Source organism: Xiphias gladius, unplaced genomic scaffold (genome assembly GCF_016859285.1).
Source record: "Xiphias gladius isolate SHS-SW01 ecotype Sanya breed wild unplaced genomic scaffold, ASM1685928v1 HiC_scaffold_211, whole genome shotgun sequence".
Lineage (NCBI taxonomy): Eukaryota > Metazoa > Chordata > Actinopteri > Istiophoriformes > Xiphiidae > Xiphias > Xiphias gladius.
The window spans coordinates 1-60151 of record NW_024401877.1 but is presented as its reverse complement, the minus strand read 5'-3'; the positions used below and the strand labels follow the sequence as shown (position 1 = coordinate 60151).

Below are 60151 nucleotides of genomic sequence, written 5' to 3'. Positions count from 1 at the left end.
CAGAGATCTTCAAAATGTTGATAGGAAATGTTACGTGTAGCATTTCTGTCGCTATTGGTTCTTATGTTACTGATCCACTGTTTCTAAGAAGACAATATTATTGATCTAGGAGATCTTAAATCCTAAAGTACAGTCAGACACAAAGTGAGAGTTTTTGGTAACTTTTATTTTACTAAAAAAAGGGGGAGAAGTTCACATTGACATTTAGCCTCAATATTACAGTATATTGAAATTCTTCTCAAAAAGAGTAAAATACAACCGTTTTTATTTGAATTGATTTTAATCTTATATTAAAAATATCCAATAGTACTCATCGAGCAGTGCTTACAGTATCTTAAGATATGACGCAGGCTTGATAGCAGAAAGGTTGGCTTTGTATAGAGCAGAGATGGGCCTTGGCCAGTCTTAGTGAGGGCAGAGACAACTAACCTTTGTGTTACCCAGCCTGCTTTGATTGACAAGCTGATCATGCAATGAGGGCAACTACACAAATCATCCTATAGATTATAGGATTATTATCCTATAGGCTTGCAATGCAACAACGAGGAAAAAGCTAAATGTTCCATTCATTGTGGGTTTTTTTTCCCCAACAACCTTCATGTCTCAGAGTGGCCTTTCTCCTCTACAAAGTGATCAGAAATTGATTGGCCGACTTTCTGGTGTTTTTTTCTGTACAGCTTACCAACCATGTACGTGGTGGATGAGAAACTCAGACTAAAAAGAACGTCACTACCTGAATAAACTTCAAAAAACAGACTCCTCAGAGCTCCTCTCTAGTTGCGAAGAACTGTACAGGCACACATTTTATATATATTTAAAATAAATAGGGCTAATTTGGCCAAGACTCACTGGGGAGGGCAGTTCTCTCTCGTTTGTCAGTACAGAGAGACACATGCCAGCCATTTATCAGGATGGCTTCCCAGCTACTTCTACACCTCACAAGTTCTCATAGTCCCTTAAACACACACACACACACACACTTATTCAAGTACATCCACATTGTCACTCATACACCCAGCCTCCTCCACCACGTGCACAAAGCCAGAAAGACAGGAAAAGGAAACAAAAACAGCTGTTGAACAGAATAATCATACATGTAAATGCCATTTTTCTGGAATGCCTCTGATCAGGACAAAATGCTGGAGGTTGAGTCGACTGGTTTCTGAAATCATAAAACCAGTTTCTGGAAAGGGCTCACTTGATGACACCACCATGCACACTTGGGCATGATCCCGGACCACTACCCCAGGCTTTGGCCCCTGGACCTCTCAACCTTTCCCATGGTGGTCCCAGAACTTTCACTAGAGTCTAGTAAAGAAAAACAGCATCATCATGTAAATATGACACTATTCATCACTCAACTGTGTAATGAGATTTGGATAATAAAATACGAATTAATTATTTCGAGTTATTCCACAGGAGAACTAAATTGGCCAAAATGTCTGGCTGGAGCTCTAAACAAAGGAATAAATGAGTAAAGAAGATTTCATAATGTCACTTTGTGGACAGGGATTGAAATTCGGAAGTATCTGAATTACATTTACAGGCACTGCTACAAGAGTGGGTCACATTAGATGTGATGGTAGTTTTAAAGTAACATGAGATCCCTGACACAGCTCCAAAAGTACCCAATGCGTAATTGGTGGAAAACTACAGGAGCATTAGTGTAACGAAAAACAAACGAAACAGCTGAAATACTTAATAAGTCAATGGGAGCAATGTGGAAAATCATGACAACAAATGGCCAGCACATCTTTAAATGGAACAGTATTTCCAACTTGATACAAGGTTGATAAATGAAACTCATATGGACTTGCAGGCGACATTTGTTACTGTTGCCATTTAGCATGGACTTAGCTTTGTCTGGTAAAGCATCCACACTTTCTAAAAAGAAAAAACACATAAAAGTATAACTGAGTAAGAAAAATTATCTCTGACCCATTGAATAAGTGAAATTAAAATTTGCAGAACACTTTGGTTAATGTTAATTATTAACTTACTTCTGTATGGGCATCTAGAGCTTAGTTAAAAATCTAAGAACAGAGGAAACAGGACAAAACAGTTGTTGAAAGATTAAATACCAAGGGCTTTGACAGCCCTGCCAAAGAGTCGAAGGCTACCCGAAGCTTTACCCAAACAAGTGCAAAAGCCAGCCCTCTCAAGTTTTCAAAGAGATGATCCAGTGGGCCCTGGTGCAAGACGCTACCTAGGGCACTACCAACCTTGCAAGACGCCAAGGCTACTTGGGGCTTCACCAGCTCTGCCAAATGAAAAGTTTTTACAGTTTTCCAAACATGCAGCAAACAGGGTTGTCAAAAACTCTAATCAGAGTCGCTGTCATCAGCCCATCTTGAGGTTCCAAAAGGGACAAAAGGCCACTTTCTCCTGCCTGTGAAGAATCCAAGGCCTGAAGTTGAAGGAGCTGAGTCCCTGTAGTTCTCTTCCGTGCTTCCGTTTGTAGGAGCTGGAGCCTGACGAGAAGGAACTGACTCTTCAGGGTTTTCTCATAATTCCCTCGGCCTCTTGCTACTTACCTGCTCTGTGTAACTCTCTTCCCTGCCCCTCTTTGTTGAGGAGCTGAGGCCTGAAGTTGAGGGGGCACACTCTTCCAACCTTTGAGAAACTGAGAGTAGACCTCCTACAGGTTGTTCCACTTGCTGCTCTGGAAGCTTCTTGGACTGAATAGGTCCCTGCGGGTGTCCGACCATCAGCTGCTGAGGAGCAGCAGCACGACCACAAACGGGAGCATGCATCAGGAATAAGAGCGGCCTCAGGGTTTCAAAGAAATGATCCAGCTACCAGATACAAGTGGGCCCTGCAAGACGCTACCTAGGGCACTACCAACCTTGCAAGATGCAAAGGCTACTTGGGGCTTCACCAGCTCTACAAAATGAAAAGTTTTACAGTTTTCCAAACTTGCAGCAAACAGGGTTGTCAAAAACTCTAATAAGAGTCGCTGTCATCAGCCCATCTTGGGGTTCCAAGAGGGACAAAAGGCCATGGTCTCCTGCCTGTGAAGAATCCAAGGCCTGAGGTTGAAGGAGCTGAGTCCCTGTATTTCTCCTCCGTGCTTCCGTTTGAAAAGGAGCTGAGGCCTGACGTAGAAGGAACTGCATCTTCAGGGTTTTCCTCGTAATTCACCCTCGGCCTCTTGCTACTTACCTGCCCTGTGTAGTTCTCTTCCTGGTCCTCTTTGTGGAGGAGCTGAGGCGTGAAGTTGAGGGGGCACACTCTTCCAGCCTCTCAGAAAATGGGAGTACACTTCCCTCAGGTCGTTCCACTTTCTGCTCGGGAAGCTTCTGGGGCTGAACGGGTACCTGCAGGTGTCCGGCCATCAGCTACTTAGGAGCAGCAGCAGGACCACAAACGGGAGAAGCGCCAGAATATGAGCGGCCTAGTGGTACTTCTGTACTCTTAGTGAGGGGATTACTCACTTAGCCTAGAGAAAAACAGGCGACCACCGCGCTCCAGTTTGTCCTGTGGTCATCCATCCTTCTCATCTGGTCCAGAGCAAACATCTTCTCTGTCGTCAGAGAAGCCTGGGAGAGAACAGCTGCCTCTGCTGGATGCAGCAGAAAAGGGGAAGTGCTCCATCCTTCACATCTCCACCTGCCACAACAAGGAAAAAAAAAACTGTTGGTTGACTCTGTGATACAGCAACATGCCAGACAGCTCTGCTCTGTTGGAAGTGCAATCCAATGAGAGAATAATAAGTTATAGTAGCAACACTACTGAAGTATTAACAAGTAATATACAGACAAGCAGGAAACATTTGTTACTGATGTCATTTAGCATGGACTTACCTTTGTCTGGTAAAGCATCTACACCTTCTAAAGAAAAACTGCATAAAAGTATAAAAGAGTGAGTAAGAGAAATAATCTCTGAGCCATTGAATAAGTGAAACAAAAATTTGCAGGACACTTTTGTAAATGTTGTTAGTAATTATTAGGTAGTTTACACAGTGTCTATGTCTCTATATAACAGGCTATAGAGGGTAATTTCCTTTGCAAGTCAGACACTCATACTTACCTTTTCCCCCACATCATGTCAGGAGCAGTGACTCCTATGGTGGAGCATTTCCTACATTACCTACAGGATTGCTATTTTTTCAATCCTGGGCTCCTCTTCACACAACATCCCCACTAAACCCCAGGATAGCATACCTGGGCTAGATGGGATACTGCAAATCCTGGCAAGTCTAACCAGGACAAGGTCCTCCTTTAATACTCCTGCAGGGAGGCACTGAAGTATTTCACGCAGCATCGCTTAACACTTTCATCTCATAGCAAGAAGGTTTTGGTCTTGCATGTTCTCCTTGTGTGGGTTTTCTTGCAGGGTCCGAGTCCAAAGGTGTCCACAAAACTCACAGGTTAGATTAGGTTGACTGATGACTCTAAATTGCCAGCCCTCCAGATTACAAATGGAACATCTAGCTACCACATATATACAAATAGTTTTCAAGAGATGATCCAGCCACAAGATACAAGTGGGCCCTGGTGCAAGACGCTACCTAGGGCACTACCAACCTTGCCAGATGCGAAGGCTACTTGGGCTCCACCAGCTCCGCCAAATGAAAGGAATTTTACAGTTTTCCCAAACATCCAGCAAACAGCGTTGTCAAAACCCCTAATCAGAGTCGCTGTCATCAGCCCATCTTGGGAGCTGATGGGCTGATGACAGGAGCAGCAGCAGGACCACAGACGGGAGCAGCATCAGGAATACGGACGGGAACAACAAGAAGAGGAGCGCCAGCAATAAAAGAAGGATGCATCCTTCGCCAGTCCTGCCAAAAGCTTTCTGGTGGGAACTGCTGGACGAGAGGGGACAGAGGTCTAAAGTCGTCTTCAAGGTCGTCTTCAAGGTACTCTTCAGAGTCAGTCATGGTGCTGTACCCTGAATCATTGCTGAAGTCGCCAGACCAGACCTCACCAATTTCACTTTCTGAATCGGTCTCGTCGACTTCACTATCATCTTCCTCAAACTCCTCTTCCTCACCAGATGAGATGTTGACTGGGAGATTGTTGTCTTCGTCATCATCCACAACCAAGATTAGTTCAGGGAACCCATCTTCTGTAGGATGTCCAATGATGTCGTCTACAGCACCTGAGACGTAAAGGTTAAAGCAGCTGAAAAACCTGATTTCAAATTGTAGTAATTCTCATATAATTAGATAGTAAGGACTAAATAAGCAGCAAAAATACACTAACTACGACTGTTAAAGAGGTGATCCCATTTTAACATTAATATCAAATATTGTACAGTTCTGCTGTTATTACTTTGTAGAGAATGAGAATAATTTTATGCTGCATACATCTGAGACTTCATGATAACCACTGTTTACTTAGTCACATGGAAAAACTTTGAACTACCGATGTGTTGAGCTTAGAAGAAACTTTTCACAGACATGGAAATTTTTAAATATAAGAATTTAAAAGTATATTCGCAATCACAGTGTAAGACTTTGAGTCATTGATTGAAAATCAATATATCTTATTTAAATTATTACAGTTCATATATCTTTGTGCATTTTGGGGAATATCTGTTAATTACTTCATTCAATGTGATCGACTGTGAACATGACATTACTACACAACTCGCTATCAGCTCCGGATATAATAAGAAACTTTGGCATTATATGAAATTTGGCCCAGTCGCCATCTTTTTCCAATAATTTTGATTTGGACAATTTGATGCCCTCAAACTAAAATAACTGTTTTCAAATCACGACACTAACTGTTCATGAATTCTACAACTTTCCCGGGATAATTTAAGAAAGTCCGTCCATCAAATAATCATTTCACACTGAATAATCGTCGAAGAAGTGTCTAGTTTCACCAAATCTGTGTTTTCCCAACAGGCCCTAATGACATGGTGTGAACTGGTAATCTTTAAATTCATAGTGACATTGATCTACACACTGATAAAGTTTTTAAGGATATTAAAGCGATGAATCAACGAATCAGTCAGAAGTAAAATGATTTCAATAATATAGAATCAATAGAAAAGTTATCTTACCTGCATCGTTGTCCAGCACCTGCTGGGGGGAAACTCCCTCCAGTAAGGGGCTCCTCCGGGATCCGTGGTCTACTGGAGGACATGTTCAGACTCCTCGGTTTTCCACAATAGTCCAGTGATCCAAAGGTTTGGTTTTTCAGCAGGATCCGCTTTCCGGTAGTTTCTTTCCAGGAATGAAATTCTCCAAAAGTTTGCTTTCCACAGCTTTGGTTTGCAACAGGTCTATTCGTTTCCAAGTCCAGGTGCAAAAGGGGAGAATCCGAATGATGGGCACCCTTATATACCCACCGTGACGTTTTTTTTTTAGTGACGCACGCACGCGCGTGCGTGTACGTGGAGAAGACGCAGAGAGACGTTATTTTTCTGATTTTTTCCAATTTATTTTTCAATTTCCTTCATACTTCTGTGTTTTTTAATACATTATAATAAGGTTGTTATGTGGCAAAGTGAAATCCATTAATTGTCTCTTTTTTTTTTCTTATTTTCTGGATCATTACTGACTTGTAAACGTTATACAAGGTGTTTCCGTTATACTTACGCCATTACAACAAAGCTGGATTTGAAACTGACACCAAGTTTGAGAGAGAGCGTTCGGGGAGAGTTAAGCAGACCAACAGATTGTATTAACTGTCCATTTTTTGTGTCTCCATGTTCATATGTAGTTATGATTTTCCATTTCTTCCATAGACTGTCTCCTCAGCACCTAATATGTCCATAATGATAAAACCCACACATTTGAGAGCACTTCCGCCGTTCTCAAGTGGTTTACTGTGGTGCACATGCACCTACATCTTCTTGTGTGTTTTTGTTCTCAATCACGTTGTGTTTTTACAGTGTCCATGTAGTGCAGAGTTGTGCAAAACCATCCTCTCCAGTGTTATCAGTTTTGTTGCTGAGCTCACTGGACCCATAGTAACTCTCGCACCATCAAAATAAAGTTTTTAAAAGCTCCTTATTGTCGTATTTGTCCCAAACACTGACACAACGAGACACATTTACCTGCAGCAGCTGAAAGACTGTTAACAGGTCAGTGATGACGCTGTCCTTGCCGGACTACCTCCGACTTCTCCCAGACCTTTAGGAATGGTCCTAAATTCTGACTGATGAGTCAGAACAGTTTTTGTAAAAAAAGAGAAAGAGAAAGTCTTATAAACTTCCCTTACTGTTATGTTGACTACAACAACTTGTGCTCTACTGTATATCCTATGATATATGCTATTTGGAATACTGTTCACATAAATCTTGAATGAGTTCACAGAGGATATAGTTATCATTTTAACTGAAACTCACCTGGAGAGCCTATAAAATGTTTGTATGTTCGTGAAACACATTTAAATTGTTTCTACATTTCCCAAACAGACAACCTAGTTGTCAAAATAAAAGGGAAACATTTCAACAAAGGTTTACTGCTGTGGCCATGTCATTGGCTTTCAAACTGACCAACACACAGCGCAGCTAATACGATAACTATTGAACTTTTTAAGAATGATAAAGATGTGGTTAATACAAATGTGTATTCATGCGAAATCCATCAATTTATGAACTTTTTTATGTTGTACAGATAATGAGGGAACTGGGCCAGACCTTGGATCTCTCATCAGAGATACAAGGCCGTGATTTCTATGGGTTAATTACCAATCGGGCCTTCAAGACACGGGCCTGGGGGCCTAAAAGGTCATGGGGCCTCTGAGCCCGAGCCTCTGTGTGAGGTCGTTGTTAATACTTATTGTTGGAGAGAGAAAGTACAAAGTCAAGAGTGCTCTTGAAAAACAGGCCGTCTCATCATCCATCCACTGCAGATCTCACACTCATCTAAGAAATAAATAGTTTAGGCTTCAGGTTTTGTTGTAAGTGCTTCAAACCTGATCATCAGGTTCTGTATTAGGCCTTAGATCCAAAGTGTGGACCTCATTGAAACACTGAGCTAATGTTTCCAGGATTAAAAGGTGTTTTTGTGGGTGGTGTAAGCTAAGAATATGCATTTACAGATTTCAGCAGGTCTCTACGTCTGCCTTAAATATTTCAACATATCAGAGAGTTAGCAAATTTCCAGTCAGGAGAGTTACACTTTCACTGGAGGTAACCTTTAACAATTCCTAAAACTGACGGGGGCAAGCGTGAAAGTCCTCAAACCTAAAATATGCACTTGAATCTTGGAAGCTTAAAAATTCTAGCTCCTAGAAATTTTTTTTTTTTTATGAATAATTAATTATGTATTCTAAAATAAATTGAAGGCAAGGCAGTCACAAGAATATGAATGCAAGTCGGTTCTGCAAGACTGAAAATGATACGCTGCCAATGTGGAAAACGGTGAAGTGCTGTATGGAGTGGATAGTCTGGGTGGCATTTAAGGTCACATGCACCATATAATCAGCTCAGAGATCTTACAAAATGTTGATAGGAAATGTTACGGTGTAGCATTTCTGTCGCTATTGGTTCTTATGTTACTGATCCACTGTTTCTAAGAAGACAATATTATTGATCTAGGAGATCTTAAATCCTAAAGTACAGTCAGACACAAAGTGAGAGTTTTTGGTAACTTTTATTTTACTAAAAAAAGGGAGAAGTTCACATTGACATTTAGCCTCAATATTACAGTATATTGAAATTCTTCTCAAAAGGAGTAAAATACAACCTTTTTATTTTTATTTGATTTTAATCTTATATTAAAAATATCCAATAGTACTCATCTAGCAGTGCTTACAGTATCTTAAGATATGACGCAGGCTTGATAGCAGAAAGGTTGGCTTTGTATAGAGCAGAGATGGGCCTTGGCCAGTCTTAGTGAGGGCAGAGACAACTAACCTTTGTGTTACCCAGCCTGCTTTGATTGACAAGCTGATCATGCAATGAGGGCAACTACATAAATCATCCTATATATTATAGGATTATTATCCTATAGGCTTGCAATGCAATAACGAGAAAAAAGCTAAATGTTCCATTCATTGTGGGTTTTTTTTCCCCAACAACCTTCATGTCTCAGAGTGGCCTTTCTCCTCTACAAAGTGATCAGAAATTGATTGGCCGACTTTCTGGTGTTTTTTTCTGTACAGCTTACCAACCATGTACGTGGTGGATGAGAAACTCAGACTAAAAAGAACGTCACTACCTGAATAAACTTCAAAAAACAGACTCCTCAGAGCTCCTCTCTAGTTGCGAAGAACTGTACAGGCACACATTTTATATATATTTAAAATAAATAGGGCTAATTTGGCCAAGACTCACTGGGGAGGGCAGTTCTCTCTCGTTTGTCAGTACAGAGAGACACATGCCAGCCATTTATCAGGATGGCTTCCCAGCTACTTCTACACCTCACAAGTTCTCATAGTCCCTTAAACACACACACACACACACACACACACACACACACACACACACACACACACACACACACTTATTCAAGTACATCCACATTGTCACTCATACACCCAGCCTCCTCCACCACGTGCACAAAGCCAGAAAGACAGGAAAAGGAAACAAAAACAGCTGTTGAACAGAATAATCATACATGTAAATGCCATTTTTCTGGAATGCCTCTGATCAGGACAAAATGCTGGAGGTTGAGTCGACTGGTTTCTGAAATCATAAAACCAGTTTCTGGAAAGGGCTCACTTGATGACACCACCATGCACACTTGGGCATGATCCCGGACCACTACCCCAGGCTTTGGCCCCTGGACCTCTCAACCTTTCCCATGGTGGTCCCAGAACTTTCACTAGAGTCTAGTAAAGAAAAACAGCATCATCATGTAAATATGACACTATTCATCACTCAACTGTGTAATGAGATTTGGATAATAAAATACGAATTAATTATTTCGAGTTATTCCACAGGAGAACTAAATTGGCCAAAATGTCTGGCTGGAGCTCTAAACAAAGGAATAAATGAGTAAAGAAGATTTCATAATGTCACTTTGTGGACAGGGATTGAAATTGAAGTATCTGAATTACATTTACAGGCACTGCTACAAGAGTGGGTCACATTAGATGTGATGGTAGTTTTTAAAGTAACATGAGATCCCTGACACAGCTCCAAAAGTACCCAATGCGTAATTGGTGGAAAAACTACAGGAGCATTAGTGTAACGAAAAACAAACGAAACAGCTGAAATACTTAATAAGTCAATGGGAGCAATGTGGAAAATCATGACAACAAATGGCCAGCACATCTTTAAATGGAACAGTATTTCCAACTTGATACAAGGTTGATAAATGAAACTCATATGGACTTGCAGGCGACATTTGTTACTGTTGCCATTTAGCATGGACTTAGCTTTGTCTGGTAAAGCATCCACACTTTCTAAAGAAAAAACACATAAAAGTATAACTGAGTAAGAAAAATTATCTCTGACCCATTGAATAAGTGAAATTAAAATTTGCAGAACACTTTGGTTAATGTTAATTATTAACTTACTTCTGTATGGGCATCTAGAGCTTAGTTAAAAATCTAAGAACAGAGGAAACAGGACAAAACAGTTGTTGAAAGATTAAATACCAAGGGCTTTGACAGCCCTGCCAAAGAGTCGAAGGCTACCCGAAGCTTTACCCAAACAAGTGCAAAAGCCAGCCCTCTCAAGTTTTCAAAGAGATGATCCAGTGGGCCCTGGTGCAAGACGCTACCTAGGGCACTACCAACCTTGCAAGACGCCAAGGCTACTTGGGGCTTCACCAGCTCTGCCAAATGAAAAGTTTTTACAGTTTTCCAAACATGCAGCAAACAGGGTTGTCAAAAACTCTAATCAGAGTCGCTGTCATCAGCCCATCTTGAGGTTCCAAAAGGGACAAAAGGCCACTTTCTCCTGCCTGTGAAGAATCCAAGGCCTGAAGTTGAAGGAGCTGAGTCCCTGTAGTTCTCTTCCGTGCTTCCGTTTGTAAAGGAGCTGGAGCCTGACGAGAAGGAACTGACTCTTCAGGGTTTTCTCATAATTCCCCTCGGCCTCTTGCTACTTACCTGCTCTGTGTAACTCTTCCCTGCCCCTCTTTGTTGAGGAGCTGAGGCCTGAAGTTGAGGGGCACACTCTTCCAACCTTTGAGAAACTGAGAGTAGACCTCCTACAGGTTGTTCCACTTGCTGCTCTGGAAGCTTCTTGGACTGAATAGGTCCCTGCGGTGTCCGACCATCAGCTGCTGAGGAGCAGCAGCACGACCACAAACGGGAGCATGCATCAGGAATAAGAGCGCCTCAGGGTTTCAAAGAAATGATCCAGCTACCAGATACAAGTGGGCCCTGGTGCAAGACGCTACCTAGGGCACTACCAACCTTGCAAGATGCAAAGGCTACTTGGGGCTTCACCAGCTCTACAAAATGAAAAGTTTTTACAGTTTTCCAAACTTGCAGCAAACAGGGTTGTCAAAAACTCTAATAAGAGTCGCTGTCATCAGCCCATCTTGGGGTTCCAAGAGGGACAAAAGGCCATGGTCTCCTGCCTGTGAAGAATCCAAGGCCTGAGGTTGAAGGAGCTGAGTCCCTGTATTTCTCCTCCGTGCTTCCGTTTGAAAAGGAGCTGAGGCCTGACGAGAAGGAACTGCATCTTCAGGGTTTTCCTCGTAATTCACCCTCGGCCTCTTGCTACTTACCTGCCCTGTGTAGTTCTCTTCCCTGGTCCTCTTTGTGGAGGAGCTGAGGCGTGAAGTTGAGGGGCACTCTTCCAGCCTCTCAGAAAATGGGAGTACACTTCCTCAGGTCGTTCCACTTTCTGCTCGGGAAGCTTGGGGCTTAACGGGTACCTGCAGGTGTCCGACCATCAGCTACTTAGGAGCAGCAGCAGGACCACAAACGGGAGAAGGCCAGGAATATGAGCGGCCTAGTGGTACTTCTGTACTCTTAGTGAGGGATTACTCACTTAGCCTAGAGAAAAACAGGCGACCACCGGCTCCAGTTTGTCCTGTGGTCATCCATCCTTCTCATCTGGTCCAGAGCAAACGTCTTCTCTGTCGTCAGAGAAGCCTGGGAGAGAACAGCTGCCTCTGCTGGATGCAGCAGATAAGGGGAAGTGCTCCATCCTTCACATCTCCACCTGCCACAACAAGGAAAAAAAAAACTGTTGGTTGACTCTGTGATACAGCAACATGCCAGACAGCTCTGCTCTGTTGGAAGTGCAATCCAATGAGAGAATAATAAGTTATAGTAGCAACACTACTGAAGTATTAACAAGTAATATACAGACAAGCAGGAAACATTTGTTACTGATGTCATTTAGCATGGACTTACCTTTGTCTGGTAAAGCATCTACACCTTCTAAAGAAAAACTGCATAAAAGTATAAAAGAGTGAGTAAGAGAAATAATCTCTGAGCCATTGAATAAGTGAAACAAAATTTGCAGGACACTTTTGTAAATGTTGTTAGTAATTATTAGGTAGTTTACACAGTGTCTATGTCTCTATATAACAGGCTATAGAGGGTAATTTCCTTTGCAAGTCAGACACTCATACTTACCTTTTCCCCCACATCATGTCAGGAGCAGTGACTCCTATGGTGGAGCATTTCCTACATTACCTACAGGATTGCTATTTTTTCAATCCTGGGCTCCTCTTCACACAACATCCCACTAAACCCCAGGATAGCATACCTGGGCTAGATGGGATACTGCAAATCCTGGCAAGTCTAACCAGGACAAGGTCCTCCTTTTAATACTCCTGCAGGGAGGCACTGAAGTATTTCACGCAGCATCGCTTAACACTTTCATCTCATAGCAAGAAGGTTTTGGTCTTGCATGTTCTCCTTGTGTGTGGGTTTTCTTGCAGGGTCCGAGTCCAAAGGTGTCCACAAAACTCACAGGTTAGATTAGGTTGACTGATGACTCTAAATTGCCAGCCCTCCAGATTACAAATGGAACATCTAGCTACCACATATATACAAATAGTTTTCAAGAGATGATCCAGCCACAAGATACAAGTGGGCCCTGGTGCAAGACGCTACCTAGGGCACTACCAACCTTGCCAGATGCGAAGGCTACTTGGGCTCCACCAGCTCCGCCAAATGAAAGGAATTTTACAGTTTTCCCAAACATCCAGCAAACAGCGTTGTCAAAACCCCTAATCAGAGTCGCTGTCATCAGCCCATCTTGGGAGCTGATGGGCTGATGACAGGAGCAGCAGCAGGACCACAGACGGGAGCAGCATCAGGAATACGGACGGAACAACAAGAAGAGGAGCGCCAGCAATAAAAGAAGGATGCATCCTTCGCCAGTCCTGCCAAAAGCTTTCTGGTGGGAACTGCTGGACGAGAGGGGACAGAGGTCTAAAGTCGTCTTCAAGGTCGTCTTCAAGGTACTCTTCAGAGTCAGTCATGGTGCTGTACCCTGAATCATTGCTGAAGTCGCCAGACCAGACCTCACCAATTTCACTTTCTGAATCGGTCTCGTCGACTTCACTATCATCTTCCTCAAACTCCTCTTCCTCACCAGATGAGATGTTGACTGGGAGATTGTTGTCTTCGTCATCATCCACAACCAAGATTAGTTCAGGGAACCCATCTTCTGTAGGATGTCCAATGATGTCGTCTACAGCACCTGAGACGTCAAGGTTAAAGCAGCTGAAAAACCTGATTTCAAATTGTAGTAATTCTCATATAATTAGATAGTAAGGACTAAATAAGCAGCAAAAATACACTAACTACGACTGTTAAAGAGGTGATCCCATTTTAACATTAATATCAAATATTGTACAGTTCTGCTGTTATTACTTTGTAGAGAATGAGAATAATTTTATGCTGCATACATCTGAGACTTCATGATAACCACTGTTTACTTAGTCACATGGAAAAACTTTGAACTACCGATGTGTTGAGCTTAGAAGAAACTTTTCACAGACATGGAAATTTTAAATATAAGAATTTAAAAGTATATTCGCAATCACAGTGTAAGACTTTGAGTCATTGATTGAAAATCAATATATCTTATTTAAATTATTACAGTTCATATATCTTTGTGCATTTTGGGGAATATCTGTTAATTACTTCATTCAATGTGATCGATCAGAACATGACATTACTACACAACTCGCTATCAGCTCCGGATATAATAAGAAACTTTGGCATTATATGAAATTTGGCCCAGTCGCCATCTTTTTCCATTAATTTTGATTTGGACAATTTGATGCCCTCAAACTAAAATAACTGTTTTCAAATCACGACACTAACTGTTCATGAATTCTACAACTTTCCCGGGATAATTTAAGAAAGTCCGTCCATCAAATAATCATTTCACACTGAATAATCGTCGAAGAAGTGTCTAGTTTCACCAAATCTGTGTTTTCCCAACAGGCCCTAATGACATGGTGTGAACTGGTAATCTTTAAATTCATAGTGACATTGATCTACACACTGATAAAGTTTTTAAGGATATTAAAGCGATGAATCAACGAATCAGTCAGAAGTAAAATGATTTCAATAATATAGAATCAATAGAAAAGTTATCTTACCTGCATCGTTGTCCAGCACCTGCTGGGGGGAAACTCCCTCCGGCAGGGGCTCCTCCGGGATCCGTGGTCTACTGGAGGACATGTTCAGACTCCTCGGTTTTCCACAATAGTCCAGTGATCCAAAGGTTTGGTTTTTCAGCAGGATCCGCTTTCCGGTAGTTTCTTTCCAGGAATGAAATTCTCCAAAAGTTTGCTTTCCACAGCTTTGGTTTGCAACAGGTCTATTCGTTTCCAAGTCCAGGTGCAAAAGGAGAATCCGAATGATGGGCACCCTTATATACCCACCGTGACGTTTTTTTTAGTGACGCACGCACGCGCGTGCGTGTACGTGGAGAAGACGAGAGACGTTATTTTTCTGATTTTTTCCAATTTATTTTTCAATTTCCTTCATACTTCTGTGTTTTTAATACATTATAATAAGGTTGTTATGTGGCAAAGTGAAATCCATTAATTGTGTCTTTTTTTTTTTCTTATTTTCTGGGTCATTACTGACTTGTAAACGTTATACAAGGTGTTTCCGTTATACTTACGCCATTACAACAAAGCTGGATTTGAAACTGACACCAAGTTTGAGAGAGAGCGTTCGGGGAGAGTTAAGCAGACCAACAGATTGTATTAACTGTCCATTTTTGTGTCTCCATGTTCATATGTAGTTATGATTTTCCATTTCTTCCATAGACTGTCTCCTCAGCACCTAATATGTCCATAATGATAAAACCCACACATTTGAGAGCACTTCCGCCGTTTCTTGTGCGGTTTACTGTGGTGCACATGCACCTACATCTTCTTGTGTGTTTTTGTTCTCAATCACGTTGTGTTTTTACAGTGTCCATGTAGTGCAGAGTTGTGCAAAACCATCCTCTCCAGTGTTATCAGTTTTGTTGCTGAGCTCACTGGATCCATAGTAACTCTCGCACCATCAAAATAAAGTTTTTAAAGCTCTTTATTGTCGTATTTGTCCCAAACACTGACACAACGAGACACATTTACCTGCAGCAGCTGAAAGACTGTTAACAGGTCAGTGATGACGCTGTCCTTGCCGGACTACCTCCGACTTCTCCCAGACCTTTAGGAATGGTCCTAAATTCTGACTGATGAGTCAGAACAGTTTTTGTAAAAAAAAGAGAAAGTCTTATAAACTTCCCTTACTGTTATGTTGACTACAACAACTTGTGCTCTACTGTATATCCTATGATATATGCTATTTGGAATACTGTTCACATAAATCTTGAATGAGTTCACAGAGGATATAGTTATCATTTTAACTGAAACTCACCTGGAGAGCCTATAAAATGTTTGTATGTTCGTGAAACACATTTAAATTGTTTCTACATTTCCCAAACAGACAACCTAGTTGTCAAAATAAAAGGAAACATTTCAACAAAGGTTTACTGCTGTGGCCATGTCATTGGCTTTCAAACTGACCAACACACAGCGCAGCTAATACGATAACTATTGAACTTTTTAAGAATGATAAAGATGTGGTTAATACAAATGTGTATTCATGCGAAATCCATCAATTTATGAACTTTTTTATGTTGTACAGATAATGAGGAACTGGGCCAGACCTTGGATCTCTCATCAGAGATACAAGGCCGTGATTTCTATGGGTTAATTACCAATCGGGCCTTCAAGACACGGGCCTGGGGGCCTAAAAGGTCATGGGGCCTCTGAGCCCGAGCCTCTGTGTGAGGTCATTGTTAATAGTTATTGTTGGAGAGAGAAAGTACAAAGTCAAGAGTGCTCTTGAAAAACAGGCCGTCTCATCATCCATCCACTGCAGATCTCACACTCATCTAAGAAATAAATAGTTTAGGCTTCAGGTTTTGTTGTAAGTGCTTCAAACCTGATCATCAGGTTCTGTATTAGGCCTTAGATCCAAAGTGTGGACCTCATTGAAACACTGAGCTAATGTTTCCAGGATTAAAAGGTGTTTTTGTGGGTGGTGTAAGCTAAGAATATGCATTTACAGATTTCAGCAGGTCTCTACGTCTGCCTTAAATATTTCAACATATCAGAGAGGTAGCAAATTTCCAGTCAAGAGAGTTACACTTTCACTGGAGGTAACCTTCAACAATTCCTAAAACTGAAAAAAGTGCTGTATGGAGTGGATAGTCTGGGTGGCATTTAAGGTCACATGCACCATATAATCAGCTCAGAGATCTTACAAAATGTTGATAGGAAATGTTACGGTGTAGCATTTCTGTCGCTATTGGTTCTTATGTTACTGATCCACTGTTTCTAAGAAGACAATATTATTGATCTAGGAGATCTTAAATCCTAAAGTACAGTCAGACACAAAGTGAGAGTTTTGTAACTTTTATTTTACTAAAAAAGGGGAGAAGTTCACATTGACATTTAGCCTCAATATTACAGTATATTGAAATTCTTCTCAAAAGAGTAAAATACAACCTTTTTTATTTTTATTTGATTTTAATCTTATATTAAAAATATCCAATAGTACTCATCTAGCAGTGCTTACAGTATCTTAAGATATGACGCAGGCTTGATAGCAGAAAGGTTGGCTTTGTATAGAGCAGAGATGGGCCTTGGCCAGTCTTAGTGAGGGCAGAGACAACTAACCTTTGTGTTACCCAGCCTGCTTTGATTGACAAGCTGATCATGCAATGAGGGCAACTACATAAATCATCCTATATATTATAGGATTATTATCCTATAGGCTTGCAATGCAATAACGAGAAAAAGCTAAATGTTCCATTCATTGTGGGTTTTTTTCCCCAACAACCTTCATGTCTCAGAGTGGCCTTTCTCCTCTACAAAGTGATCAGAAATTGATTGGCCGACTTTCTGGTGTTTTTTCTGTACAGCTTACCAACCATGTACGTGGTGGATGAGAAACTCAGACTAAAAAGAACGTCACTACCTGAATAAACTTCAAAAAACAGACTCCTCAGAGCTCCTCTCTAGTTGCGAAGAACTGTACAGGCACACATTTTATATATATTTAAAATAAATAGGGCTAATTTGGCCAAGACTCACTGGGGAGGGCAGTTCTCTCTCTTTGTCAGTACAGAGAGACACATGCCAGCCATTTATCAGGATGGCTTCCCAGCTACTTCTACACCTCACAAGTTCTCATAGTCCCTTAAACACACACACACACACACACACACACACACACACACACACACACACACACACTTATTCAAGTACATCCACATTGTCACTCATACACCCAGCCTCCTCCACCACGTGCACAAAGCCAGAAAGACAGGAAAAGGAAACAAAAACAGCTGTTGAACAGAATAATCATACATGTAAATGCCATTTTTCTGGAATGCCTCTGATCAGGACAAAATGCTGGAGGTTGAGTCGACTGGTTTCTGAAATCATAAAACCAGTTTCTGGAAAGGGCTCACTTGATGACACCACCATGCACACTTGGGCATGATCCCGACCACTACCCCAGGCTTTGGCCCCTGACCTCTCAACCTTTCCCATGGTGGTCCCAGAACTTTCACTAGAGTCTAGTAAAGAAAAACAGCATCATCATGTAAATATGACACTATTCATCACTCAACTGTGTAATGAGATTTGGATAATAAAATACGAATTAATTATTTCGAGTTATTCCACAGGAGAACTAAATTGGCCAAAATGTCTGGCTGGAGCTCTAAACAAAGGAATAAATGAGTAAAGAAGATTTCATAATGTCACTTTGTGGACAGGGATTGAAATTCGGAAGTATCTGAATTACATTTACAGGCACTGCTACAAGAGTGGGTCACATTAGATGTGATGGTAGTTTTTAAAGTAACATGAGATCCCTGACACAGCTCCAAAAGTACCCAATGCGTAATTGGTGAAAACTACAGGAGCATTAGTGTAACGAAACAAAACGAAACAGCTGAAATACTTAATAAGTCAATGGGAGCAATGTGGAAAATCATGACAACAAATGGCAAACACATCTTTAAATGGAACAGTATTTCCAACTTGATACAAGGTTGATAAATGAAACTCATATGGACTTGCAGGCGACATTTGTTACTGTTGCCATTTAGCATGGACTTAGCTTTGTCTGGTAAAGCATCCACACTTTCTAAAGAAAAAACACATAAAAGTATAACTGAGTAAGAAAAATTATCTCTGACCCATTGAATAAGTGAAATTAAAATTTGCAGAACACTTTGGTTAATGTTAATTATTAACTTACTTCTGTATGGGCATCTAGAGCTTAGTTAAAAATCTAAGAACAGAGGAAACAGGACAAAACAGTTGTTGAAAGATTAAATACCAAGGGCTTTGACAGCCCTGCCAAAGAGTCGAAGGCTACCCGAAGCTTTACCCAAACAAGTGCAAAAGCCAGCCCTCTCAAGTTTTCAAAGAGATGATCCAGTGGGCCCTGGTGCAAGACGCTACCTAGGGCACTACCAACCTTGCAAGACGCCAAGGCTACTTGGGGCTTCACCAGCTCTGCCAAATGAAAAGTTTTACAGTTTTCCAAACATGCAGCAAACAGGGTTGTCAAAACTCTCTAATCAGAGTCGCTGTCATCAGCCCATCTTGAGGTTCCAAAAGGGACAAAGGCCACTTTCTCCTGCCTGTGAAGAATCCAAGGCCTGAAGTTGAAGGAGCTGAGTCCCTGTAGTTCTCTTCCGTGCTTCCGCTTGTAAAGGAGCTGGAGCCTGACGTAGAAGGAACTGACTCTTCAGGGTTTTCCTCATAATTCCCCCTCGGCCTCTTGCTACTTACCTGCTCTGTGTAACTCTCTTCCCTGCCCCTCTTTGTTGAGGAGCTGAGGCCTGAAGTTGAGGGGGCACACTCTTCCAACCTTTGAGAAACTGAGAGTAGACCTCCTACAGGTTGTTCCACTTGCTGCTCTGGAAGCTTCTTGGACTGAATAGGTCCCTGCGGTGTCCGACCATCAGCTGCTGAGGAGCAGCAGCACGACCACAAACGGGAGCATGCATCAGGAATAAGAGCGGCCTCAGGGTTTCAAAGAAATGATCCAGCTACCAGATACAAGTGGGCCCTGGTGCAAGACGCTACCTAGGGCACTACCAACCTTGCAAGATGCAAAGGCTACTTGGGGCTTCACCAGCTCTACAAAATGAAAAGTTTTTACAGTTTTCCAAACTTGCAGCAAACAGGGTTGTCAAAAACTCTAATAAGAGTCGCTGTCATCAGCCCATCTTGGGGTTCCAAGAGGGACAAAAGGCCATGGTCTCCTGCCTGTGAAGAATCCAAGGCCTGAGGTTGAAGGAGCTGAGTCCCTGTATTTCTCCTCCGTGCTTCCGGTTGAAAAGGAGCTGAGGCCTGACGAGAAGGAACTGCATCTTCAGGGTTTTCTCGTAATTCACCCTCGGCCTCTTGCTACTTACCTGCCCTGTGTAGTTCTCTTCCCTGGTCCTCTTTGTGGAGGAGCTGAGGCGTGAAGTTGAGGGGGCACACTCTTCCAGCCTCTCAGAAAATGGGAGTACACTTCCCTCAGGTCGTTCCACTTTCTGCTCGGGAAGCTTCTGGGGCTGAACGGGTACCTGCAGGTGTCCGACCATCAGCTACTTAGGAGCAGCAGCAGGACCACAAACGGAGAAGGCCAGGAATATGAGCGCCTAGTGGTACTTCTGTACTCTTAGTGAGGGATTACTCACTTAGCCTAGAGAAAACAGGCGACCACCGCGCTCCAGTTTGTCCTGTGGTCATCCATCCTTCTCATCTGGTCCAGAGCAAACGTCTTCTGTCGTCAGAGAAGCCTGGGAGAGAACAGCTGCCTCTGCTGGATGCAGCAGATAAGGGGAAGTGCTCCATCCTTCACATCTCCACCTGCCACAACAAGGAAAAAAAAAACTGTTGGTTGACTCTGTGATACAGCAACATGCCAGACAGCTCTGCTCTGTTGGAAGTGCAATCCAATGAGAGAATAATAAGTTATAGTAGCAACACTACTGAAGTATTAACAAGTAATATACAGACAAGCAGGAAACATTTGTTACTGATGTCATTTAGCATGGACTTACCTTTGTCTGGTAAAGCATCTACACCTTCTAAAGAAAAACTGCATAAAAGTATAAAAGAGTGAGTAAGAGAAATAATCTCTGAGCCATTGAATAAGTGAAACAAAAATTTGCAGGACACTTTTGTAAATGTTGTTAGTAATTATTAGGTAGTTTACACAGTGTCTATGTCTCTATATAACAGGCTATAGAGGGTAATTTCCTTTGCAAGTCAGACACTCATACTTACCTTTTCCCCCACATCATGTCAGGAGCAGTGACTCCTATGGTGGAGCATTTCCTACATTACCTACAGGATTGCTATTTTTTCAATCCTGGCCTCTTCACACAACATCCCCACTAAAACCCCAGGATAGCATACCTGGGCTAGATGGGATACTGCAAATCCTGGCAAGTCTAACCAGGACAAGGTCCTCCTTTTAATACTCCTGCAGGGAGGCACTGAAGTATTTCACGCAGCATCGCTTAACACTTTCATCTCATAGCAAGAAGGTTTTGGTCTTGCATGTTCTCCTTGTGTGGGTTTTCTTGCAGGGTCCGAGTCCAAAGGTGTCCACAAAACTCACAGGTTAGATTAGGTTGACTGATGACTCTAAATTGCCAGCCCTCCAGATTACAAATGGAACATCTAGCTACCACATATATACAAATAGTTTTCAAGAGATGATCCAGCCACAAGATACAAGTGGGCCCTGGTGCAAGACGCTACCTAGGGCACTACCAACCTTGCCAGATGCGAAGGCTACTTGGGCTCCACCAGCTCCGCCAAATGAAAGGAATTTTACAGTTTTCCCAAACATCCAGCAAACAGCGTTGTCAAACCCCTAATCAGAGTCGCTGTCATCAGCCCATCTTGGGAGCTGATGGGCTGATGACAGGAGCAGCAGCAGGACCACAGACGGGAGCAGCATCAGGAATACGGACGGAACAACAAGAAGAGGAGCGCCAGCAATAAAAGAAGGATGCATCCTTCGCCAGTCCTGCCAAAAGCTTTCTGGTGGGAACTGCTGGACGAGAGGGGACAGAGGTCTAAAGTCGTCTTCAAGGTCGTCTTCAAGGTACTCTTCAGAGTCAGTCATGGTGCTGTACCCTGAATCATTGCTGAAGTCGCCAGACCAGACCTCACCAATTTCACTTTCTGAATCGGTCTCGTCGACTTCACTATCATCTTCCTCAAACTCCTCTTCCTCACCAGATGAGATGTTGACTGGGAGATTGTTGTCTTCGTCATCATCCACAACCAAGATTAGTTCAGGGAACCCATCTTCTGTAGGATGTCCAATGATGTCGCCTACAGCACCTGAGACGAAAAGGTTAAAGCAGCTGAAAACCTGATTTCAAATTGTAGTAATTCTCATATAATTAGATAGTAAGGACTAAATAAGCAGCAAAAATACACTAACTACGACTGTTAAAGAGGTGATCCCATTTTAACATTAATATCAAATATTGTACAGTTCTGCTGTTATTACTTTGTAGAGAATGAGAATAATTTTATGCTGCATACATCTGAGACTTCATGATAACCACTGTTTACTTAGTCACATGGAAAAACTTTGAACTACCGATGTGTTGAGCTTAGAAGAAACTTTTCACAGACATGGAAATTTTAAATATAAGAATTTAAAAGTATATTCGCAATCACAGTGTAAGACTTTGAGTCATTGATTGAAAATCAATATATCTTATTTAAATTATTACAGTTCATATATCTTTGTGCATTTTGGGGAATATCTGTTAATTACTTCATTCAATGTGATCGATCAGAACATGACATTACTACACAACTCGCTATCAGCTCCGGATATAATAAGAAACTTTGGCATTATATGAAATTTGGCCCAGTCGCCATCTTTTTCCAATAATTTTGATTTGGACAATTTGATGCCCTCAAACTAAAATAACTGTTTTCAAATCACGACACTAACTGTTCATGAATTCTACAACTTTCCCGATAATTTAAGAAAGTCCGTCCATCAAATAATCATTTCACACTGAATAATCGTCGAAGAAGTGTCTAGTTTCACCAAATCTGTGTTTTCCCAACAGGCCCTAATGACATGGTGTGAACTGGTAATCTTTAAATTCATAGTGACATTGATCTACACACTGATAAAGTTTTAAGGATATTAAAGCGATGAATCAACGAATCAGTCAGAAGTAAAATGATTTCAATAATATAGAATCAATAGAAAAGTTATCTTACCTGCATCGTTGTCCAGCACCTGCTGGGGGGAAACTCCCTCCAGTAAGGGGCTCCTCCGGGATCCGTGGTCTACTGGAGGACATGTTCAGACTCCTCGGTTTTCCACAATAGTCCAGTGATCCAAAGGTTTGGTTTTTCAGCAGGATCCGCTTTCCGGTAGTTTCTTTCCAGGAATGAAATTCTCCAAAAGTTTGCTTTCCACAGCTTTGGTTTGCAACAGGTCTATTCGTTTCCAAGTCCAGGTGCAAAAGGGGAGAATCCGAATGATGGGCACCCTTATATACCCACCGTGACGTTTTTTTTTTAGTGACGCACGCACGCGTGTGCGTGTACGAGGAGAAGACGCAGAGAGACATTATTTTTCTGATTTTTTCCAATTTATTTTTCAATTTCCTTCATACCTCTGTGTTTTTTAATACATTATAATAAGGTTGTTATGTGGCAAAGTGAAATCCATTAATTGTCTCTTTTTTTTTTTCTTATTTTCTGGGTCATTACTGACTTGTAAACGTTATACAAGGTGTTTCCGTTATACTTACGCCATTACAACAAAGCTGGATTTGAAACTGACACCAAGTTTGAGAGAGAGCGTTCGGGGAGAGTTAAGCAGACCAACAGATTGTATTAACTGTCCATTTTTTGTGTCTCCATGTTCATATGTAGTTATGATTTTCCATTTCTTCCATAGACTGTCTCCCTCAGCACCTAATATGTCCATAATGATAAAACCCACACATTTGAGAGCACTTCCGCCGTTCTTGTGCGGTTTACTGTGGTGCACATGCACCTACATCTTCTTGTGTGTTTTTGTTCTCAATCACGTTGTGTTTTTACAGTGTCCATGTAGTGCAGAGTTGTGCAAAACCATCCTCTCCAGTGTTATCAGTTTTGTTGCTGAGCTCACTGGATCCATAGTAACTCTCGCACCATCAAAATAAAGTTTTTAAAAGCTCTTTATTGTCGTATTTGTCCCAAACACTGACACAACGAGACACATTTACCCGCAGCAGCTGAAAGACTGTTAACAGGTCAGTGATGACGCTGTCCTTGCCGGACTACCTCCGACTTCTCCCAGACCTTTAGGAATGGTCCTAAATTCTGACTGATGAGTCAGAACAGTTTTTGTAAAAAAAAGAGAAAGTCTTATAAACTTCCCTTACTGTTATGTTGACTACAACAACTTGTGCTCTACTGTATATCCTATGATATATGCTATTTGGAATACTGTTCACATAAATCTTGAATGAGTTCACAGAGGATATAGTTATCATTTTAACTGAAACTCACCTGGAGAGCCTATAAAATGTTTGTATGTTCGTGAAACACATTTAAATTCTTTCTATATTTCCCAAACAGACAACCTAGTTGTCAAAATAAAAGGAAACATTTCAACAAAGGTTTACTGCTGTGGCCATGTCATTGGCTTTCAAACTGACCAACACACAGCGCAGCTAATACGATAACTATTGAACTTTTTAAGAATGATAAAGATGTGGTTAATACAAATGTGTATTCATGCGAAATCCATCAATTTATGAACTTTTTTATGTCGTACAGATAATGAGGGAACTGGGCCAGACCTTGTATCTCTCATCAGAGATACAAGGCCGTAATAACTATGGGTTAATTACCAATCGGGCCTTCAAGACATGGGCCTGGGGGCCTAAAAGGTCATGGGGCCTCTGAGCCCGAGCCTCTGTGTGAGGTCATTGTTAATATTTATTGTTGGAGAGAGAAAGTCAAGAGTGCTCTTGAAAAACAGGCCGTCTCATCATCCATCCACTGTAGATCTCACACTCATCTAAGAAATAAATAGTTTAGGCTTCAGGTTTTGTTGTAAGTGCTTCAAACCTGATCATCAGGTTCTGTATTAGGCCTTAGATCCAAAGTGTGGACCTCATTGAAACACTGAGCTAATGTTTCCAGGATTAAAAGGTGTTTTTGTGGGTGGTGTAAGCTAAGAATATGCATTTACAGATTTCAGCAGGTCTGTAAGTCTGCCTTAAATATTTCAACTTATCAGAGAGTTAGCAAATTTCCAGTCAGGAGAGTTACACTTTCACTGGAGGTAACCTTCAACAATTCCTAAAACTGACCACCAGGGGGCGCAATGCGTAAAGTCCTCAAACCGTAAATATGCACTTGAATCTTTCAGGCTTGGAAAAACTATTCTAGCTCCTAATTTGATTTTGAAGATTACGTGAATAATTATGTGTATTCTAAAAATAAATTGAAGGCAGTCACAAAGCTGAAATATGAATGCAAGTCGGGTTCTGCAAGACTGAAAATGATACGCTGCCAATGTGGAAAACTGAAAAAGTGCTGTATGGAGTGGATAGTCTGGGTGGCATTTAAGGTCACATGCACCATATAATCAGCTCAGAGATCTTACAAAATGTTGATAGGAAATGTTACGGTGTAGCATTTCTGTCGCTATTGGTTCTTATGTTACTGATCCACTGTTTCTAAGAAGACAATATTATTGATCTAGGAGATCTTAAATCCTAAAGTACAGTCAGACACAAAGTGAGAGTTTTTGGTAACTTTTATTTTACTAAAAAAAGGGGGAGAAGTTCACATTGACATTTAGCCTCAATATTACAGTATATTGAAATTCTTCTCAAAAAGAGTAAAATACAACCGTTTTTATTTGAATTGATTTTAATCTTATATTAAAAATATCCAATAGTACTCATCTAGCAGTGCTTACAGTATCTTAAGATATGACGCAGGCTTGATAGCAGAAAGGTTGGCTTTGTATAGAGCAGAGATGGGCCTTGGCCAGTCTTAGTGAGGGCAGAGACAACTAACCTTTGTGTTACCCAGCCTGCTTTGATTGACAAGCTGATCATGCAATGAGGGCAACTACACAAATCATCCTATAGATTATAGGATTATTATCCTATAGGCTTGCAATGCAACAACGAGGAAAAAGCTAAATGTTCCATTCATTGTGGGTTTTTTTCCCCCAACAACCTTCATGTCTCAGAGTGGCCTTTCTCCTCTACAAAGTGATCAGAAATTGATTGGCCGACTTTCTGGTGTTTTTTTCTGTATAGTTTACCAACCATGTACGTGGTGGATGAGAAACTCAGACTAAAAAGAACGTCACTACCTGAATAAACTTCAAAAAACAGACTCCTCAGAGCTCCTCTCTAGTTGCGAAGAACTGTACAGGCACACATATTATATATATTTAAAATAAATAGGGCTAATTTGGCCAAGACTCACTGGGGAGGGCAGTTCTCTCTCGTTTGTCAGTACAGAGAGACACATGCCAGCCATTTATCAGGATGGCTTCCCAGCTACTTCTACACCTCACAAGTTCTCATAGTCCCTTAAACACACACACACACACACACACTTATTCAAGTACATCCACATTGTCACTCATACACCCAGCCTCCTCCACCACGTGCACAAAGCCAGAAAGACAGGAAAAGGAAACAAAAACAGCTGTTGAACAGAATAATCATACATGTAAATGCCATTTTTCTGGAATGCCTCTGATCAGGACAAAATGCTGGAGGTTGAGTCGACTGGTTTCTGAAATCATAAAACCAGTTTCTGGAAAGGGCTCACTTGATGACACCACCATGCACACTTGGGCATGATCCCGGACCACTACCCCAGGCTTTGGCCCCTGGACCTCTCAACCTTTCCCATGGTGGTCCCAGAACTTTCACTAGAGTCTAGTAAAGAAAAACAGCATCATCATGTAAATATGACACTATTCATCACTCAACTGTGTAATGAGATTTGGATAATAAAATACGAATTAATTATTTCGAGTTATTCCACAGGAGAACTAAATTGGCCAAAATGTCTGGCTGGAGCTCTAAACAAAGGAATAAATGAGTAAAGAAGATTTCATAATGTCACTTTGTGGACAGGGATTGAAATTCGGAAGTATCTGAATTACATTTACAGGCACTGCTACAAGAGTGGGTCACATTAGATGTGATGGTAGTTTTTAAAGTAACATGAGATCCCTGACACAGCTCCAAAAGTACCAAATGCGTAATTGGTGGAAAAACTACAGGAGCATTAGTGTAACGAAAAACAAACGAAACAGCTGAAATACTTAATAAGTCAATGGGAGCAATGTGGAAAATCATGACAACAAATGGCCAGCACATCTTTAAATGGAACAGTATTTCCAACTTGATACAAGGTTGATAAATGAAACTCACCAGCTGTGCGGGGGTGTTTGCAGTTGTGTTTACTCACTCATCTTTCATAATTAATAATAATTTCTATTTGCTTTTGTCGTGAAAGTGCAGGGGGATAATCTAACAAGGCTTCATGCATTCTCTGTAACTACATTACATTACAACTATGTTTGAGGGACCTCATGGTAGTTCTGTTCTGCTTTTTTAACTTGCCTCATATGGTCTTATAGCTCCCTCTGGTGTAGGACTGTTTGCTGTTTTTGACTTTCCCACATGATGATTGCACAAAGCTAGATAGCTTAAGAAAAACAAAGGTAGATATATATCATAAGAAAAACAGGAAAACAAGACAACAACTCTTCATCCAAATTATTACAGTTCATATATAGCAGCATGCCAAATAGAACCCTCACTGTTTCCTGGCCTTTTTCTTCTCTTACATTTTATTTGGTCTCTAGAAACCTCACACACAAATGCACAACAATTATCATTTCTTTTTTGTCTGTTTTTCATGTTTGCAGCACCGAGGCAAATCTGACTGGAAGAACGCGGTGTACGGTGGTTGTGTAACTGGAGGAGCGATCGGATTTCGTGGTATGTGACCTGGTACATTTCCTCGGATGTTTTAAATTAAAAGTACTTTATTTCTGATGTATTCTTTTTGTCTTGCAGCTGGTCTGAAGGCTGGGGTCCTGGGATGTGGAGGCTTTGCTGCATTCTCTGCTGCAATTGAATATTATTTGCGGTGAACCACTAAAGAGTGGCTTTGTGGACAAGAACTTAATCGATGCACATCTGGGTGAGCCTGTAAAGACTCAAGCAGTGAGAACCCTAACTTTGTGAATATTTGCCTGCACATGGACGATTGCTGCAAAAGCAGAACGGATGTATTTGGTGAAAGGGACAGGTGCCTGTTTGTGCACAGTGATGCCACAGTGAACTAAAAAAGACCTGTCTGAATGTTCCTCTCATGTCTCATCACTTTTATCTTGTGGACAGTTTGAGCAAAGCAAACCAACTTCATATGGAGAATAGAGAGACTTAGCAGAGTGGGTCCCCTTCTGTGTCAGAGGTATGATGATGAAATGAAAATGTTGAACACAAATCACTTTCACACTGAGTCACGACCGCCTCAAATCAGACTCAGATAAACACTGTTCTTGTTGCAGAACATTGGTGTGATGTGTCAGTAACCAATCCATATCAGCTGTCATTAAAGCTGTTATTTGTTAACTTTGGCATTCAGCGCTTTTTCCTGAAGTTTACGAGTGTCCATGACCGCCAAAATTGTTAATTGCTGTTTAATTACAGTATTGATTCTAGCTTGAATCTGTGTAATGTGTGTCAATACAGTTCGAACATAAGTATTTGGACGGTGACACAATTTTCGTAATTTTGCCTGTACACCACGGCAGCTTTAATTCAAGGGGTTTGACAAAAATATAGCATTAACTGTTTAGGAATTGCAGCAATTTTTTAGACATAGTCTTTCATTTTGAGAGGCTCAAAAGTAATTGGACAAAAATTGGACAACTTTCATACGCCTACCTCCTCAAGAGTGTTCTTGACTTGGTTAGATGTTGTGAAGGGTTTTTCTTCATCAAGGAAAGAATTCTGCGATCATCCACTTTAATGGCCTTCGTGGTCTTCCGGGCCTTTCGGTGTTGCCGAGCTCACCAGTGCAATCCTTCCTTTTAATAATGTACCAAATTGTTGATTTGGCCACTCCTCAAGTTTCTGCCACCTGTCTGATAGGTTTGTTTTCATATTTCAGCCTAATGACGGCTTCCTCCACGAACAGTTACCAAATGCAAATTCAACACTTGGAATCAACTCCAGACCTTTTATCGGCCTCATTTGTCATAAAATAACAAGGGAAGAGGCCACTCTTTGCCATGAAACTAATTATTGGTCAATAATTACTTTTGAGCCTCTGAAAATAAGGGACTCTGTGTAAAAACGGCTGTAATTCCTAAGCGTTTAATGCAATATTTTTGTGAAACCCCCTTTGTGGCTTTGTTTCACATCCATCTTGGTGGTGTACAGAGGCAAAATTACAAATATTGTGTCACTGTCCAAATACTTATGTTCCTAACCGTGTGTCTTTATTCTAGTCAGAAATGATTTTTCTTGTGTGGTGAACTTTGTTATACACATTTCATACAAAGTTTACAGAGTAAAAGTCTTTCTGTTTTGCACTATAAACGGCAGCCAAACTGCTCTCCTAGGACTGACCTCAGGAGGAACAACATAAATTTGGGGATATTGTCATAAGTTATATGTATAACCCAAAGAAAATCACATATATAGTTCCAAGTCCCTGGACCATTTCAGTTTTCAAGTAGAATTGAGCTTTTTGGCAAGATGATCATTGATCATTTAATTGCTTTGACAAATTAGTGGCTCAGACTATTAATTATTTGAGCAAACAACACAAATATTGATCAGTAATACTGAAATAAATAAATAAACTAATAAATTAGACAAACCTTTACCCAAGGTGCAAAAACCATGACTTCATACATTTTAAATAGATGTGGCTCACAAAATAGGTTTGAATTTCCTTTTTCTTTTTTTTCAGTGAAACACTTTCAGGTGTGACAGACCTAAATTGTACTGGCCTGTTTTGAAATGTTACTCAAGTAAGTGACACTAAAGGACAGACATTTTGGAAGATTCACGTTGGTAAAGTGTCAGCAAAGTGTTTAGAGGTGACTAATGTGGTCACTAATGTGGTTGAGTGATAGGTGCTGCTTAGAAAGTCATCTGTAAAAACGAAAACATGGGTGAACACTATGTCTTACCACTAGAAGTCCTCCCACTTCCGAATTAATGTGAGAGAAATCTGAAGCTGTGGGTCTCTAAGCCTCAATAAAAAAATTGGTTTGAATGTGCTGACATCAGCTATTTAAAAAAAAAACAGTTTCAAATACTTGCCAAAATCAAATACGTGAATATACACTCAGTGGCAACTTCAGTAATAAATATATAGTAAAATTAATAACAGTGTCAGTGAAAACTGAACACTATCATCTTTGTAAAGGCAGAATTTATGGTTGAGCTGTCGTGTTGGATTGCACTACATTTTACAGGTGCACCTTTTAAGGTGGCCACTAAGTGTACATATAGCTGTGCGTTTGAACAAACAGTATACACACAGTTATATTTATATTAATTTAAAAACTTCAGATATTTACCAGTTGTAGAAAAGGTGCGACTTGTGCTCTCAAAAACAACATAACATCAGTAGTATATCTAGTGTTCTGTGTATGAGTCACGAAAAACAGTAGATGATTAGCTTCCTTGGCTTCATCAACAATGATACTGCAAAAGAAGTATATTTCTACTCTACTCTGTGACTAGTCATCACAAAATGTCTCAGTATACCTGCGTCTGGATTTGAGATGCTTTATATTAACCCAACTTCACTGAGTTTAACTAGTTGAAAAATGGGATTGTAGGGAAGAAATGCATAAAATAGGGCTTATTAACAGTGATAACTACTTACATTCGTGATATGGACAAAGTTAACACCCTGATCATTTTTACAACATTTTTTAGTATCAACATGTAAAATTATATGTATTGCATATAATACTTATTGTATATTTAGTAAGTATCCAAAATCCCACAGTACAAAGTTACACTTGTAACAGTAATACCTTCTAGTCAAATGAAAATCAAAACAAATTCAATTATGACATTTACAATATTTATTTCACAAGGATGTTACATGTCAAACTGTGTCAGATTTCTGAATTATACATGAAAGATTATAATTTTGTTTACAATATTAAGAATTATTACAAGACAGTATGTAGTAATGTAGTACTCAGGACATAAAAAGTGTAAATACATCTACAGTAACATGTTGTATTGAATGTAACAAAGCTAAATGCTTTTAATCTTTTAGAATTCATTGTTTTCTCAATCAGTTAGAACTGTCTGTCTCTTTCTTGATTGTCTTGATTTCAGAGCCAAGAGGTGGTGAAAGCTTCCTGTGCATTTGTGTGTGCGAGGAGCTTCCCAAACCCGCCGGCACAGAAGAAGCACACGGTGACAACCTCCTCTGTGCAGGTCCGTTCGGGACGCTCCTCATCCTCTCGACTGGTAACTGAAGAGGGTGTTGTCGGGGCAGGAGGGGTCTTCAGACCGTATTTGGTGCCTGGAAGGATAAAGGCTGCTGAGAGTGGTTCAGGACTCTGCTCTAGTGCTGGGACGTCCACTCTCAGCTGCTCCAGGAGTGCTGAAGACACAGAACGAGTCCTGCCCTGTCAAGTAGTCAAACAAGTAATGAATTGTTTTGGACACTGTGATACAACCTCTGCTTTGTAGGTAGCTATTTCGTTGAATGTGGCCTCTAATAATGGAATTACATTGTAAACAACGCAATAATATTCAAGAAAGTTCCCATAATAAATCTAATCCACATACAGTATGTAATGTTAACTTTAGCTAATCATCACTTTATGTCACTAGTGGTACTTCTGTAGTCTTAGTGAGGGGATTACTCACTTAGCCTAGTGAAAAACAGGCGACCACCGCTTTCCAGTTTGTCCTGTGGTCATCCATCCTTCTCATCTGGTCCGGAGCAAACGTCTTCTCTGTCGTCAGAGAAGCCTGGGAGAGAACAGCTGCCTCTGCTGGATGCAGCAGATGAGGGGAAGTGCTCCGTCCTTCACATCTCCACCTGCCACAAGAAAAAAAAAAATTTTGGTTGACTCTGTGATACAGCAACATGCCAGACAGCTCTGCTCTGTTGGAAGTGCAATCCAATGAGAGAATAATAAGTTATAGTAGCAACCCTAATGAAGTATTAACAAGTAATATACAGACAAGCAGGAAACATTTGTTACTGATGTCATTTAGCATGGACTTACCTTTGTCTGGTAAAGCCTCTACACCTTCTAAAGAAAAACTACATAAAAGTATAAAAGAGTTAGTAAGAGAAATAATCTCTGAGCCATTGAATAAGTGAAACAAAAATTTGCAGGACACTTTTGTAAATGTTGTTAGTAATTATTAACTTACCTCTGTATGGGCACCTAGAGCTTAGTTGAAAATCAAGAAACACAGTGTTCACAGGATAAAACAGTTGTTGAATGATTAAATAAATAATGTTACGTAGTAAATTGATAAACAGGTATATTTTATCGAAGGTAGTTTACACAGTGTCTATGTCTCTATATAACAGGCTATAGAGGGTAATTTCCTTTGCAAGTCAGACACTCATACTTACCTTTTCCCCCACATCATGTCAGGAGCAGTGACTCCTATGGTGGAGCATTTCCTACATTACCTGCAGGATTGCTATTTTTTCAATCCTTGGCTCCTCTTCGCACAACGTCCCCACTAAACCCCGGGATAGCATACCTGGGCCAGATGGGATACTGCAAATCCTGGCAAGTCTGACCAGGACAAGGTCCTCCTTTTAATACTCCTGCAGGGGGGCACTGAAGTATTTCACGCAGCATTGCTTAGCACTTTCATCTCATAGCAAGAAGGTTTTGGTCTTGCATGTTCTCCTTGGGCCTGTGTGGGTTTTCTTGCAGGGTCCGAGTCCAAAGGTGTCAACAAAACTCACAGGTCAGATTAGGTTGACTGATGACTCTAAATTGCCAGCCCTCCAGATTACAAATGGAACATCTAGCTACCACATATGTACAAATAGGTTTCAAGAGATGATCCAGCCACAAGATACAAGTGGGCCCTGGTGCAAGACGCTACCTAGGGCACTACCAACCTTGCAAGACGCAAAGGCTACTTGGGCATTGTCTCCTGCCTGTGAAGAATCAGAGGCCTGAATTTGAAGGAGCTGAGTCCCTGTACTTCTCTTCCCTGCTTCCGTTTGTAAAGGAGCTGAGGCCTGACGTAGAAGGAACTGCATCTTCAGGGTTTTCCTCGTAATTCACCCTCGGCCTCTTGCTACTTACCTGCTCTGTGTAACTCTCTTCCCTGCTCCTCTTTGCGGAGGAGCAGGGAAGAGAGTTACAGACGCGAATGCTACTTGGGGCTCCACCAGCTCCGCCAAATGAAAGGTTTTTACAGTTTTCCCAAACATCCAGCAAACAGCGTTAGCAAAAACTCTAATCAGAGTCGCTGTCATCAGCCCATCTTGGGGTTCCAAAAGGGACAAAAGGCCATGGTCTCCTGCCTGTGAAGAATCCAAGGCCTGAGGTTGAAGGAGCTGAGTCCCTGTAGTTCTCTTGAGTGCTTCCGTTTGAAAAGGAGCTGAGGCCTGACGTAGAAGGAACTGCGTCTTCAGGGTTTTCCTCGGAATTCACCCTCGGCCTCTTGCTACTTACCTGCCCCGTGTAGTTCTCTTCCCTGGTCCTCTTTGTGGAGGAGCTGAGGCCTGAAGTTGAGGGGGCACACTCTTCCAGCCTCTCAGAAAATGGGAGTACACTTCCCTCAGGTCGTTCCACTTGCTGCTCGGGAAGCTTCTCGGGCTGAACGGGTACCTGCGGGTGCCCGACCATCAGCTGCTGAGGAGCAGCGGCAGGACCACAAACGGGAGCAGCATCAGGAATACGAGCGGGAACAACAAGAAGAGGTGCGCCAGCAATAAAAGAAGGATGCATCCTTCGCCAGTCCTGCCAAAAGCTTTCTGGTGGGAACTGCTGGACGAGAGGGGACAGAGGTCTAAAGTCGTCTTCAAGGTCGTCTTCAAGGTACTCTTCAGAGAAAGTCATGGTGCTGTACCCTGAATCATTGCTGAAGTCGCCAGACCAGACCTCACCAATTTCACTTTCTGAGTCGGTCTCGTCGACTTCCCTATCGTCTTCCTCAAACTCCTCTTCCTCACCAGATGAGATGTTGACTGGGAGATTGTTGTCTTCGTCATCATCCACAACCAAGATCAGTTCAGGGAACCCATCTTCTGCAGGACGTCCAATGATGTCGTCTACACCACCTGAGAGGAAAAGGTTAAAGCAGCTGAAAAACCTGATTTCAAATTGTAGCTAATAAATAGCCCATCTGTGGTAATGATTATTTCATATTTACAAGTTAAAAACATTGTATTTTTCTCTGGTGCAAAGATTGTAACAATGGTTTAGTCTGAGTTGAATCTAATGAGATTTCAAATCAGAGCAAATTCTGAAAACACAATTCTTCACAGCCATAAAATAAAATCATGTAATAAAAAAGGAAGGTTACATTTAGAGTTCTTCAGAAGCCTGAGTAGATAATACATTGCAGAACAACAACAACAATTATCGTCTCAATTTAAAAAGTTTTTAATCATGAGGTGCCCGTCAACAACTCATAATTCATAACTGGCAACGACACTGGAGAGGAGGAGAGGAGAAACTCGCTACGCTGCGCGCATGGCACACACACGCGTCCGGTCGAACAACAAATGGCTTACTTCTCCTCCAAAAATAAGTAAATAAACAATGTCACACTAAAGAGCTAAGAGCATTTCAGTGTTATCGAAGTAACAAAATGTCACCTACAAACTCTGTGATGACTGAACACGACAGTGGAGGCTGAAGAAGGTCCAAAAACAGACATCTTCCATTTAATCTCCTTCTCAACAACATTGATATCTTGGTGCATTTTGAGGAATATCTGTTAATTACTTCATTCAATGTGATCGACTGTGAACATGAAATTACTACACAACTCGCTATCAGCTCCGGATATAATAAGTCAAGCTTCAAGAATCAAGCTAGCTCAGGGTCCCAACCACACACAACAACAGGCCCCGCTGCGGTTCCACCTGTACGTCCGGACGTTCTGACGTTAGGGCCTAAACGTTCCATCGTCTCCATGGTGCACAATAAAAAACTTTTTTTGGCATTATATGAAATTTGGCCCAGTCGCCATCTTTTTCCAATAATTTTGATGCAAAATTCGGACAATTTGATGCCCTCAAACCAAAACAACTGTTTTCAAATCACGACACTAACTGTTCATGACTTCTACAACTTTCCGGGATAATTTAAGAAATTCTGTCCATCAAATAATCATTTCACACTGAATAATCGTCGAAGAAGTGTCTAGTTTCACCAAATCTGTGTTTTCCCAACAGGCCCTAATGACATAATGTGAACTGTTCATCTTTAAATTCATAGTGACATTGATTTACACACTGATAAAGCTTGTAAGGATATTAACGCGATGAATAGACGAATCAGTCAGAAGTAAAATGATTTCAATAATATAGAATAAATAGAAAAGTTGTCTTACCTGCATCGTTGTCCAGCACCTGCTGGGGGGCGACTCTCCGGCAGGTGCTCCTCCGGGATCCGTGGTCTACTGGAGGACATGTTCAGACTCCTCGGTTTTCCACAATAGTCCAGTGATCCAAAGGTTTGGTTTTTCAGCAGGATCCGCTTTCCGGTAGTTTGTTTCCAGGAATGAAATTCTCCAAAAGTTTGCTTTCCACAGCTTTGGTTTGCAACAGGTCTATTCGTTTCCAAGTCCAGGTGCAAAAGGGGAGAATCCGAATGATGGGCACCCTTATATACCCACCGTGACGTTTTTTTTTTAGTGACGCACGCACGCGCGTGCGTGTACGTGGAGAAGACGCAGAGAGACGTTATTTTTCTGATTTTTTCCAATTTATTTTTCAATTTCCTTCATACTTCTGTGTTTTTTAATACATTATAATAAGGTTGTTATGTGGCAAAGTGAAATCCATTAATTGTCTCTTTTTTTTTCTTATTTTCTGGATCATTACTGACTTGTAAACGTTATACAAGGTGTTTCCGTTATACTTACGCCATTACGACAAAGCTGGATTTGAAACTGACACCAAGTTTGAGAGAGAGCGTTCGGGGAGAGTTAAGCAGACCAACAGATTGTATTAACTGTCCATTTTTTGTGTCTCCATGTTCATATGTAGTTATGATTTTCCATTTCTTCCATAGACTGTCTCCCTCAGCACCTAATATGTCCATAATGATAAAACCCACACATTTGAGAGCACTTCCGCCGTTCTCGTGCAGTTTACTGTGGTGCACATGCACCTACATCTTCTTGTGTGTTTTTGTTCTCAATCACGTTGTGTTTTTACAGTGTCCATGTAGTGCAGAGTTGTGCAAAACCATCCTCTCCAGTGTTATCAGTTTTGTTGCTGAGCTCACTGGACCCATAGTAACTCTCGCACCATCAAAATAAAGTTTTTAAAAGCTCTTTATTGTCGTATTTGTCCCAAACACTGACACAACGAGACACATTTACCTGCAGCAGCTGAAAGACTGTTAACAGGTCAGTGATGACGCTGTCCTTGCCGGACTACCTCCGACTTCTCCCAGACCTTTAGGAATGGTCCTAAATTCTGACTGATGAGTCAGAACAGTTTTTGTAAAAAAAAGAGAAAGTCTTATAAACTTCCCTTACTGTTATGTTGACTACAACAACTTGTGCTCTACTGTATATCCTATGATATATGCTATTTGGAATACTGTTCACATAAATCTTGAATGAGTTCACAGAGGATATAGTTATCATTTTAACTGAAACTCACCTGGAGAGCCTATAAAATGTTTGTATGTTCGTGAAACACATTTAAATTCTTTCTATATTTCCCAAACAGACAACCTAGTTGTCAAAATAAAAGGGAAACATTTCAACAAAGGTTTACTGCTGTGGCCATGTCATTGGCTTTCAAACTGACCAACACACAGCGCAGCTAATACGATAACTATTGAACTTTTTAAGAATGATAAAGATGTGGTTAATACAAATGTGTATTCATGCGAAATCCATCAATTTATGAACTTTTTTATGTCGTACAGATAATGAGGGAACTGGGCCAGACCTTGTATCTCTCATCAGAGATACAAGGCCGTAATAACTATGGGTTAATTACCAATCGGGCCTTCAAGACATGGGCCTGGGGGCCTAAAAGGTCATGGGGCCTCTGAGCCCGAGCCTCTGTGTGAGGTCATTGTTAATATTTATTGTTGGAGAGAGAAAGTCAAGAGTGCTCTTGAAAAACAGGCCGTCTCATCATCCATCCACTGTAGATCTCACACTCATCTAAGAAATAAATAGTTTAGGCTTCAGGTTTTGTTGTAAGTGCTTCAAACCTGATCATCAGGTTCTGTATTAGGCCTTAGATCCAAAGTGTGGACCTCATTGAAACACTGAGCTAATGTTTCCAGGATTAAAAGGTGTTTTTGTGGGTGGTGTAAGCTAAGAATATGCATTTACAGATTTCAGCAGGTCTGTAAGTCTGCCTTAAATATTTCAACTTATCAGAGAGTTAGCAAATTTCCAGTCAGGAGAGTTACACTTTCACTGGAGGTAACCTTCAACAATTCCTAAAACTGACCACCAGGGGGCGCAATGCGTAAAGTCCTCAAACCGTAAATATGCACTTGAATCTTTCAGGCTTGGAAAAACTAGTCTAGCTCCTAATTTGATTTTGAAGATTACGTGAATAATTATGTGTATTCTAAAAATAAATTGAAGGCAGTCACAAAGCTGAAATATGAATGCAAGTCGGGTTCTGCAAGACTGAAAATGATACGCTGCCAATGTGGAAAACTGAAAAAGTGCTGTATGGAGTGGATAGTCTGGGTGGCATTTAAGGTCACATGCACCATATAATCAGCTCAGAGATCTTACAAAATGTTGATAGGAAATGTTACGGTGTAGCATTTCTGTCGCTATTGGTTCTTATGTTACTGATCCACTGTTTCTAAGAAGACAATATTATTGATCTAGGAGATCTTAAATCCTAAAGTACAGTCAGAAACAAAGTGAGAGTTTTTGGTAACTTTTATTTTACTAAAAAAGGGGGAGAAGTTCACATTGACATTTAGCCTCAATATTACAGTATATTGAAATTCTTCTCAAAAGGAGTAAAATACAACCTTTTTTATTTTTATTTGATTTTAATCTTATATTAAAAATATCCAATAGTACTCATCTAGCAGTGCTTACAGTATCTTAAGATATGACGCAGGCTTGATAGCAGAAAGGTTGGCTTTGTATAGAGCAGAGATGGGCCTTGGCCAGTCTTAGTGAGGGCAGAGACAACTAACCTTTGTGTTACCCAGCCTGCTTTGATTGACAAGCTGATCATGCAATGAGGGCAACTACACAAATCATCCTATAGATTATAGGATTATTATCCTATAGGCTTGCAATGCAACAACGAGGAAAAAGCTAAATGTTCCATTCATTGTGGGTTTTTTTCCCCCAACAACCTTCATGTCTCAGAGTGGCCTTTCTCCTCTACAAAGTGATCAGAAATTGATTGGCCGACTTTCTGGTGTTTTTTTCTGTATAGTTTACCAACCATGTACGTGGTGGATGAGAAACTCAGACTAAAAAGAACGTCACTACCTGAATAAACTTCAAAAAACAGACTCCTCAGAGCTCCTCTCTAGTTGCGAAGAACTGTACAGGCACACATATTATATATATTTAAAATAAATAGGGCTAATTTGGCCAAGACTCACTGGGGAGGGCAGTTCTCTCTCGTTTGTCAGTACAGAGAGACACATGCCAGCCATTTATCAGGATGGCTTCCCAGCTACTTCTACACCTCACAAGTTCTCATAGTCCCTTAAACACACACACACACACACACACACACTTATTCAAGTACATCCACATTGTCACTCATACACCCAGCCTCCTCCACCACGTGCACAAAGCCAGAAAGACAGGAAAAGGAAACAAAACAGCTGTTGAACAGAATAATCATACATGTAAATGCCATTTTTCTGGAATGCCTCTGATCAGGACAAAATGCTGGAGGTTGAGTCGACTGGTTTCTGAAATCATAAAACCAGTTTCTGGAAAGGGCTCACTTGATGACACCACCATGCACACTTGGGCATGATCCCGACCACTACCCCAGGCTTTGGCCCTGGACCTCTCAACCTTTCCCATGGTGGTCCCAGAACTTTCACTAGAGTCTAGTAAAGAAAAACAGCATCATCATGTAAATATGACACTATTCATCACTCAACTGTGTAATGAGATTTGGATAATAAAATACGAATTAATTATTTCGAGTTATTCCACAGGAGAACTAAATTGGCCAAAATGTCTGGCTGGAGCTCTAAACAAAGGAATAAATGAGTAAAGAAGATTTCATAATGTCACTTTGTGGACAGGGATTGAAATTCGAAGTATCTGAATTACATTTACAGGCACTGCTACAAGAGTGGGTCACATTAGATGTGATGGTAGTTTTTAAAGTAACATGAGATCCCTGACACAGCTCCAAAAGTACCAAATGCGTAATTGGTGGAAAAACTACAGGAGCATTAGTGTAACGAAAAACAAACGAAACAGCTGAAATACTTAATAAGTCAATGGGAGCAATGTGGAAAATCATGACAACAAATGGCCAGCACATCTTTAAATGGAACAGTATTTCCAACTTGATACAAGGTTGATAAATGAAACTCACCAGCTGTGCGGGGGTGTTTGCAGTTGTGTTTACTCACTCATCTTTCATAATTAATAATAATTTCTATTTGCTTTTGTCGTGAAAGTGCAGGGGGATAATCTAACAAGGCTTCATGCATTCTCTGTAACTACATTACATTACAACTATGTTTGAGGGACCTCATGGTAGTTCTGTTCTGCTTTTTTAACTTGCCTCATATGGTCTTATAGCTCCCTCTGGTGTAGGACTGTTTGCTGTTTTTGACTTTCCCACATGATGATTGCACAAAGCTAGATAGCTTAAGAAAAACAAAGGTAGATATATATCATAAGAAAAACAGGAAAACAAGACAACAACTCTTCATCCAAATTATTACAGTTCATATATAGCAGCATGCCAAATAGAACCCTCACTGTTTCCTGGCCTTTTTCTTCTCTTACATTTTATTTGGTCTCTAGAAACCTCACACACAAATGCACAACAATTATCATTTCTTTTTTTTGTCTGTTTTTCATGTTTGCAGCACCGAGGCAAATCTGACTGGAAGAACGCGGTGTACGGTGGTTGTGTAACTGGAGGAGCGATCGGATTTCGTGGTATGTGACCTGGTACATTTCCTCGGATGTTTTAAATTAAAAGTACTTTATTTATTTCTGATGTATTCTTTTTGTCTTGCAGCTGGTCTGAAGGCTGGGGTCCTGGGATGTGGAGGCTTTGCTGCATTCTCTGCTGCAATTGAATATTATTTGCGGTGAACCACTAAAGAGTGGCTCTGTGGACAAGAACTTAATCGATGCACATCTGGGTGAGCCTGTAAAGACTCAAGCAGTGAGAACCCTAACTTTGTGAATATTTGCCTGCACATGGACGATTGCTGCAAAAGCAGAACGGATGTATTTGGTGAAAGCGACAGGTGCCTGTTTGTGCACAGTGATGCCACAGTGAACTAAAAAAGACCTGTCTGAATGTTCCTCTCATGTCTCATCACTTTTATCTTGTGGACAGTTTGAGCAAAGCAAACCAACTTCATATGGAGAATAGAGAGACTTAGCAGAGTGGGTCCCCTTCTGTGTCAGAGGTATGATGATGAAATGAAAATGTTGAACACAAATCACTTTCACACTGAGTCACGACCGCCTCAAATCAGACTCAGATAAACACTGTTCTTGTTGCAGAACATTGGTGTGATGTGTCAGTAACCAATCCATATCAGCTGTCATTAAAGCTGTTATTTGTTAACTTTGGCATTCAGTTTTTCCTGAAGTGTGTCCATGACCGCCAAAATTGTTAATTGCTGTTTAATTACAGTATTGATTCTAGCTTGAATCTGTGTAATGTGTGTCAATACAGTTCGAACATAAGTATTTGGACGGTGACAATTTCGTAATTTTGCCTGTACACCACGGCAGCTTTAATTCAAGGGTTTGACAAAAATATAGCATTAACATTTAAGGAATAGCAGAAATTTTTAGACATAGTCTTTCAATATTAGAGGATCAAAAGAAATTGGACAAAAATTGACAACTTTCATACGCCTACCTCCTCAAGAGTGTTCTTGACTTGGTTAGATGTTGTGAAGGGTTTTTCTTCATCAAGGAAAGAATTCTGCGATCATCCACTTTAATGGCCTTCGTGGTCTTCCGGGCCTTTCGGTGTTGCCGAGCTCACCAGTGCAATCCTTCCTTTTAATAATGTACCAAATTGTTGATTTGGCCACTCCTCAAGTTTCTGCCACCTGTCTGATAGGTTTGTTTTCATATTTCAGCCTAATGACGGCTTCCTCCACGAACAGTTACCAAATGCAAATTCAACACTTGGAATCAACTCCAGACCTTTTATCGGCCTCATTTGTCATAAAATAACAAGGGAAGAGGCCACTCTTTGCCATGAAAGTAATTATTGGTCAATAATTACTTTTGAGCCTCTGAAAATAAGGGACTCTGTGTAAAAATGGCTGTAATTCCTAAACGGTTAATGCAATATTTTTGTGAAACCCCCTTTGTGGCTTTGTTTCAAATCCATCTTGGTGGTGTACAGAGGCAAAATTACAAATATTGTGTCACTGTCCAAATACTTATGTTCCTAACCGTGTGTCTTTATTCTAGTCAGAAATGATTTTTCTTGTGTGGTGAACTTTGTTATACACATTTCATACAAAGTTTACAGAGTAAAAGTCTTTCTGTTTTGCACTATAAACGGCAGCCAAACTGCTCTCCTAGGACTGACCTCAGGAGGAACAACATAAATTTGGGGATATTGTCATAAGTTATATGTATAACCCAAAGAAAATCACATATATAGTTCCAAGTCCCTGACCATTTCAGTTTTCAAGTAGAATTGAGCTTTTTGGCAAGATGATCATTGATCATTTAATTGCTTTGACAAATTAGTGGCTCAGACTATTAATTATTTGAGCAAACAACACAAATATTGATCAGTAATACTGAAATAAATAAATAAACTAATAAATTAGACAAACCTTACCCAAGGTGCAAAAACCATGACTTCATACATTTTAAATAGATGTGGCTCACAAAATAGGTTTGAATTTCCTTTTTCTTTTTTTTCAGTGAAACACTTTCAGGTGTGACAGACCTAAATTGTACTGGCCTGTTTTGAAATGTTACTCAAGTAAGTGACACTAAAGGACAGACATTTTGGAAGATTCACGTTGGTAAAGTGTCAGCAAAGTGTTTAGAGGTGACTAATGTGGTCACTAATGTGGTTGAGTGATAGGTGCTGCTTAGAAAGTCATCTGTAAAAACGAAAACATGGGTGAACACTATGTCTTACCACTAGAAGTCCTCCCACTTCCGAATTAATGTGAGAGAAATCTGAAGCTGTGGGTCTCTAAGCCTCAATAAAAAATTGGTTTGAATGTGCTGACATCAGCTATTTAAAAAAACAGTTTCAAATACTTGCCAAAATCAAATACGTGAATATACACTCAGTGGCAACTTCAGTAATAAATATATAGTAAAATTAATAACAGTGTCAGTGAAAACTGAACACTATCATCTTTGTAAAGGCAGAATTTATGGTTGAGCTGTCGTGTTGGATTGCACTACATTTTACAGGTGCACCTTTTAAGGTGGCCACTAAGTGTACATATAGCTGTGCGTTTGAACAAACAGTATACACACAGTTATATTTATATTAATTTAAAAACTTCAGATATTTACCAGTTGTAGAAAAGGTGCGACTTGTGCTCTCAAAAACAACATAACATCAGTAGTATATCTAGTGTTCTGTGTATGAGTCACGAAAAACAGTAGATGATTAGCTTCCTTGGCTTCATCAACAATGATACTGCAAAAGAAGTATATTTCTACTCTACTCTGTGACTAGTCATCACAAAATGTCTCAGTATACCTGCGTCTGGATTTGAGATGCTTTATATTAACCCAACTTCACTGAGTTTAACTAGTTGAACAATGGGATTGTAGGGAAGAAATGCATAAAATAGGGCTTATTAACAGTGATAACTACTTACATTCGTGATATGGACAAAGTTAACACCCTGATCATTTTTACAACATTTTTTAGTATCAACATGTAAAATTATATGTATTGCATATAATACTTATTGTATATTTAGTAAGTATCCAAAATCCCACAGTACAAAGTTACACTTGTAACAGTAATACCTTCTAGTCAAATGAAAATCAAAACAAATTCAATTATGACATTTACAATATTTATTTCACAAGGATGTTACATGTCAAACTGTGTCAGATTTCTGAATTATACATGAAAGATTATAATTTTGTTTACAATATTAAGAATTATTACAAGACAGTATGTAGTAATGTAGTACTCAGGACATAAAAAGTGTAAATACATCTACAGTAACATGTTGTATTGAATGTAACAAAGCTAAATGCTTTTAATCTTTTAGAATTCATTGTTTTCTCAATCAGTTAGAACTGTCTGTCTCTTTCTTGATTGTCTTGATTTCAGAGCCAAGAGGTGGTGAAAGCTTCCTGTGCATTTGTGTGTGCGAGGAGCTTCCCAAACCCGCCGGCACAGAAGAAGCACACGGTGACAACCTCCTCTGTGCAGGTCCGCTCGACGCCTCATCCTCTCGACTGGTAACTGAAGAGGGTGTTGTCGGGGCAGGAGGGGTCTTCAGACCGTATTTGGTGCCTGGAAGGATAAAGGCTGCTGAGAGTGGTTCAGGACTCTGCTCTAGTGCTGGGACGTCCACTCTCAGCTGCTCCAGGAGTGCTGAAGACACAGAACGAGTCCTGCCCTGTCAAGTAGTCATACAATTATTGAATTGTTTTTGACACTGTGATACAACCTCTGCTTTGTAGGTAGCTATTTCGTTGAATGTGGCTCTAATAATGGAATTACATTGTAAACAACGCAATAATATTCAAGAAAGTTCCCATAATAAATCTAATCCACATACAGTATGTAATGTTAACTTTAGCTAATCATCACTTTATGTCACTAGTGGTACTTCTGTAGTCTTAGTGAGGATTACTCACTTAGCCTAGTGAAAACAGGCGACCACCGCTTTCCCAGTTTGTCCTGTGGTCATCCATCCTTCTCATCTGGTCTGAGCAAACGTCTTCTGTCGTCAGAGAAGCCTGGGAGAGAACAGCTGCCTCTGCTGGATGCAGCAGATGAGGGAAGTGCTCCGTCCTTCACATCTCCACCTGCCACAAGAAAAAAAAAATTTTGGTTGACTCTGTGATACAGCAACATGCCAGACAGCTCTGCTCTGTTGGAAGTGCAATCCAATGAGAGAATAATAAGTTATAGTAGCAACCCTAATGAAGTATTAACAAGTAATATACAGACAAGCAGGAAACATTTGTTACTGATGTCATTTAGCATGGACTTACCTTTGTCTGGTAAAGCCTCTACACCTTCTAAAGAAAAACTACATAAAAGTATAAAAGAGTTAGTAAGAGAAATAATCTCTGAGCCATTGAATAAGTGAAACAAAAATTTGCAGGACACTTTTGTAAATGTTGTTAGTAATTATTAACTTACCTCTGTATGGGCACCTAGAGCTTAGTTGAAAATCAAGAAACACAGTGTTCACAGGATAAAACAGTTGTTGAATGATTAAATAAATAATGTTACGTAGTAAATTGATAAACAGGTATATTTTATCGAAGGTAGTTTACACAGTGTCTATGTCTCTATATAACAGGCTATAGAGGGTAATTTCTTTGCAAGTCAGACACTATATACTTACCTTTTCCCCCACATCATGTCAGGAGCAGTGACTCCTATGGTGGAGCATTTCCTACATTACCTGCAGGATTGCTATTTTTTCAATCCTTGGCTCCTCTTCGCACAACGTCCCCACTAAACCCCGGGATAGCATACCTGGGCCAGATGGGATACTGCAAATCCTGGCAAGTCTGACCAGGACAAGGTCCTCCTTTAATACTCCTGCAGGGAGGCACTGAGGTATTTCACGCAGCATTGCTTAGCACTTTCATCTCATAGCAAGAAGGTTTTGGTCTTGCATGTTCTCCTTGGGCCTGTGTGGGTTTCCTTGCAGGGTCCGAGTCCAAAGGTGTCAACAAAACTCACAGGTCAGATTAGGTTGACTGATGACTCTAAATTGCCAGCCCTCCAGATTACAAATGGAACATCTAGCTACCACATATGTACAAATAGGTTTCAAGAGATGATCCAGCCACAAGATACAAGTGGGCCCTGGTGCAAGACGCTACCTAGGGCACTACCAACCTTGCAAGACGCAAAGGCTACTTGGGCATTGTCTCCTGCCTGTGAAGAATCAGAGGCCTGAATTTGAAGGAGCTGAGTCCCTGTACTTCTCTTCCCTGCTTCCGTTTGTAAAGGAGCTGAGGCCTGACGTAGAAGGAACTGCATCTTCAGGGTTTTCCTCGTAATTCACCCTCGGCCTCTTGCTACTTATTTGCTCTAGGTAACTCTCTTCCCTGCTCCTCTTTGCGGAGGAGCAGGGAAGAGAGTTACAGACGCGAATGCTACTTGGGGCTCCACCAGCTCCGCCAAATGAAAGGTTTTTACAGTTTTCCCAAACATCCAGCAAACAGCGTTAGCAAAAACTCTAATCAGAGTCGCTGTCATCAGCCCATCTTGGGGTTCCAAAAGGGACAAAAGGCCATGGTCTCCTGCCTGTGAAGAATCCAAGGCCTGAGGTTGAAGGAGCTGAGTCCCTGTAGTTCTCTTGAGTGCTTCCGTTTGAAAAGGAGCTGAGGCCTGACGTAGAAGGAACTGCGTCTTCAGGGTTTTCCTCGGAATTCACCCTCGGCCTCTTGCTACTTACCTGCCCCGTGTAGTTCTCTTCCCTGGTCCTCTTTGTGGAGGAGCTGAGGCCTGAAGTTGAGGGGGCACACTCTTCCAGCCTCTCAGAAAATGGGAGTACACTTCCCTCAGGTCGTTCCACTTGCTGCTCGGGAAGCTTCTCGGGCTGAACGGGTACCTGCGGGTGCCCGACCATCAGCTGCTGAGGAGCAGCGGCAGGACCACAAACGGGAGCAGCATCAGGAATACCAACGGGAACAACAAGAAGAGGAGCGCCAGCAATAAAAGAAGGATGCATCCTTCGCCAGTCCTGCCCAAAGCTTTCTGGTGGGAACTGCTGGACGAGAGGGGACAGAGGTCTAAAGTCGCCTTCAAGGTCGTCTTCAAGGTACTCTTCAGAGAAAGTCATGGTGCTGTACCCTGAATCATTGCTGAAGTCGCCAGACCAGACCTCACCAATTTCACTTTCTGAGTCGGTCTCGTCGACTTCCCTATCGTCTTCCTCAAACTCCTCTTCCTCACCAGATGAGATGTTGACTGGGAGATTGTTGTCTTCGCCATCATCCACAACCAAGATCAGTTCAGGGAACCCATCTTCTGCAGGACGCCCAATGATGTCGCTTCTACACCACCTGAGAGGAAAAGGTTAAAGCAGCTGAAAAACCTGATTTCAAATTGTAGCTAATAAATAGCCCATCTGTGGTAATGATTATTTCATATTTACAAGTTAAAAACATTGTATTTTTCTCTGGTGCAAAGATTGTAACAATGGTTTAGTCTGAGTTGAATCTAATGAGATTTCAAATCAGAGCAAATTCTGAAAACACAATTCTTCACAGCCATAAAATAAAATCATGTAATACAAAGGAAGGTTACATTTAGAGTTCTTCAGAAGCCTGAGTAGATAATACATTGCAGAACAACAACAACAATTATCGTCTCAATTTAAAAAGTTTTTAATCATGAGGTGCCCGTCAACAACTCATAATTCATAACTGGCAACGAGACTGGAGAGGAGGAGAGGAGAAACTCGCTACGCTGCGCGCATGGCACACACACGCGTCCGGTCGAACAACAAATGGCTTACTTCTCCTCCAAAAATAAGTAAATAAACAATGTCACACTAAAGAGCTAAGAGCATTTCAGTGTTATCGAAGTAACAAAATGTCACCTACAAACTCTGTGATGACTGAACACGACAGTGGAGGCTGAAGAAGGTCCAAAACAGACATCTTCCATTTAATCTCCTTCAACAACATTGATATCTTGGTGCATTTTGAGGAATATCTGTTAATTACTTCATTCAATGTGATCGACTGTGAACATGAAATTACTACACAACTCGCTATCAGCTCCGGATATAATAAGTCAAGCTTCAAGAATCAAGCTAGCTCAGGGTCCCAACCACACACAACAACAGGCCCCGCTGCGGTTCCACCTGTACGTCCGGACGTTCTGACGTTAGGGCCTAAACGTTCCATCGTCTCCATGGTGCACAATAAAAACTTTTTTTGGCATTATATGAAATTTGGCCCAGTCGCCATCTTTTTCCAATAATTTTGATGCAAAATTCGGACAATTTGATGCCCTCAAACCAAAACAACTGTTTTCAAATCACGACACTAACTGTTCATGACTTCTACAACTTTCCCGGGATAATTTAAGAAATTCTGTCCATCAAATAATCATTTCACACTGAATAATCGTCGAAGAAGTGTCTAGTTTCACCAAATCTGTGTTTTCCCAACAGGCCCTAATGACATAATGTGAACTGTTCATCTTTAAATTCATAGTGACATTGATTTACACACTGATAAAGCTTGTAAGGATATTAACGCGATGAATAGACGAATCAGTCAGAAGTAAAATGATTTCAATAATATAGAATAAATAGAAAAGTTGTCTTACCTGCATCGTTGTCCAGCACCTGCTGGGGGGCGACTCCCTCCGGCAGGTGCTCCTCCGGGATCCGTGGTCTACTGGAGGACATGTTCAGACTCCTCGGTTTTCCACAATAGTCCAGTGATCCAAAGGTTTGGTTTTTCAGCAGGATCCGCTTTCCGGTAGTTTGTTTCCAGGAATGAAATTCTCCAAAAGTTTGCTTTCCACAGCTTTGGTTTGCAACAGGTCTATTCGTTTCCAAGTCCAGGTGCAAAAGGGGAGAATCCGAATGATGGGCACCCTTATATACCCACCGTGACGTTTTTTTTTTAGTGACGCACGCACGCGCGTGCGTGTACGTGGAGAAGACGCAGAGAGACGTTATTTTTCTGATTTTTTCCAATTTATTTTTCAATTTCCTTCATACTTCTGTGTTTTTTAATACATTATAATAAGGTTGTTATGTGGCAAAGTGAAATCCATTAATTGTCTCTTTTTTTTTTTCTTATTTTCTGGATCATTACTGACTTGTAAACGTTATACAAGGTGTTTCCGTTATACTTACGCCATTACAACAAAGCTGGATTTGAAACTGACACCAAGTTTGAGAGAGAGCGTTCGGGGAGAGTTAAGCAGACCAACAGATTGTATTAACTGTCCATTTTTTGTGTCTCCATGTTCATATGTAGTTATGATTTTCCATTTCTTCCATAGACTGTCTCACTCAGCACCTCATATGTCCTTAATGATAAAACCCACACATTTGAGAGCACTTCCGCCGTTCTCGTGCGGTTTACTGTGGTGCACATGCACCTACATCTTCTTGTGTGTTTTTGTTCTCAATCACGTTGTGTTTTTACAGTGTCCATGTAGTGCAGAGTTGTGCAAAACCATCCTCTCCAGTGTTATCAGTTTTGTTGCTGAGCTCACTGGACCCATAGTAACTCTCGCACCATCAAAATAAAGTTTTTAAAAGCTCCTTATTGTCGATTTGTCCCAAACACTGACACAACGAGACACATTTACCTGCAGCAGCTGAAAGACTGTTAACAGGTCAGTGATGACGCTGTCCTTGCCGGACTACCTCCGACTTCTCCCAGACCTTTAGGAATGGTCCTAAATTCTGACTGATGAGTCAGAACAGTTTTTGTAAAAAAAGAGAAAGAGAAAGTCTTATAAACTTCCCTTACTGTTATGTTGACTACAACAACTTGTGCTCTACTGTATATCCTATGATATATGCTATTTGGAATACTGTTCACATAAATCTTGAATGAGTTCACAGAGGATATAGTTATCATTTTAACTGAAACTCACCTGGAGAGCCTATAAAATGTTTGTATGTTCGTGAAACACATTTAAATTGTTTCTACATTTCCCAAACAGACAACCTAGTTGTCAAAATAAAAGGGAAACATTTCAACAAAGGTTTACTGCTGTGGCCATGTCATTGGCTTTCAAACTGACCAACACACAGCGCAGCTAATACGATAACTATTGAACTTTTTAAGAATGATAAAGATGTGGTTAATACAAATGTGTATTCATGCGAAATCCATCAATTTATGAACTTTTTTATGTTGTACAGATAATGAGGGAACTGGGCCAGACCTTGGATCTCTCATCAGAGATACAAGGCCGTGATTTCTATGGGTTAATTACCAATCGGGCCTTTCAAGACACGGGCCTGGGGGCCTAAAAGGTCATGGGGCTCTGAGCCCGAGCCTCTGTGTGAGGTCGTTGTTAATACTTATTGTTGGAGAGAGAAAGTACAAAGTCAAGAGTGCTCTTGAAAAACAGGCCGTCTCATCATCCATCCACTGCAGATCTCACACTCATCTAAGAAATAAATAGTTTAGGCTTCAGGTTTTGTTGTAAGTGCTTCAAACCTGATCATCAGGTTCTGTATTAGGCCTTAGATCCAAAGTGTGGACCTCATTGAAACACTGAGCTAATGTTTCCAGGATTAAAAGGTGTTTTTGTGGGTGGTGTAAGCTAAGAATATGCATTTACAGATTTCAGCAGGTCTCTACGCCTGCCTTAAATATTTCAACATATCAGAGAGTTAGCAAATTTCCAGTCAGGAGAGTTACACTTTCACTGGAGGTAACCTTTAACAATTCCTAAAACTGAAAAAGTGCTGTATGGAGTGGATAGTCTGGGTGGCATTTAAGGTCACATGCACCATATAATCAGCTCAGAGATCTTACAAAATGTTGATAGGAAATGTTACGGTGTAGCATTTCTGTCGCTATTGGTTCTTATGTTACTGATCCACTGTTTCTAAGAAGACAATATTATTGATCTAGGAGATCTTAAATCCTAAAGTACAGTCAGACACAAAGTGAGAGTTTTTGGTAACTTTTATTTTACTAAAAAAAGGGGGAGAAGTTCACATTGACATTTAGCCTCAATATTACAGTATATTGAAATTCTTCTCAAAAGGAGTAAAATACAACCTTTTTTATTTTTATTTGATTTTAATCTTATATTAAAAATATCCAATAGTACTCATCTAGCAGTGCTTACAGTATCTTAAGATATGACGCAGGCTTGATAGCAGAAAGGTTGGCTTTGTATAGAGCAGAGATGGGCCTTGGCCAGTCTTAGTGAGGGCAGAGACAACTAACCTTTGTGTTACCCAGCCTGCTTTGATTGACAAGCTGATCATGCAATGAGGGCAACTACATAAATCATCCTATATATTATAGGATTATTATCCTATAGGCTTGCAATGCAATAACGAGAAAAAAGCTAAATGTTCCATTCATTGTGGGTTTTTTTTCCCCAACAACCTTCATGTCTCAGAGTGGCCTTTCTCCTCTACAAAGTGATCAGAAATTGATTGGCCGACTTTCTGGTGTTTTTTTCTGTACAGCTTACCAACCATGTACGTGGTGGATGAGAAACTCAGACTAAAAAGAACGTCACTACCTGAATAAACTTCAAAAAACAGACTCCTCAGAGCTCCTCTCTAGTTGCACAGAACTGTACAGGCACACATATTATATATATTTAAAATAAATAGGGCTAATTTGGCCAAGACTCACTGGGGAGGGCAGTTCTCTCGTTTGTCAGTACAGAGAGACACATGCCAGCCATTTATCAGGATGGCTTCCCAGCTACTTCTACACCTCACAAGTTCTCATAGTCCCTTAAACACACACACACACACACACACACACACACACACACACACACACACACACACTTATTCAAGTACATCCACATTGTCACTCATACACCCAGCCTCCTCCACCACGTGCACAAAGCCAGAAAGACAGGAAAAGGAAACAAAAACAGCTGTTGAACAGAATAATCATACATGTAAATGCCATTTTTCTGGAATGCCTCTGATCAGGACAAAATGCTGGAGGTTGAGTCGACTGGTTTCTGAAATCATAAAACCAGTTTCTGGAAAGGGCTCACTTGATGACACCACCATGCACACTTGGGCATGATCCCGACCACTACCCCAGGCTTTGGCCCTGGACCTCTCAACCTTCCCATGGTGGTCCCAGAACTTTCACTAGAGTCTAGTAAAGAAAAACAGCATCATCATGTAAATATGACACTATTCATCACTCAACTGTGTAATGAGATTTGGATAATAAAATACGAATTAATTATTTCGAGTTATTCCACAGGAGAACTAAATTGGCCAAAATGTCTGGCTGGAGCTCTAAACAAAGGAATAAATGAGTAAAGAAGATTTCATAATGTCACTTTGTGGACAGGGATTGAAATTCGGAAGTATCTGAATTACATTTACAGGCACTGCTACAAGAGTGGGTCACATTAGATGTGATGGTAGTTTTTAAAGTAACATGAGATCCCTGACACAGCTCCAAAAGTACCCAATGCGTAATTGGTGGAAAAACTACAGGAGCATTAGTGTAACGAAAAACAAACGAAACAGCTGAAATACTTAATAAGTCAATGGGAGCAATGTGGAAAATCATGACAACAAATGGCAAACACATCTTTAAATGGAACAGTATTTCCAACTTGATACAAGGTTGATAAATGAAACTCATATGGACTTGCAGGCGACATTTGTTACTGTTGCCATTTAGCATGGACTTAGCTTTGTCTGGTAAAGCATCCACACTTTCTAAAGAAAAAACACATAAAAGTATAACTGAGTAAGAAAAATTATCTCTGACCCATTGAATAAGTGAAATTAAAATTTGCAGAACACTTTGGTTAATGTTAATTATTAACTTACTTCTGTATGGGCATCTAGAGCTTAGTTAAAAATCTAAGAACAGAGGAAACAGGACAAAACAGTTGTTGAAAGATTAAATACCAAGGGCTTTGACAGCCCTGCCAAAGAGTCGAAGGCTACCCAAGCTTTACCCAAACAAGTGCAAAAGCCAGCCCTCTCAAGTTTTCAAAGAGATGATCCAGTGGGCCCTGGTGCAAGACGCTACCTAGGGCACTACCAACCTTGCAAGACGCCAAGGCTACTTGGGGCTTCACCAGCTCTGCCAAATGAAAAGTTTTTACAGTTTTCCAAACATGCAGCAAACAGGGTTGTCAAAACTCTAATCAGAGTCGCTGTCATCAGCCCATCTTGAGGTTCCAAAAGGACAAAGGCCACTTTCTCCTGCCTGTGAAGAATCCAAGGCCTGAAGTTGAAGGAGCTGAGTCCCTGTAGTTCTTCCGTGGCCTGCTTGTAAAGGAGCTGGAGCCTGACGAGAAGGAACTGACTCTTCAGGGTTTTCCTCATAATTCCCTCGGCCTCTTGCTACTTACCTGCTCTGTGTAACTCTCTTCCCTGCCCCTCTTTGTTGAGGAGCTGAGGCCTGAAGTTGAGGGGGCACACTCTTCCAACCTTTGAGAAACTGAGAGTAGACCTCCTACAGGTTGTTCCACTTGCTGCTCTGGAAGCTTCTTGGACTGAATAGGTCCCTCATGGTGTCCGACCATCAGCTGCTGAGGAGCAGCAGCACGACCACAAACGGGAGCATGCATCAGGAATAAGAGCGGCCTCAGGGTTTCAAAGAAATGATCCAGCTACCAGATACAAGTGGGCCCTGGTGCAAGACGCTACCTAGGGCACTACCAACCTTGCAAGATGCAAAGGCTACTTGGGGCTTCACCAGCTCTACAAAATGAAAAGTTTTTACAGTTTTCCAAACTTGCAGCAAACAGGGTTGTCAAAAACTCTAATAAGAGTCGCTGTCATCAGCCCATCTTGGGGTTCCAAGAGGGACAAAAGGCCATGGTCTCCTGCCTGTGAAGAATCCAAGGCCTGAGGTTGAAGGAGCTGAGTCCCTGTATTTCTCCTCCGTGCTTCCGTTTGAAAAGGAGCTGAGGCCTGACGTAGAAGGAACTGCATCTTCAGGGTTTTCCTCGTAATTCACCCTCGGCCTCTTGCTACTTACCTGCCCTGTGTAGTTCTCTTCCCTGGTCCTCTTTGTGGAGGAGCTGAGGCCTGAAGTTGAGGGGGCACACTCTTCCAGCCTCTCAGAAAATGGGAGTACACTTCCCTCAGGTCGTTCCACTTTCTGCTCGGGAAGCTTCTGGGGCTTAACGGGTACCTGCAGGTGTCCGACCATCAGCTACTTAGGAGCAGCAGCAGGACCACAAACGGGAGAAGCGTCAGGAATATGAGCGGCCTAGTGGTACTTCTGTACTCTTAGTGAGGGGATTACTCACTTAGCCTAGAGAAAAACAGGCGACCACCGCGGGCCCAGTTTGTCCTGTGGTCATCCATCCTTCTCATCTGGTCCAGAGCAAACGTCTTCTGTCGTCAGAGAAGCCTGGGAGAGAACAGCTGCCTCTGCTGGATGCAGCAGATAAGGGAAGTGCTCCATCCTTCACATCTCCACCTGCCACAACAAGGAAAAAAAACTGTTGGTTGACTCTGTGATACAGCAACATGCCAGACAGCTCTGCTCTGTTGGAAGTGCAATCCAATGAGAGAATAATAAGTTATAGTAGCAACACTACTGAAGTATTAACAAGTAATATACAGACAAGCAGGAAACATTTGTTACTGATGTCATTTAGCATGGACTTACCTTTGTCTGGTAAAGCATCTACACCTTCTAAAGAAAAACTGCATAAAAGTATAAAAGAGTGAGTAAGAGAAATAATCTCTGAGCCATTGAATAAGTGAAACAAAAATTTGCAGGACACTTTTGTAAATGTTGTTAGTAATTATTAGGTAGTTTACACAGTGTCTATGTCTCTATATAACAGGCTATAGAGGGTAATTTCCTTTGCAAGTCAGACACTCATACTTACCTTTTTCCCCACATCATGTCAGGAGCAGTGACTCCTATGGTGGAGCATTTCCTACATTACCTACAGGATTGCTATTTTTTCAATCCTGGGCTCCTCTTCACACAACATCCCCACTAAACCCCAGGATAGCATACCTGGGCTAGATGGGATACTGCAAATCCTGGCAAGTCTAACCAGGACAAGGTCCTCCTTTTAATACTCCTGCAGGGAGGCACTGAAGTATTTCACGCAGCATCGCTTAACACTTTCATCTCATAGCAAGAAGGTTTTGGTCTTGCATGTTCTCCTTGTGTGGGTTTTTCTGCAGGGTCCGAGTCCAAAGGTGTCCACAAAACTCACAGGTTAGATTAGGTTGACTGATGACTCTAAATTGCCAGCCCTCCAGATTACAAATGGAACATCTAGCTACCACATATATACAAATAGTTTTCAAGAGATGATCCAGCCACAAGATACAAGTGGGCCCTGGTGCAAGACGCTACCTAGGGCACTACCAACCTTGCCAGATGCGAAGGCTACTTGGCTCCACCAGCTCCGCCAAATGAAAGGAATTTTACAGTTTTCCCAAACATCCAGCAAACAGCGTTGTCAAAACCCTAATCAGAGTCGCTGTCATCAGCCCATCTTGGGAGCTGATGGGCTGATGACAGGAGCAGCAGCAGGACCACAGACGGGAGCAGCATCAGGAATACGGACGGGAACAACAAGAAGAGGAGCGCCAGCAATAAAAGAAGGATGCATCCTTCGCCAGTCCTGCCAAAAGCTTTCTGGTGGGAACTGCTGGACGAGAGGGGACAGAGGTCTAAAGTCGTCTTCAAGGTCGTCTTCAAGGTACTCTTCAGAGTCAGTCATGTGCTGTACCCTGAATCATTGCTGAAGTCGCCAGACCAGACCTCACCAATTTCACTTTCTGAATCGGTCTCGTCGACTTCACTATCATCTTCCTCAAACTCCTCTTCCTCACCAGATGAGATGTTGACTGGGAGATTGTTGTCTTCGTCATCATCCACAACCAAGATTAGTTCAGGGAACCCATCTTCTGTAGGATGTCCAATGATGTCGTCTACAGCACCTGAGACGTAAAGGTTAAAGCAGCTGAAAACCTGATTTCAAATTGTAGTAATTCTCATATAATTAGATAGTAAGGACTAAATAAGCAGCAAAAATACACTAACTACGACTGTTAAAGAGGTGATCCCATTTTAACATTAATATCAAATATTGTACAGTTCTGCTGTTATTACTTTGTAGAGAATGAGAATAATTTTATGCTGCATACATCTGAGACTTCATGATAACCACTGTTTACTTAGTCACATGGAAAAACTTTGAACTACCGATGTGTTGAGCTTAGAAGAAACTTTTCACAGACATGGAAATTTTTAAATATAAGAATTTAAAAGTATATTCGCAATCACAGTGTAAGACTTTGAGTCATTGATTGAAAATCAATATATCTTATTTAAATTATTACAGTTCATATATCTTTGTGCATTTTGGGGAATATCTGTTAATTACTTCATTCAATGTGATCGACTGTGAACATGACATTACTACACAACTCGCTATCAGCTCCGGATATAATAAGAAACTTTGGCATTATATGAAATTTGGCCCAGTCGCCATCTTTTTTCCATTAATTTTGATTTGGACAATTTGATGCCCTCAAACTAAAATAACTGTTTTCAAATCACGACACTAACTGTTCATGAATTCTACAACTTTCCCGGGATAATTTAAGAAAGTCCGTCCATCAAATAATCATTTCACACTGAATAATCGTCGAAGAAGTGTCTAGTTTCACCAAATCTGTGTTTTCCCAACAGGCCCTAATGACATGGTGTGAACTGGTAATCTTTAAATTCATAGTGACATTGATCTACACACTGATAAAGTTTTTAAGGATATTAAAGCGATGAATCAACGAATCAGTCAGAAGTAAAATGATTTCAATAATATAGAATCAATAGAAAAGTTATCTTACCTGCATCGTTGTCCAGCACCTGCTGGGGGGAAACTCCCTCCAGTAAGGGGCTCCTCCGGGATCCGTGGTCTACTGGAGGACATGTTCAGACTCCTCGGTTTTCCACAATAGTCCAGTGATCCAAAGGTTTGGTTTTTCAGCAGGATCCGCTTTCCGGTAGTTTCTTTCCAGGAATGAAATTCTCCAAAAGTTTGCTTTCCACAGCTTTGGTTTGCAACAGGTCTATTCGTTTCCAAGTCCAGGTGCAAAAGGGGAGAATCCGAATGATGGGCACCCTTATATACCCACCGTGACGTTTTTTTTTTAGTGACGCACGCACGCGTGTGCGTGTACGAGGAGAAGACGCAGAGAGACATTATTTTTCTGATTTTTTCCAATTTATTTTTCAATTTCCTTCATACCTCTGTGTTTTTTAATACATTATAATAAGGTTGTTATGTGGCAAAGTGAAATCCATTAATTGTCTCTTTTTTTTTTTCTTATTTTCTGGGTCATTACTGACTTGTAAACGTTATACAAGGTGTTTCCGTTATACTTACGCCATTACAACAAAGCTGGATTTGAAACTGACACCAAGTTTGAGAGAGAGCGTTCGGGGAGAGTTAAGCAGACCAACAGATTGTATTAACTGTCCATTTTTTGTGTCTCCATGTTCATATGTAGTTATGATTTTCCATTTCTTCCATAGACTGTCTCCCTCAGCACCTAATATGTCCATAATGATAAAACCCACACATTTGAGAGCACTTCCGCCGTTCTTGTGCGGTTTACTGTGGTGCACATGCACCTACATCTTCTTGTGTGTTTTTGTTCTCAATCACGTTGTGTTTTTACAGTGTCCATGTAGTGCAGAGTTGTGCAAAACCATCCTCTCCAGTGTTATCAGTTTTGTTGCTGAGCTCACTGGATCCATAGTAACTCTCGCACCATCAAAATAAAGTTTTTAAAAGCTCTTTATTGTCGTATTTGTCCCAAACACTGACACAACGAGACACATTTACCCGCAGCAGCTGAAAGACTGTTAACAGGTCAGTGATGACGCTGTCCTTGCCGGACTACCTCCGACTTCTCCCAGACCTTTAGGAATGGTCCTAAATTCTGACTGATGAGTCAGAACAGTTTTTGTAAAAAAAAGAGAAAGTCTTATAAACTTCCCTTACTGTTATGTTGACTACAACAACTTGTGCTCTACTGTATATCCTATGATATATGCTATTTGGAATACTGTTCACATAAATCTTGAATGAGTTCACAGAGGATATAGTTATCATTTTAACTGAAACTCACCTGGAGAGCCTATAAAATGTTTGTATGTTCGTGAAACACATTTAAATTCTTTCTATATTTCCCAAACAGACAACCTAGTTGTCAAAATAAAAGGGAAACATTTCAACAAAGGTTTACTGCTGTGGCCATGTCATTGGCTTTCAAACTGACCAACACACAGCGCAGCTAATACGATAACTATTGAACTTTTAAGAATGATAAAGATGTGGTTAATACAAATGTGTATTCATGCGAAATCCATCAATTTATGAACTTTTTATGTCGTACAGATAATGAGGAATTGGGCCAGACCTTGTATCTCTCATCAGAGATACAAGGCCGTAATAACTATGGGTTAATTACCAATCGGCCTTCAAGACATGGGCCTGGGGGCCTAAAAGGTCATGGGGCCTCTGAGCCCGAGCCTCTGTGTGAGGTCATTGTTAATATTTATTGTTGGAGAGAGAAAGTCAAGAGTGCTCTTGAAAAACAGGCCGCCTCATCATCCATCCACTGTAGATCTCACACTCATCTAAGAAATAAATAGTTTAGGCTTCAGGTTTTGTTGTAAGTGCTTCAAACCTGATCATCAGGTTCTGTATTAGGCCTTAGATCCAAAGTGTGGACCTCATTGAAACACTGAGCTAATGTTTCCAGGATTAAAAGGTGTTTTTGTGGGTGGTGTAAGCTAAGAATATGCATTTACAGATTTCAGCAGGTCTGTAAGTCTGCCTTAAATATTTCAACTTATCAGAGAGTTAGCAAATTTCCAGTCAGGAGAGTTACACTTTCACTGGAGGTAACCTTCAACAATTCCTAAAACTGACCACCAGGGGGCGCAATGCGTAAAGTCCTCAAACCGTAAATATGCACTTGAATCTTTCAGGCTTGGAAAAAACTATTCTAGCTCCTAATTTGATTTTGAAGATTTCGTGAATAATTATGTGTGTTCTAAAAATAAATTGAAGGCAGTCACAAAGCTGAAATATGAATGCAAGTCGGGTTCTGCAAGACTGAAAATGATACGCTGCCAATGTGGAAAACGGTGAAGTGCTGTATGGAGTGGATAGTCTGGGTGGCATTTAAGGTCACATGCACCATATAATCAGCTCAGAGATCTTACAAAATGTTGATAGGAAATGTTACGGTGTAGCATTTCTGTCGCTATTGGTTCTTATGTTACTGATCCACTGTTTCTAAGAAGACAATATTATTGATCTAGGAGATCTTAAATCCTAAAGTACAGTCAGACACAAAGTGAGAGTTTTTGGTAACTTTTATTTTACTAAAAAAAGGGGGAGAAGTTCACATTGACATTTAGCCTCAATATTACAGTATATTGAAATTCTTCTCAAAAGGAGTAAAATACAACCTTTTTTATTTGATTTTAATCTTATATTATAAATATCCAATAGTACTCATCTAGCAGTGCTTACAGTATCTTAAGATATGACGCAGGCTTGATAGCAGAAAGGTTGGCTTTGTATAGAGCAGAGATGGGCCTTGGCCAGTCTTAGTGAGGGCAGAGACAACTAACCTTTGTGTTACCCAGCCTGCTTTGATTGACAAGCTGATCATGCAATGAGGGCAACTACACAAATCATCCTATAGATTATAGGATTATTATCCTATAGGCTTGCAATGCAACAACGAGGAAAAAGCTAAATGTTCCATTCATTGTGGGTTTTTTTCCCCCAACAACCTTCATGTCTCAGAGTGGCCTTTCTCCTCTACAAAGTGATCAGAAATTGATTGGCCGACTTTCTGGTGTTTTTTTCTGTATAGTTTACCAACCATGTACGTGGTGGATGAGAAACTCAGACTAAAAAGAACGTCACTACCTGAATAAACTTCAAAAAACAGACTCCTCAGAGCTCCTCTCTAGTTGCGAAGAACTGTACAGGCACACATTTTATATATATTTAAAATAAATAGGGCTAATTTGGCCAAGACTCACTGGGGAGGGCAGTTCTCTCTCGTTTGTCAGTACAGAGAGACACATGCCAGCCATTTATCAGGATGGCTTCCCAGCTACTTCTACACCTCACAAGTTCTCATAGTCCCATAAACACACACACACACACACACTTATTCAAGTACATCCACATTGTCACTCATACACCCAGCCTCCTCCACCACGTGCACAAAGCCAGAAAGACAGGAAAAGGAAACAAAAACAGCTGTTGAACAGAATAATCATACATGTAAATGCCATTTTTCTGGAATGCCTCTGATCAGGACAAAATGCTGGAGGTTGAGTCGACTGGTTTCTGAAATCATAAAACCAGTTTCTGGAAAGGGCTCACTTGATGACACCACCATGCACACTTGGGCATGATCCCGGACCACTACCCCAGGCTTTGGCCCCTGGACCTCTCAACCTTTCCCATGGTGGTCCCAGAACTTTCACTAGAGTCTAGTAAAGAAAAACAGCATCATCATGTAAATATGACACTATTCATCACTCAACTGTGTAATGAGATTTGGATAATAAAATACGAATTAATTATTTCGAGTTATTCCACAGGAGAACTAAATTGGCCAAAATGTCTGGCTGGAGCTCTAAACAAAGGAATAAATGAGTAAAGAAGATTTCATAATGTCACTTTGTGGACAGGGATTGAAATTCGGAAGTATCTGAATTACATTTACAGGCACTGCTACAAGAGTGGGTCACATTAGATGTGATGGTAGTTTTTAAAGTAACATGAGATCCCTGACACAGCTCCAAAAGTACCAAATGCGTAATTGGTGGAAAAACTACAGGAGCATTAGTGTAACGAAAAACAAACGAAACAGCTGAAATACTTAATAAGTCAATGGGAGCAATGTGGAAAATCATGACAACAAATGGCCAGCACATCTTTAAATGGAACAGTATTTCCAACTTGATACAAGGTTGATAAATGAAACTCACCAGCTGTGCGGGGGTGTTTGCAGTTGTGTTTACTCACTCATCTTTCATAATTAATAATAATTTCTATTTGCTTTTGTCGTGAAAGTGCAGGGGGATAATCTAACAAGGCTTCATGCATTCTCTGTAACTACATTACATTACAACTATGTTTGAGGGACCTCATGGTAGTTCTGTTCTGCTTTTTTAACTTGCCTCATATGGTCTTATAGCTCCCTCTGGTGTAGGACTGTTTGCTGTTTTTGACTTTCCCACATGATGATTGCACAAAGCTAGATAGCTTAAGAAAAACAAAGGTAGATATATATCATAAGAAAAACAGGAAAACAAGACAACAACTCTTCATCCAAATTATTACAGTTCATATATAGCAGCATGCCAAATAGAACCCTCACTGTTTCCTGGCCTTTTTCTTCTCTTACATTTTATTTGGTCTCTAGAAACC

General features: G+C 40.9%; 1 protein-coding gene across 1 annotated transcript; it reads right to left on the bottom strand.

The window, feature by feature from the left end:
* Window positions 1-32808: 32808 nt before the first annotated feature.
* Window positions 32809-47396, bottom strand: LOC120787558. The gene is made up of 2 exons (XM_040123275.1): window positions 47315-47396; window positions 32809-33703 (listed from the first exon to the last, which is right to left on the bottom strand). The coding sequence occupies exons 1-2, from the start codon at window positions 47394-47396 to the stop codon at window positions 32877-32879; spliced, it is 909 nt and encodes a 302-aa protein (XP_039979209.1). The 3' UTR covers window positions 32809-32876.
* Window positions 47397-60151: the final 12755 nt, after the last annotated feature.

What these genes read in the sequence shown, in the direction of transcription:
- LOC120787558 (XM_040123275.1), bottom strand. Translation starts at nt 47,396, where the DNA reads ATGTCCTCCAGTAGACCACGGATCCCGGAGGAGCACCTGCCGGAGGGA. An exon ending in GGTGCTGGACAACGATGCAG is followed by an intron (nt 33,704 to 47,314) that starts GTAAGACAACTT and finishes TTTTCCTCTCAG; the next exon opens with GTGGTGTAGACGACATCATT.